The sequence below is a fragment of the Arvicanthis niloticus genome, chromosome 14 (assembly GCF_011762505.2).
Source record: "Arvicanthis niloticus isolate mArvNil1 chromosome 14, mArvNil1.pat.X, whole genome shotgun sequence".
NCBI classification, from domain to species: domain Eukaryota; kingdom Metazoa; phylum Chordata; class Mammalia; order Rodentia; family Muridae; genus Arvicanthis; species Arvicanthis niloticus.
Window position 1 is genome coordinate 74877743 of NC_047671.1, and position 70567 is coordinate 74948309.

Here is a 70567-nt window from a genome sequence, read left to right on the forward strand (position 1 = left end):
TTCACCGGGAGACTGAAAGTCCACCATGAGTGTCTTGTAATTGATGGGATGATTTTTCTTTAAACAGTCTCCCAAGGGACGCAAGCTCCAGTGGGACAGAGGATTCTCTCCCTGCGTCGTGCAAGCTCTCCTTCTGCGTCTGCTTTGGAATTTGTAGTGCCTGTCCTCTGCAAACTGCGGCCTCCCGGCCTCCGGAGCTGGGCTGAGTCTACTAATTCAAGGTCAAGTGGCGGCCCGGCCTGTTTTCCTCTGGGCTCGCGCTCTCTCTCCAGGCTCTGGCGGGACAGTGGGGGGTCCAGGGTCGCCGTGCGTTCCGGCGCCCGTCTGGAAGGTTCGCAGGTGGGGTGGGGCGGGCCTGCCCGGGCCACGCCTCCCCGGCCGCCATTGGCTGAGGCCGAAACCGCGCTCCACCTCTTAGGCGCCTCCTCCCCGCGTCTCCCGTCCCCCGCGCTCCCGAGAGCTGGCCTCCGCTGCAGCTGCGCCGGGCTCGCGCCATGCAGCGCCTGGCAATGGACCTGCGGGTGCTGTCCCGGGAGCTGGCGCTCTACCTGGAGCACCAGGTTCGCGTAGGTTTCTTCGGCTCGGGAGTGGGCTTGTCGCTGCTCCTGGGCTTCAGCGTCGCCTATGCCTGCTACTACCTGAGCAGCATTGCCAAGGTGAGTCGGGGGCGGGGGCAGTGGAGCGTGACGGGCCCTGGGGACCCCGGTGCGCCGGCGACACTAGCCTCCCGCTGAGGTCCAGGGTCCTGCCCCTAGGTCCTCCTGGCCTCGGTCTGGCCTACACAGCTGCGGTACTTCGGGAAGGGCACCCGGACTCAGTTCGCCTTTCTCCCGGGATGAGACTGAGCGCAGCTTGGGACTGTTGTGATTGTGAATTCTGTGCGTCAGTCTCCGGGGAGATGGAATCGGAGGGCTCGCGCGCGGCCTTCGGGTGGGAATACTACTAAGTCCACTGGTTGCTGGTTTACGACCGTCATAAACTTTTGTTTTGGACCCCTTACCAATGCTGCTTCTCCCGGCAGAAACCCCAGTTAGTGATTGGAGGGGAGAGTTTCAGCCGCTTCCTACAGGACCACTGTCCCGTGGTGACAGAAACCTATTACCCGACGGTCTGGTGCTGGGAGAGCCGAGGACAGACACTGCTGAGACCCTTCATCACTGCCAAGCCCCCAGTGCAGTATAGGAAGTAAGTAAATGTCCATCTTGAGATGTGCCTTCTAAATCACAGGTTTTAATTCCCGCTTCCAGTTCTTAGTTAATACACCTGTGGTTAACAAAAGACACAGAAAATTGGAGGGATGCCGGGTCTACCCACCTACCTCCAGCTGCAGGAAAATATTCAGGTATTGCTCCTCCCCACCTTTTTTGTTTTGTTTTGTTTTCTCTCCTGTTCATCCTAATGTGAATGGACAGAATGAATGTCCTGGCTTATTTCTGGGATGTGAGAAGCGCTTTGGGGGGCCAAGGGGAGCCGTGTTACTGTTTTCCATTTTGTCCTTGAGGACCTAGACACCTTGATGAGGTACACGAATGTATTCACATGTTGACGATCCTGGGATAGGGGTTAGACAGCTGTCAATAGCATTTGGTTTTGTGTGTCTCCCCACAAAAGAACTCAGTAAAAAGCACATGGATTTTGAGGACATTGTCTTTTAAGGTGTTGCAGATATGAACAGGGGCATATCTAACCAGGAGATTTAAATGGTGTCTGTTACTAATTTCCCTGAGTCATCTAGTCTTTCCAGAGTTCCTTTTTCCCTGCCAACTTGTAATATTTGGCTCACAGATGCTATGTGAGAAATTGTTCAAGAAGCAGATTTTGTAAGGTACTCAGTGAGGGGTTGCATCATTGAGTCAAAAGAGTTGTAGCATAGAACTAGTCACCCAGAGACTTCCTCATAACTCCCTGTTGGTATCTGTATGACCTCAGTCAAATAGGGGCTAAGCGCTAGGCACTTGAGAGTAGTAAGGAAAGAATGAATGTAGATATATGAAGGGCTATGTGTGTGCGTGTGTGGTACCACTGATAAATTGAAAGCCCTGTGCATGCTAGTCAGGGGCTCTACCACACTCCCACCCAAATATTTGAAGTTCTTTGAAGCTTATTCTTTTTAAATTAATTAAAATATTTTATTGATTGTTTGATAATTTTGTTCATGTATATGATGCATGTTTACTACATTAACACACACACCAACCACCCTAATATCCCCTTTTGGAGTTCACTTTTTACCTCTTACCTCTTTGCTGTTAGGGCTGCTGGAAATATGGCATTAATCTTCATAATATTCTTGTAATGAAAGGTGACTTTTATAGATATGTATATATTTGCGAATGTAGGTAAGTTATTTTGAGATGACCAGATAATGTCATATTTATAGAATGAAAACACCAAGATGCAACTGAAAGGACTGTTCAGTAATGCCTTTGGAACTGTCACTTGCAGTGAACTCATTAAAACAGCAGACGGAGGACAGATCTCACTGGACTGGTTTGATAACAATAACAGTGCATGCTATGCAGATGCCAGCACCAGACCTACTATCTTGCTTTTGCCTGGCCTCACTGGAACAAGCAAGGAATCCTACATCCTTCATATGATCCATCTCAGTGAAGAATTAGGATACAGGTACCTGTGAAAGATTGTTTCCTGTTTTTCACTTAATTCTTACAGATATGTTAATGTTTCAGGCTGAGTGATCATGGTGGGGCACACCTGTAATCCCAGCAAAGGGAGGCAGATGCAAGTAGATTTCTGTGACTTCAAGGCTAGCTTACTCTTTGTAGGAAGCTCTAGGCTATGAGGGTACATAGAAACACTATCGAAACCCTCATCCCACCACCAACATGCCTTTAAATCCCACCACTTGGGAGGCAGAGGCCGGTGGGTCACTGAATTCAAGGCCACCTTTGTCTACAGATTGAGTTCCAGGATAGGCAGGGCTACACAGAGAAACCCTATCTCAAAAAAACAAAAACAAAAAAAGGTTTTTTTTCCCCTTTGGTGTATACTTCTCCCTCCCCCCTTCTCTCTCTCTCTCTCTCTCTCTCTCTATCTATCTCTGTCTCAAACACACACACACATATACACACACACACCTACCCTCATGAATAATTAAAGCAATCCACTAAGCTATTACTTATTATATCTGATTCTATTGTCTCCCTTTCCTAACTGAGCACCTCACAGGAAACAATTCTTGGCATACTAACCACATGAAGCAAGGGTAAATGAACAAATGAAATTAGAGCTACCTCCCCCCCCCCCAATATACAGCTGCAGCCCCAATGGAGACAGTGCTATGCAGAATAACAGCTGCCAGTTCATGAGACAGCATGCAGAGGCTCTCACACCTCACTTAGAATTCGGACCTTAGATTTGCTGATCTTATCTGCCTAGCTTTAGGTCCAAGTATGAAAAATGTTAAGCATCAGCTTGTAGGTCATCCTTATTTTTTCACAGGCAATCAGTTCCTTTTTTGTCCACCTGGATTTGCAGGTGCTTGTGGCTGGTGGCCAGCTGATACCACAGCATTTTCGAGTAACTATTATTCAACTTAGCCACCAGGTACAATTTTTCCATGTGACTTAGCAGCTTTTCATTTCAGATTCAGCTTGAGAGTCTTAAAGCAGGGCTGTTATGAAAGATAGTGTGTGTGTGTGTGTGTGTGTGTATGTTAGTCTTCTTTAGGTAATATTGCAATGGTACAGTCTGTAACTTGTGGAGTCAACTCTTGCTAAACTGGAAACACTAGTTTGTATGAAAAACTAAGGTTGAATTTATGTGAGTAAAAACATTTTGATGTAAAGAGGGAAATGACACAATAGAAAATTCTGTTTTAACAAGTTAACTCTGATCTTACACAGGCAAAGCCTCTTCCATCTATAAAAGAGCATTCTTTCAGAAGCTCAGATACAATGTTTTGGAACTCAGTTGCTAGGAAGTAGCAAGAATCTATGATTATTTCATTTTTAAAGAACATCCAGTTAAAAAATTTGTTTCTAATTTATATCTCAAACTTGGTCATGCTAAAAAGCTGGGGGTCTACAAAGCTACTCCTCACTCCAATTTTGAGACTGAATTTCATGTAGCTCAGACTAACCTCAAAGTTACAATGTAGCCAAAATGTAAGAAAGACAGAAATAATCAGAAACCTTATATTTTTCTCTGAGACCTTGTGAGAAAGAGAAGGCTGGGCCAGGCCAGTTCCTTGTCAGCAGCTTGAAGGAACTATTCCAGGATGACCTTGAACTTCTGGTCTTCCTGCTCCAGCCTCAAGAGTGTTGTGACTACTTTGTCCCTACTCTGGGTTCAGGAGGTTATGCAGACCTAGCCCAGGGTTCCATATGCTCTATGTGAGCACCAGTCTGAAGTGAGGAGTTCTGGGCTGAATCATACTGGCCTTTGCCTGGAGAAGGAAGAAAGAACGAGGTATTATCAGTAAGCTCATCAGGGACCTTAGGACTAGTTCCATTGCTTTTTAGTTGTCAAGAGTCTCCTATCTGGCTGAGGAAATGGCTCAGTCAGTGCAATTCCTACACAGTAAACATGAGAACCTGAGTTCAGATACTCAGAATCCACTTGAAAAAATGAACTCAGGGACTGGAGAGGTAGAGCACTAAGTTAAGAGCACTAGCTGCTCTTGCAGAGGACCAGGTTTAGTTCCCAGCTCCCACATGGCAGCTACAGCTGCCTGTAAATCTAATTCTAGACTCTCTTCTGTGCTCCATGGACACCAAGCATGCAACATGGTACACATACATGTATGCTAACAAACACTCATACACATGAAATAGAAGTAAGTAAATCTTAAGGGAAAAAAAGGCTGGACATAGTGATGTGTTCCTATAACCCCAGCACCAGGGAGATGGAAGTCAAGTCGCTGAAACTCATTAGGCTAGCCAGTCCACTCCAGTTGGTGAGCTTCCAGTTCACTCAGAGACCCTTGAAAAACTCATCGCAGATAGTGATTGAGGAAAGGTAGCATGCATTAACCACTTTCTTCCACACACACGTACCCACATGCATATACCCATATTAATAAGTACATACCACACACACACACACACACTAAAGTTTCTGGGTTCTACAAATAAAGCTTCAAGTCTCTTCTCTAAGTTGGAGAGGCTGTATCAGTTAGCTTTGCCGTTTAACAAACTCTCTCAGCACTGAGTGGTTTAAAATAACTGCTCTGCTCAGTCCCAAAGATGGGCAGTTTGGGCTTACGTCGCTGAAGGTATCTTGGAGTCTTGGATCATTTGTGCATATGTCATCAGCTGTCAAGACAGCTAGATGCTGGGGGCACCTCAGCTGGGGCCACTTAGCTCAGCTGTCATGGTGCTTCATCTGCATGCAGGCTCACCCTGAACTGTTCTGTTGGTGGAAGAAGGTTTACTGAACAAGCACAGAAGCTGACACCTCTGAGGCCCAGCTGAGAACTCCCAGTATTCCTTCTGCAACGTTCCACCAGTCACACCAGGGTAAATCAGATAGTCCTCTCGGAGTCAATGAGTAGGGATTGCAAATTACAAAATGTTTTTCAGCTTTGCTACAGAGTACAGGGAGTTTCAGAGACCACTGAAGTGAAACATAAATCAGAAAGCTGTGCCGCCTCCTAAGGAGGCTAAAGGGAGCTCAGTTATTGGGGGTGTGGCTGGGGATTCAGCAGCTGGCAAGGCTTGTGGACAGCTCTGTAATATGCTGGGACCTAGATGGGCTTTCGAGTTAAACCTGGACTCACGTGTCGGGATCGCCAAGCCACTTGCAGAGTATTCCAAGCAGTTGACTCCTCCCCCGTCTGCTTCAGAGAACTTAGCTGGGGTATACACAGCACTTGCTTGTACAAAATGTGTCTGTAGAAAAGTTTGTCTTCTTTCTGTCATCTTCTGGCCTCTCTTCAGAGTAGTAAATTTTATAATTTAGAAGCCAAGCCACAGTTCATGTCCTTTGAGGAATGTGTGGACATCAATATAATGTCTCCTAATACAGAGGTTTGTAAACAGAGATAAACCTCCATATGATGCCAGGACCCAGTTCTGCTCATTACATTATGTAAAATAGGGACTTGGGAGGGGGCATGAGTTCTGTCAGGCCAGCAGGGAACTGTGGATGCTGTCTAGTAAAAGACTGAGACATTAGAGAGAATCTAACTCCCAGTCTGTGGATGAATGAAATGGAAGGGTTTATAATGTAAACACATTGTCCACTCACTCAAAATCAATGATTGAAAAAAAAGAAACTAGGTCAAAGTTTATATAAGATAATTATCAGCAAAGGTGTTCCTAACTAGGTCAAAGGTAACTAGACTTAAAAGGAGAATGTTTGACCTGCCTACTATGACCGTCTTCACAGCACGATTGTTGCAGAGCTTCCAGTAGGAGGAGACTGATAAATTCTTTGCAGTTTTATTAATCTGTTAAGACATCCATTTCCTAGAAAGCACATGAAGTAAGAAAGGTCAAGGTCACAAGAAAAACATCCCATGGAAATCAGAGGACTGAAAAATGGTTAGTTACGTCTAATAACAAAAAGTCCTTTTTCAGTGAGACAGGGTCTCACTTTTAGCCTGGACTAGCCTACAACTCAGTATGTAGTCCAGGCTGGTATGGACTCTAACTTCTCCTGCCTCCGCTTCCCAAGTGCTACAAATGGCAGGCATTATCACTCCCATGTGACAGATATCACCATCGTGTTGGAGCTGCTGCTTTTTAAAGATGTATTTATTTTTATTCATGTGCATTGGTGTTTTGCCTGCACATATGTCTGTCTGAGAGCTCTAGATCCCTTACAAATGGAGTTACAGACAGTTGTGAGCTGCCATGTGGATGATGGAAATTGACCCGAGTCCTCTGGAAGAGCAGCTAGTACCCTTAACTGCTGAGCCACCTCTCCGGCCCCTATTCTGGCTTCTTTAAAAAACTTAATTCAGAGACTGAAGAAATGACTTAAGATGATAAAAACCATTGGCCATGCAAGCATGTGGAATTGTGTTTGAGACCTCAGGGACCCATATTTAAAGTCGAAACAGCAACAAAAGCAGATACCATACAATACAGGTGTTGTATGGTTCCTACTGCTCCTCCCAGGAAATGGGACTAGAGATAGGAGAACCCAGGAGACCATAGGCCAGCTAGCCTGGAATATGAAGCAAACAATAATGACAGAGACCCTGTTTCAAACAAAATAGAATTTGAGGACTGTTGGTCGTCCTTTGGCCTCCACATGCACACACACACACACACACACACACACACACACACAGAATCTCTCTTTGTGATGCTATACCTATAGTCTACTCAGGAGACTGAGGCGGGAGGATCACTTGAGCCCCAGAATTTGGGGCCCAGCCTGAGCAACATAGTGAAACACTCATCAAGAAAATGAAATTAAAAAAAAAATAATAAAAGAAACCCACATGTAGTAGTAACTTATGTACCAGAATAATACCATGTTTTCTTAAACCCTCTTTTCATTCTCTGAATTGATTCCCTGGAGCAAAACAAAAACAAGGGGAAAAAAGTGAATCTGACTACATCTGGACCAGATGTTACCTCAGCCTTTATCATTATGTTCTGCCCTAGCTAATATTAAAGACTGACCCATCCAGAATTATGTAATAACAAGCTCATCGAAATCTAGGTCAGTCATTAAGTATTTTGGTGCTATGCAGTATCGGAACTTATATCCCCTAGGAACCTATAGTCTAGTTGAAGTGACAGTGTATGCAGAAACTAGGAAATGTGCATCTGCAGAGCCAGAGTGGGTTACAAGGGATGGGAAAATGCAAACTAACAAGGCCCCAACAAGATCCAAGTTGGACTGGGTATTAGAACACTTGCTTAGCATGCATGAGGCCCTGGGACGGATCCTCAGCACCAAAGTGGAGTAAAGTCAAGGCACAAATGTCTGTCTTTCCCATGGAAGTTCAGGAGGTAGATACAGCTTGTCTGGTACACATCAGTGCCAGAGCCCAAGCACCCTGACTCTGTGTGTGTGCATGTGTATTTATGTAGAAGCCAGAGGACGACCCTGGTGTTGTTTCTCAGATTCCATCCCTGGTTTTTAGTTTTATGAGGCAGGATCTGACTGACCAGTGATGCCCAAGAAGCTGCCTGTCTCTGCCTCTTTAATGCTGGGATTATAGATATGTACCACCATGCCCATGTCCTGCTTTTTAAAAATGTATATTTTTATGTGTAGGTGTTTTTGCCTACATGTATGTCTGTGTGCCACATACATGCCTGATAGCTGTGGAGGCCAAAGAGGGTGCCAGATCCCCAAGGATCAGAGTTACAGACAATCTTGAGCTGCAATATAGTTGCTGGGAGTTTAACCCAGATCCTCTGGAAGAGCAGCCAGTGTTCTTAACCAGATCCAGCCCCATTAGCAGCTTATAGAATAGGCTCTGGAGATCAGACTCGGGTTTTTACTGAACAGACAGAACCTTTTCCTCAGTCCAGGTTTTGCTGTTTTATTTATTTATTTATTTATTTATTTTTTCTGCAGAGCTGCTGAGCACTTTAATTCTGGCATGTATGTGATTTACGTGTGTGTAGATAGAAAGGTGCTCACCCATGTGTGCACATGTGACAGCTGGGAGTTGGCATAGGGTGTTCTCTGTCACTCTCCACTCTCTCTATTTTTCTTTGGGGGTGAGGCAGGGCCTCTCACTGAACCTGGGGCTTACCATGTTAGGTAGACTGGCTTAATGAGCAAGCCTCTTGGCCAGACCTGTCTCTCTGTGTCACACTGTCCCCCAACATGCGCACACTCACATACTTGCTCACACACAAACAGCACACACATGCACGCACGCACACTCTGGGGTTACAGGTGTTCCCTGCCATACCTGGCTTACATGAATCAGGTCCTCATGCTTGCACAGTAAGAACTTGATCCCTGGGCCATCAGTTCAGCTCTGGCTATTATATTTGAATCTCAATACCCAAGAAGAAATAAAGGAGAGGTGGAAACCCCCTTTCATTCTTTAAAGATGCACACCTGAGGGGCCAGGAGCTCAGCCTAGAGTTACAGTGCGTGCGTAGCACGTGTGAGACCCTGGATTCCATTCCCAGGAACTTAGCCAAAGTGAATTGTTTTCATCTAAGATGTCCCCAGGAGAGCCGTGCAGAAGCTGAGTATACACTTGATAAGTCTGACAGGAAAAGGAGAGAAATCGGGAAGCTGAGTTAGAACAAAAAGAAGAGGGTCTTTTTTTCCTTTTTTTTTTTTTTTTTTTTTTTTTTAACTTTGTTGAGAAATTTTCACATGCAGACGTGTTTTGAAGCATGTCTCACAACTTTTTTTTCCTATGTAGAGAAAGCACTATTTTTGTTCTGTGCTCTGAAGGACAATGCCCTTTTGATTCACTGCAGAACCCACTTATTGCCAGCAAGGGGAGAGATTCATTTGGGAGATAGTTTAAGGTTAAAATTTGACTGCTTTCAAGTGTGTCTTTATTTTTTGTTTGTGGTTGTGTGTAGAGGTATAGTGACCATGATGTCTGGATTTTAGCATTCCAGCATTGTTAGTGGTACCTTGGGGTGATGTGAAGACTTCCTCAAGGGAGGAAGGACGAGGAACCACCACAGTGAGGAAACTGAGCTGCTGAAACAGCAGACTGAGTTCTGACTACCTCTCCCAGGCTACATTAGAAATTATTTTAATTATTTAATTAATTATTTAAGTTAACTTTCTATCTTGGTAAAAATAACATTTTTTTAAGTATAAGAAATAAAGTAATTACTACTCATTGTTCTTGAGACTAGCTAGGTTAAGCATAGTAGAAAACACTGGTGAAAGGTTTAGATTAGGTAATGCTAGTCTAGAAAATACTTATGGTAGATACTGACAAGTGACCCTGTTGTCAGATTGTCCACTGTGAGATATACCTCAGAGATAAAGATATATTTTAGTAACGAAGTGCTTGCCTAGCATGCCCAAGGCTTTGCTTTCATCCTCAGCACACATACACACAAGAGAAGCGAAAACAAAAATGACCTCTAGCCGGGCGGTGGTGGCGCACGCCTTTAATCCCAGCACTTGGGAGGCAGAGGCAGGCGGATTTCTGAGTTCGAGGCCAGCCTGGTCTACAGAGTGAGTTCCAGGACAGCCAGGGCTACACAGAGAAACCCTGTCTTGAAAAAAAAAAATGACCTCTAACCTTTCATGGCCAGGGCTCTTTTTATCAGAGTTGGCATGCCAACAGAAGATACACTGTGTTCAGAACTCCCATCCTCCTTGGAAAAGGAGACATGAATGTTACTAGCTTACATAACAAGGACAGTAAGGTGGGTCAGGGGATCTTTGAGTCAGGTTGAGTCCAGATCCCAGGGTTACACACTCCATATGCTTCCAGAAACATTTTATTCTGATCTCCTTGCTCTTCCATTTTCTTTTTTGTAGAAACTCCTTCCACCTCTTAGACTTACAAGGCTCCCATGCAGTCTATATAAAGAACATTGACCGGTTGGTCCCTCACCAAGAACAAAAGTTTTGAAAGTATTGTTCTTGGAGTCCACAGGAGTGAATGAGAGCCATTCTCTGCCGTAAGGAAGAGCTTTGACATTGTGGCCAGGCCAGACAGAAGCAAGGTGCACTGAGTAGCCTAGTCCCGAAAGACACCATTCTTAGAAAGCCTAGGGTACTATGTCTGGTCATCCAGTGAGCACTCCAAAGGCAAGACAGACAGGCCTCTGCCGTCTTTGTTAACTTCCAGTCCGTGCTTCGCACCTTGTCTTGTCACACTCCTGTTACCTATGAGCACCCAGCTAAGTTGGCTCCATATTTAGTTGACAGAATATATGTAAAAAAAAATGTAGAGGCCTAGACTGGATTTATATAAGTAAGACAAAATCCAAGAGCATAAGAAAGCTGCTGAGTAAATTTCAAGTCAGAGGCAACAGGGCTGCAAGGGGGATTTCAATAGAATGGTGTGAGAGATGACTCTTTAGCTACCATTGGCCTTGGATTCCTGATGCCCCGTGCTTTCCTCTCTGTGCACCAGCACACAAAGGTCCTTTGACAACTTTCATACCCTTAGGTGTCTAGGTGCTCAGCTCATAATAAGCAGCTCTTTAAAATGCCATTGTTGTTGTCTACCAAGATAATGTCGAGCTGGGGAGGTTGATTGCTGCCCTTCCAGAGAACCCCAGTTCAGTTCTGAGCACCCATGCCATCACCTTGTAGGCAGCAAGGGATGTTATAACCAGGACTGCAGGTGTCTAACTAGGAATGAACCATGAGTCACCATGGGCTCAGGTGTAAGCGTGCTCTTTGCCTGGTTTTTAATTTCACCTATAGTCGGGGAACCCTTTAACTCAGCCTTTGTTTTAGCTCCTTGAACTCCTTCCACTTCTCTTTTTGTTTCTGCTTGGAAGTCTTGTGTTGGTCTTCTGACTCCTTGGCCAGCTTCTTGAGGCTTCTTCAGGGACTTTTACCTTTGTAATCTGACAGCATACCTGTTGTCCCTTCTCTGAGCCTAAGCCAGAAACTTGATAGGTCATTTTTAATTTCATGTCACAAAGTATTTACTTAACTGATACTATTATGACTATGCTTGGCTTCTTTTGTTTACTGTTTGCATGATAAAACCTTTTTCATTGTTTAACTTTCAAAGTATCTGGATCTTAAAACTTAATGGCAGATATAGTAGGCTATAATTCCAGTATTTGGAAGGGAGAAGCAGGAGGTTCAGGAGTTCAAGATCCTCCTCAGCTACACAGTGATTTCAATTCCAGCTTACAAAAAACTGTAAAAAACTGAAAAACGAAGCTGCCCATGGTGTGCGCGTCTTTAGTTGTAGCACTCTGGAGCCAGATATAGGTGAGTCTCTGAGTTCAAGGACAGCCTGGTCTACACAGTGAGCTTCAGACGGAGAACTATATAGAGAACCCCTGAAATGAAAAGCAAAACAAACAAACAAAATTCCACAAATACAAACTATATGTGTATGTATATGCATGTGTGTGTGTGTGTGTATATATATGTATATGTATATGTATATATATGACCTTTTTTTAAAATCTAGTCTGACAGTTTCTACTTTTTAATTGGGACTTTTTAGTCTGTTTATATTTAATTTGATATGTTAGACTTAAGGTATACCATTTATAATTCAGTTTAGATTTTTAAAATCTCTGTTATTTCCCCCTTTCTCTTTGAATCTATAAGTTTAGATATTTTTATATCAGATCTGGAAAGTTTGGGGTTTTAGGTTTTTTTTCATTCTTCTTGTCTTTTCTTTCTGGAATCTCAATTACATGTATAGCAGGTATATTGACACTGGAGTATGTTTGTTTATTTGTGTGTAGACAAGGTCTCATTGTGTAGACCTGGCTGGCCTGGAAATTGCTATGTTGACAAGGATACTCTAACCTTAAATTCACAGAGATATGCTGATAGCCCCTGCCTCCTGAGTGCTAGAGCATGTACCAGCCTACCTGCCTCTTTTTATGTTGTTAAAAGAACAACTCAGGTTCCATTTATTATGATGCTAGGAAAAGTTACTTTGCCTTGTGCATGCTAAGTACTCTGTGATTTAGCTATATCATCAGCTTTCTGGAATTTCCATTTTTTAAAGATTCATTTATCTTTATTTTGTCTCTATATATGAATTCTTTGTCTGTATATATGTCTGTACATCATGTGTGTGCATGGTGCCTAAAGAGGCCTGAAGGTGGCTTCAGATATCCTAGAACTATAGTTACAGACAGTTGTGAACACCATGTGGGTGGTAGGAACTGAACCCAGGTCCTCTGGAGGAGCCAGCAGTGCTCCTAACTGCTGAGCCACCTCTCCACCCTCAGGAGTCTCCATGTTCAGTGGATGCTGTTCCTCAGCTGGGGTTTTCCTTTTTAATTCTTTATATCCACAACCCTCACGTATTCTGCGTTCTCTTTGACTCTACCATCTGGACACCGGGGCAGTTGTCTTATTTCTTGAGTGTGGGTTTTGTTTTCCCATTTCTTTATGGCTCACTAATTGTCAGCTGTGCTATGGAAACACTATCTTTAAAATCCTGGATTCTTGGGCTGGAGAAATGGTTAAGCCATTAAACCTAGGCTTACAACTAAAAATTCTAGATTCTGAGCCAGGCAGTGGGGATACACACCTTTAATCCTTGCACTTGGAGGCAGAAGCAGCTGGATCTCTATGAGTTCAAGACCAGTCTGGTCTACATAGTGAGTTCCAGGACATTCAGGACTACACAAGAAAACTTTGTCTCGAAATCAATCAATCAATCTAGATTTTATTACATTTTCCTGGATAATGCTGAGTTTTCTTTATTTTATCAAGCAGATAGTTTGACAAAACTCAAACTTCAAACTCTGTCTTGTCTGTGATAAGCAGCCATTAGAAGCTCTGTCTAGTTTACAGCCTTAAAGATGCTGCTAGAATTGCTGGGGAGGAGAGGGGACAGGGAAGTTATGGAGAGATTCAGGCCAAGTTTTAATTTAAAATTTAGAGCTCTTCCTGTGTCTTCCCTATATCTCAAATGCAATAGTTCTCCCAAACTTTATATTCTTCAAACTTATAAGACCAAGTATTTCTATTGGAATTTTGTCTGTCATTGAAAAATACCAACTACTCCCATCTTCATCAGAGCTAAGCAGGTGTAGTGGTGAGTTTTCACTACTTTGCTTTGTGCTCCCAGCCGGTTGCATGCACATACCCACCCAGGAGCTATCTTGGATCCTCGAATGGAAAACACACACACACACACACACACACACACACACACACACACACACACCAGTTAATTTTAAAATACCTTGGCTACCTCAAAGGCTGGACACTCCTAAACCTCCCCCTGCTACCTAAGGCCCAATCATGGAAGTAGCCAGTGGCCACTTATCTGAAGTCTCACATGGTTGGATGGCTTTATGTCCTGCCGATACTGCATTCCATTCTTCCCCCAGTTCAGGTGATTCTCTCATTCCTCTCTGTGTCCGACCCACTCAACTCTCAGCGTCCCATACTGTGCCCAGCTGTTGGCCATTGGCATCTTTATTGATAAATCAAAAACCAATTGGGGACCAAGACCTTCAGCATCTGGGTACAAGATTCAAAGCATTAGCACCAGTCTTCAACATCTCACCCTCGCTGTCCAAAAATCAAAAACAAAACTCGTCTCTCAGACATAATTGAGCACAAGCACAGCAATTCTGTAAAACAGAGTATGACACACAGTTCACACCCAGTCCATCATATCTCTCAATGATAAAGTCCTCTACCATCATTCCTAATTTAAAGACTTTACGATTCTATACTGAATTATGTTTTGATTTTAGCCTGTAATACCATCTGAAAACCATGTTTTAAATTCTGTATCATATCTTTAATGTTAAACAACATTCTTGCTTATGGGACTATAATTAATCTTCAACCCATCAGAAATCCAAGAATGAATTAAGTATTAACTGGGTATATAGAAAGCACCAAACATAGCTTCTCAAACTTACACAATGGTAGAGACAGCTGAACATTCCCCTAATTTCTTATAACGTTGGAGCATCTGTCTTCAGCCTTTTGGCCCAGAGCCATCTGGCAGACCCAGAAATGCAGTAGGAATATGAAGGACTAGCTTACCCTGTCTTAGCAGAAGCTAGTAGTCAACTGCCCCACCTATTTGTCCTTTTTGGACAGTATTTTGTCTGCAGATGAAATAGGCAGTTCTGCCCCATGGCTGCCCTGCCATGATAAGCAACCTCACCTGGAGATAAAGATGCTCACTTGAAAGCACTTTATTATAATTAAATTAGAATCTAACCTGACCATGAGTTTACTCTCTGGCCCTTAAGTTACTTAATCATCTTTTTCTTAAGTGAGTTGCATAGGCACAATGCCTGTCTAAGAGTAACAATATTAATTTCAAATTTTGTGCCAATATATAGATCCATACCAATGAAAACCTTAATTCTCTATCAATATATACATTCTATACCAATGTAAGAAATTATAACTTCAATTTTACATCATTTACAAAGATTTCTACCAAGGTAAGATTATGGCTACACAATGCTTTGTTCAAGAATAAATTTAGCCATCCCATTTACTTCCTCCCTGTATGGTTATAAAATAACCATAACCAGACACCCAAACCCAAGGAATCAGGCTGACAACTCTCCATGGCTTCTTCTTCCTAAAATGGAGGCAACGAGAAATTCTTTAAAGGGGTGGGGAGGGGTATGAAAATAAGAAAATTGGTTAGACTTAAGAAAGCTAGCTTTAACATCTGTTATCCAGTCTCTGTATGCTTAGAAGCCTCAGGGCTTGGTTAAAGTTCTGACTAGATCCATTTGAAAGGTTGGATGAGGCTAGATCATCTGGAATCAGCAGCAATCCTGAAGCTGTTCTGGAAGCAAGTCTCTGGACAGCATCAGGAAGCAGGGGCTGGAACAGCAGGTCAATTCAGCACCTCTGAAAATGAATCTTGTCAAAGCTGTACATTCTGTAATATATGAATCTCATAACTAAAATTTTAGTAACATTAAAATATTTGTATGGGAGCTAGAGAAATGGCTCAGTGGTTAAGAGGTCCTGAGTTCAATTCCCAGCAACCACATGGTGGCTCACAACCATGTGTAATGGGATCCAGAGTCCTCTTCTGAAGGCACCTACAGTGTACTCTTATACATAAAATAAAATAAATAATTCTTAAAGATATTTGTATAGATTGTGCAGGGTGCACAGGTCAGTTAAGGATGAAATGTTGCTCCTTTTTTGAGCAGGTGAAAGACAACTTGTTTTTATGAGTTAATTTTATAATAACCAATTGTGATAAGTCTTCATGCCATCTGAAGGAGGGCATGGGGGATCTTAAGGATTCCATAACCAATAAGAGTTATTGTCTCATTTTAGTTGAAGTTTTGGCTACAGACATCTTTATGTCTAAGCCAGTTATTGGGCTGTTCCCATGTTGAGGAATCATCAGATCAATTTACCTGTTTTGTTTGATTTTTTTCAATTTTTTGAGATCTTCAGGTGGTCTTTACCTGTCATATCTGATCCATGTCACTCTGGAAGGGGTCCAGAGCCTTTTCTCCTTTCCTCTCAGCACAAATATAGAGCCTTTCTCTAAAAATAGCATGTCATTGATCCAGTAGCTGGAAATTATTAAAGGTATAGCTTGACCTGTCTCCCAGAGGAGACACCAAACTCATAACCACATGCATTTTGATAATTAAAACAATTCAAAGCAATTAAAGCAATCTAAACCGATATTAACCATTGAGACAGTGCTTCTTCACCACTTCCTGCTTTTTGACCTATAACTTAAGATAAAAAGCCTCAGTATTTTATACATCTGTGTATACTTAAATCCACCCTACTATGGAGATTAGTATCTCTGTGGGTACATGTGGTATTTGCCCCTTTTTCTTTATTTAATTCTCAAGGCCTAAGCTTCTACTGTCTAAGTTAGGCTGCCTACCCCCTGCTTTTGATCTGATTTTTTTTAAAGATTGAATGCCTCAATATTTATTATCTCTGTATTTAACTTTAATGAATTTCCTTCTACTTACTGCATAAGCCTGTTTACAGGCTCTAAGTTTTGTTATACCAGGCTGCTGACAATCTCAGAAATCCTGTGTAGATCATGTTCAAAGATCCCAAGACTTTGCCCTTGTAAGATTTTTAAATACCTTTAAGTATTTGTTCATTCACTCTCCCTAACTTCTCCCTTTTGTAGAGCTTTGTGGAGCTCTGTACCTGCCATGTCTCCACCTGGCTCCTGCCTCTCATCTGAAGCTCTTTCTGTCAGCTTTGAACAGTGGGAAGAGATCCCCACATGGCTCGGGCAAAATCAGTATATTCTCTTAAAAACAATTAAATTAGATTTATAAATCTCTATCCTTTATTTATCTGGTGGCTGGAGGCAGGCAGCTTTATTGTCTGCTTCTTACCGTCTCCTCCTAGCAGACAGCCAGGTAAATCCCTGCCAGTGACTTCGTTCCTTTCTAGTTTTGTGTGCTTGCTGAGAAACCAGTTCTCCCCCTCCTAGACTTACACCATTTGCGTGTGTGTATTCCATCTCAGAGTCCCTAAATTATTTAATAGTGGGTCCTTGACCCACTGTGCACCATATGTAGTGGTGAGTTTTCCCTACTCCTCTTCGTGCTCCTGGACGGCTTGCACCCACCCAGGAGCTATCTCTGGTCTATAGTCCATGAATGGAAACCACACACACACACACACACACACACACACACACACGTTAGTTAATTTTAAAATGCCTTGGCTACCTCAAAGGCTGGACATTCCTGAACCTTCCCCTGCTATCCTGGGCCCAATAGGGCAAGTAGCCAGTGGCCACTTACCAGGGAGTCTCACATGGTTGGGTGGCTTTATCTCCTGCTGCTACTGTGTTCCATCCTTCTTCCCTGAGTCATAGCAATGCTGTCATTCCTCTCGGCCTCCTGCCTTTGCAACTCTCAGTGTCCCAGCCCATGCCCAGCTGTTGGCCATTGGCATCTTTATTGATAGATCAAAACCCAGTTGGGGACGAGGACCTTCAGCGTCTGGACATGCAGATTCAAAGCATTAGCATAAGTCTCCAACAAGCAAGGAGTCTTCCCAGTGCTCTTCCTGGGTGCTCTTCTCTGTCAGCTTGGCTTACCATTTCTGCCTGCCTTGGTGCTGTTCTCTACCTGTATTGTGAAAGATTATAGTTAATACTCTGTGGAATTATTGGTCTGATAAGCTCTGCCCTGACATTTCTAGAACTAGAACCCCCTTGTTATCATCTCTAACCCTGAATTCAGATTCCATACCAAGAGCTGGAGAAATAGCTCAGCAGTTAAGAGTGGTTGCTGCTGTTGCAGAAGACCTGAGCCCAGTTCCCTACAATCAAATAGCGCACAATAACTCATAACTCCAGCTCCAAGCAATCATGTCTTCTGGCCTCCTTAGGCACCTGCATACACATACACATAGACACATACATGCACATCCATTATCCTTTAGATAGTTGTCTTAGTTTACTATTCAGTAGCTATGAGGAGAGACAACTTATATACGTTATTTTATAAGGCAACTTATAAAAAAAGCATTTGACTGGGAGCCTACTTAGAGTTTCAGAGGGTTAGTTCATGATCATTCTAGTGGAGAACATAGCAGCAGGGAGGCAAGCATGACACTGAAGCAGTAGCTGAGAGCTCACATCTGATCAAAAGCAGGAGGCAGAGACAACTAGACTGGGCCTGGTGTGGAATTTTGAACCCTCAAAGCCCACCTTCAGTGACACACCTCCTCCCAGAAGGCCACCCCACTTAACCCCAAACAGTTCTGGCAACTGAGAACCAAGCATTCAAATATATAAGCCTATGGGACATATTCTCATTTAAACCACCAGAGTAGCCATGTTTCAACTAATATAACACCTTACTTCCCTGACTCTTAGGACATTTTAGTCTTACTTTGTATTTTTGTTACAGTTGTTGTGTCAGCATAAGATTTATCTGCCTTTTCCATGAAATTTTCCTTAATGAACTCTGCCATGCTGAAGTCAGAGAGCTTTACTTTCTGTATTACTCACTGGACATTGGACGCTCCTGTGGCAGGTCATAGTACTCCTGTCAGCTAAGACTATGGCCCAGAGCTCTCCAGTCTAACTGAAGGCATTCCTCAAAGGGCCGCATTACTGTCTTGTCTCTCTTATCTCGTGTAGGCTTTGCTTTGCTTAGTTCAGTAGGCTCTGTTTAATTAGCATTTCGAATGAATGGCTCATTCTAATATCAGTGACCCTGCGAAGTGTTTGAACTGTGCTCTGCTAAGGTGGTAGATAGTCACAGTGTGGGGGGGTGTGGGGGAAGGGAGGCTCACGCGCCCAGTCTGCAGTTTGGAGGACAGCCCCAGGTGGACAGACTGCTTTTGCATGCATCTGCAAATTATCTTGTCCTTTCCCCTCTCTGGCTTTGTGGCTTTGTCACAGTGGCAGGCATAGAACATCTTGCCCCAGAAGCTGTTTGAATCTGTCCTTACTTTTTGCTCTCTAAAGTGGTTCTTACTGACTAGGAACCTCAGGCTAAAGGCTACAGGCATGGCTTAGGTGCTTATGCAAGTGAATCTTTGTGGCTAGCATACATTTTATTTATATCTACTCTGTCTTGCCATTCTTTTTTAGGGGAAAAAAGAAGATAAAGAAAGCCAGGAATAGTGGGAGGTTGAGGCAGAACTTGAACCTGAGTTTAGGACCAACCTGGACAATGTAGGAGATCCCACATCTTAGAATAACAACAATACAATGGAGAAAATCTCACTGTGCAACACTGGATGCCTTGAACTGGATGTGTAGACCAGGCTAGCCTTGAACTCAGAGATCCACCTGCCTCTGTGTGCTGGGATTAAAAACACTCACCACTATGCTCTGCTAAAGTAAATATTAATTTTTTTTTTTTTTTAAAATCTGGTTACCATGTTTGTTGAACCTTGAGAAATAAGAGTTGGTCTCTAGAGTGTGGTTAATGCTACAGATACAATGTAGAGAAGACGTGAACCAACAATGTGTACACGTGACTTAAAATTGTTTTAGAAATGCTTATCACACACACACACACACACACAATGTTTTAAAGTATACATACACTTTTGGGCAGGAAAAGGTAACATGAGACTAATATGTAACTTTCTAGTCAAACCCACATACAGAAAATTTTAACTCTAGTTCTGGTAATATAGCTCAGTAATAAGAGTGATTTGCTTACAAACATGAGGTTTAATCTCTGGTGCGGCCAAAAAGTAAGGGTTTGTAATCATTTAGAGAGAGTTTTAATTAGAGTAGCACCGATGTGCTACTGCTTAGTATTAAATTATGACATTATTACAGGCATTTTTAGTACATATTCACACACATATATGAATACACCATTGTGCTTGCGTGGGGCGTAGAGGAAAACCTGCAAGAGTCATTTCTTTGAATCTGTAGGTCATGGAGTGAAACTCAAGTGAGGCTTGGCAGTAAGTCCTCTTACCAGCTAAGCTATCTCAAAAGTCCCTAAAACAGACCTTTTCCGTTTTTTTGTTTGCTTGTTTGGCAGATGTTTGAGGCAAGGTCTCCATCTGTCCCGACTTAGTCTCAAATCTGCTACTGGTATCTGTGTTAAAACCACCTGCACAGCCGGGCAGTGGTGGCGCACGCCTTTAATCCCAGCACTTGGGAGGCAGGCGGATTTCTGAGTTCGAGGCCAGCCTGGTCTACAGAGTGAGTTCCAGGACAGCCAGGGCTATACAGAGAAACCCTGTCTCAAAAAACAAACAAACAAACAAAAAAACAAAAAAACCCAAACTACCTGTACCTCTGACCCTCCTGCCTCTGCTTCTGCATGTGCTGGCATTATAGGCATGCTGTCACCAAAACCAGGGCTTCATGCTTGCGAGGCTAGCACTTTACCAACTGAGCTACGTTCCAGGTCCAACATTGTTACTGTTTTAGTGCTGCAGGGTACTGCCAGTAAGATGATCTCAAAAGTGCATCACTAGGAAGAATCGAGTAGAGAAATAACAGAGTTCTTTCCTCATTTTTAGGTGTGTGGTTTTTAATAACAGAGGAGTAGCAGGAGAGAGTCTCTTGGTAAGTACATTGAAATGACAGGTCTCCAATTTGAAAAAAAATTTAAAAAGAATCATCTGTTTTATAATGAAAAGTATACTCTTTTTACTGAAACTACTTTTGCAATTAATAGAAGTTCATTTCAATTTTTTTGTTTACGTGTGTATCTGTGTGTGCATCAGATACCTTGGAACTAGGATGACAGACAGTTGTAAGCCATTTCATGCTGAGTTCTGGGAACTGAACCGAGGTCCTCTAGAAGGGTAGGAACTGCTCCTGACTGTCAAGCTAAGCCATCATCTCTCCAGCCACCATGTTTTCTCTGTGTACCCTTGGTTGTCCTGAAACTTGCTTTGTAGACCAGGCTGGCCTCAAACTCAGAGATCTGCCTGCCTCTGCCTCCCAAGGGTATGAGCCACCATCACCCAAGTATGTCTGTCATTTTTAATGAAAAATACATTTTCTTTAAAAATTAGCCAAAATAGTCTGGAGATACAGCTAAGTGGTTAGCATTCTCACCTAACATTTTTAAGTCATAGGGTTAATCCCAGCACCACACCAGAAACAAACAAAAATCTTAGCTCCTGTTCGATTGCTGTGAAGAAACACCATGACTAAGGCAACTTATGCAAGTAAACATTTAATTGGGGCCCTGCTAACAGTTTCAGAGGGTAAGTACTTGACCATCAGGGTGGGAACATGGCAGCAGGCAGAGAGAGTGAGACTGGGCCTGGTGTGAAGCCCAGGCAGTTTTACATAGATGTAATATTATTTAAATCAATTAAATTTTAAGTCATGTCTTTCCCCCTCTAACTTCTAATTTTTACTAGAAGTTCTTCCACATCAATACTGCATTTGATGATTAAATCTGTGAGCTGAACCAGACATGGTGATGTGCTGCATCTTTCTTCATAGCTACTTGAGAGGCTAAGCCTAAATGTGTAGTAAGACCCCAGAATTTGGAAATCTGAGCAATTTGGAAAGCTGCAGATAGAAAACAAAGCCAGATCAAGACAGAAATTGTGTGGCCTGCGAATGCCAAGGCCATAGAGTAAGGGCTGTCCAAGTTTGTTTGAGCTCATCATAACACCCTGACATGCTTTGCCAGGCAGGAAGCACATCAGGGTGAGTGCTTTCCCTGCCGTTTCCTTCTTGCTGTGGTCCAGTCTTTCCTTGCTGTTCTCTGTTCCTTTTAGAATAATGTTTATAGTCTACCATTGTATCTTTGCCTTGCATCATTGTATACAACTTGCTTCATAATTTATAGGGACTCTAAGCAAAGAGTTTGTTTTGGACTTTTAACAATGCTGGAACTGTTAAGAGTATGAGAGCCCAGAGAAAATGGACTGAGTACATTTTGTATTGAGACAGACATGAGCTATGCAGGGTCATAGATGGAATGTTGCAGCATTTTGGTTGCAAGCTGAAAAGGAGTGAGCTTGTTCTGGTTAATCTGGTTAATCATGATTATCGGCTTGATTGGCTTGAGAAATACTTATAAAAGCTGAATGTAGTGGTACACATTACAAATCTAGGATTCAGGAGATTGAGACAAGAGGATGGCTGTGAGCTTGAAGCCATCCTGGGATGCATAATGGATGTAGCTTGGGCTACAGAACAAGATCCTGCCTCAAAAACAAACAAAATAAAGCCTACCAGCTAGAGAGACAATTGAGTGAGTTAAGAGTACTTGCTGCATATGCATGAGGATCTGAGTTCACATCCTGCTATACACATGAAGAGCAGAGCATGAGCATGCACACTGTAAGCCCAGGCAGAAGGAGCACTATTAACCTAGCCCCATGTTTGGTGAGAGGCCCTGTCTCCAAGGGATAAGGCAGTAGAACAGGATAACTCAGGATCCCCCTGGCTTCCTCAGCCACACAAGTGCACACACCTTAACACACATGCACTGCCCCCCACACACATACTACCTGACCCCAAGATGAGGAAAATAATGGTGTTGAGGGTCTGAAGGGAATGTCATGCTGCAGGCAGAGTCTCTTGGGTCCCATGGTGAGAGAGACAAGGATCTGTTCATTGAAAACAAACTGTTATGTATAAGGCAATAAAGTACACATTAATGGGGTGTACTGTACTTCTCAGAAGCTCAGGCCTCAAGTGTGCCAAAAAATTGATGCAATTGAATGCTAAGTGTAACTGTAACAAGATCTACTAAGCTACAAAACACAGAGAATGGGTAACTAATTTCCTAGAAGAGGTGGGAAATTTGACGAAAATAGTCACATGCTGAGTTGCACATTTAGGGCTGTGACATTGAACCTTCAAGAGGTTGTCCCAGTATAGCAAGAAAGCTATTACTTGTGGCTAGTGTATATGATGGCGATAATTTTGTATAATATTTTTGAGTCTTGAAGATGTGTCAGTTATATCTGTTTTACTTAATAGTTACTTACATGGTTACATAGTTACATGGGTTACTTCATAGTAGAATCAACCCAATGATTTAGGGAAGTATGGCCATGATCATTTCCATCTTCCAGATGACAGAAGTGAGACATAAGGAGAATAAGACTCAGAATCAGGGGTTCTGACCCTGTACCTATACTGCTTTAGACCATTAGGCTAGACTTCCCCCTTATTCTTCATAAAGCAGCAGGAATTCCTTTGGAAGCACAGTTTTAGAGAACTGTTTGGTAATCCTAAGAAGCTTAATCTGCATCATTGCTATTTAGAAAAAGGAGCACAAGTTGACCATGTTCGTGGCTCAGCCATGGAAGTGCTAAAAATGTGGAGGGAGGGTCGGATGCCAGGAGCAGGCTGTAAAGTTGTCACCACAGACTTATTCAGAAAATGGAAATGAGGGGGGTTAGTGGGCTGAACAATTACTAGTTTATTTTATTTATTACTAGAGGGGGCACATGTGGAGGTCAGAGGACAGCTTTCAGGAATAGTTTCTCTCCCTTCCATAGTGGGTACAGGAGATTGGATGCAAGTTGTCCAAGGCTTTGCACAGTGACACTTCTGCCCACTTAGCCATCTCACCAGACCCAGACAAAAATATTAATTATGTGTGGGAAATGAAGAGAAGAGAGCCTCAAACCACATTTTCACTTGTCTGACAGATACTGATGTTTGCTGAAACAAGATTTAAGAGACTTTACAAGGTTGTAGGCCCCGCGTGGTGGCTCCCGTGAGACCCTGCTGAGCAAAGCTTGCTGACTGTAGCTGGCTGTGATGATACGCACTTGGAATCATAGCACTCAAAACAAACATTTAAAAAAACAAACTGGAAAGTTACTTTGAAAGGTTGCGGTAACCTACATCTACAAATCTCCAGGGAGTCTGAGTTCTGACGGTGATGCTGTGTGGATGGAAACTGGCTTTGGTTTTGTTTAAAGAATTCACTGATTTCCAAGCCAGAGAATAATAACAAGTAGCTTGTTCCTGGGTTTATATAGTGTGGGAGTTAAATCGTGATACATTAGTACCTAGTACCCTCAGCAATATGTCTATCAAAATTCCTCCCAGAAGCTATGCTATTAAAGCTATAGTCTGACAAGGACTATTGTAATAAGTCTCAGTAGTACTAAGTCCCATGTTCAAATTTGCTTTTCATCAGTAACCAGCTAAGAGGTGGACAGCAGGTCAGTTCACCTGTCTCTGTTCACCTGACAGACAATGATGACAGACACATGCCACTTCACAAGGATATTTCAAGTTGATATGAAATTATGAATCCAAAAAGTTCTTGTAAAATTAAAGCATTTTCCCACCCAAGGTATAATTGCTACTGTGTAAACTCATTACATCACTAGGGTATAAGAAGTATATATTTAATCATAATTAACTAGTCTATGTGTCTTAGTTAGGATTTTTATTACTGCAATGAAACACCATGACCTTTTGGTTAAGGGGAAAGGGTTTATTTTGCTTACACTTCCACTTTGCTGTTGTTCACGGAAGGAAGTCAGGGTAGGAATCTGGAGGTAGGAGCTGGTGCAGAGGCGGTACAGGAGTGCTTCTTACTGACGTCATACTTACTCAGCCTGCTTGAACCCAGGACCACCAGCGCAGGATAGCATCACACACAGTGGGCTGGGCCCTCCCTCCCCCATTAATCACTAATTAAGAAAATGCCCTCAGGCATGCCTCCAACCTGATCTTATGGAGACATTTTCTTAATTGAGGTTCCCTCCCTTGTGTGCCAAGCTGACTTAAAACTATCCAGCACAATTAACCCCTTGTCAGCTTGACACAAAAACATATCACTGTTAAGCCACCTTTCCTTTCTCATTCATCTCCAAGATCTCACATTAAAAACATAAATAGCTTTAAGAGTCCAGTCTCTTTAAAAAATCCAGAATTTCTCAGGAGTTCAAAATCTCTCCATTGTGGGTTTCTATTTAAAAAATTATCAAAGTACATACTTTCTTACTTCAATAGAGAAGAACCAGGATGCAGTCATAATCTGAAGAAAGCAAATCTAAAATCAACTGTATAAATAACATCCAATATCTGTGATCCACTCTCAATCTTCTGAACAACTCTAAAGGGCTTAGGTCATTCACTCCACACTCTGCTGTGCACATAGTGTGTCTTCTAGGCTCCCACTGGCTCCACTCCACTGCTGCTGCTGTCCTAAGTAGTCATCCCATGGTACTGTCATCTCTAAAATGCTGGGGTCCCTTGCAGCTGGGCTGCACTTTCACCAATAGTCTCTCCTGGGCTCTCTTCATGGTGCCAAACCTCAACTTCTCTGCATGACCCCTTCAATCCTAGGCCTTCAACTGCCACTGAGGCTGCACCTTCATCAATGGCCTCTCCTGGCCTCTCACAGTGCCAAGCCTCAACTGCTCTCCATGACCCCTTCATTCCTTCAAAACCAGTACCACCTGGGTGTCTCTTATTCTATCCAGTTCAGCTGCTAGTGTGAGGTACAACCTTGGCTGCCTCTGGAATACAGCTCTATTGCCCTCAGGAAATATTTCCCAGAAGATTTCACTTTAGTGGTACTGGTCTCTTCTTAATCGTTGCTAATTTCTTAGCTCCAGCCAGCATCAGATATCCCAGCAAAGCAAATTTTTAATTTAATAGTTCTGATACAGTGTTAACCACAGCTGATTCTTCAGCCCCAGCTAACCAGAACCAGAGTGTTAATTCAAAATAACAAATGCCCCAGATAGAGACTTCAACTTTTTCTCAGAATCTTCATTAGCCAGGCCTCCATCTTCTGCACTGTCCTCAGCTCTTACAGAATAACTCACCAAACATTGAACACTCACTGGCTTTTTTTGCACAAAGTTCCAATGTCTTTTTCACAATCCTCCCCAAAATATGGTCAGGTCTGTCACAGCAAAACCCCACAATATGTTAATATATCATTTCTAATACTTTTTATGTAGTTATAAAAGGATAAAATTATAACTATTTTTGGAACTCAGTAAAATAGTGTTTTGTTCCAAAAGGATCTAATTCTGACTGGAGTTTAGTCATTCAACATCTTGAGTATTTCTTAGGTAGAATCACAAAGCCAGAGGCCTGCAGTGATCACTGGCTCTAACTCTGGCATTTAGAGGCCTTGGCTATCCTTTCTGTCATATAGGTGGCTTCTGTCTCAGTCTGGAGGAGGTTTTGTGCTTATACTTCTCCTTGTTTCAGAAGGGAGTTTAGTATGGCTGAGGACAGAGCAAGAAAGACTTAAAAAAAAAAAAAAAAAAAAAAAAAGCAAACGCTGAGTCAGCAAAGATCTATTAGGCAGGAATTGTGTCTCCAACTGAAATTAGCCCAGGAGACTGGCAACAGTGTCATCCTGGAGTTTAGAGTAAGCGGTTTTCCTGGGAGAGGGCAAAGTGCAGAAGTAAAGGCTTTGTGGTAGCGGTCAGAGATGCACTGAGAAGGCACAGGGAGTGCTGTGGCCCTGCAAAGATCAGGAGGTAAAAGTTGTCATAAAACTGTCCTGCAAGGGTGAGGGAAAACCGAAGGGCTTTGTCTGGGGAAGTGAGACCTGCCCTCCCTTGCTGAGGCTGCTCACTGTAGGAATCAGACAAACCTGGCCCCAGCAGATGGAACCTCAGACATTCTTGGGGGCAACTGGGAGTCTTTGGAGTAGATAAGACTTTTTCCTCTGTCTTTGCAGATTGTTTTTTCAGAGATAGGGACCCAAGAGTTCAAGGTATCCATAAATGCTGTATTCCTATTTTCTAAATTAATCTTGTGAATTTAATTCCCCAATATAATTTTTTTAATTAAAAAAAAATCAAGAGCCAAAAGGAGGCGTCTAGAAAGGATCAGGGACGCCGTTATGGCCTGATGGAGAAGCAGGCTGCACAGAGGCCAGCGGAGCCAGTCGTGGGTGAATCATCAGATGTGTTCCTTCAGGCACTTCCTGGCTCACAGTGTTCTGCTTAGTCCATGCGTCTTGATGGCTTATCAAGTTGACCTGAAGGCAAGTCCGTGGGGACATTTTTTGGATTTCTTTTTAATTTTTTATCGAAAGTACGTTCTTCTCTCATATAGTACATCCCAACCACAGTTTCCCTCCCATCATTTCTCCTACATCCCCTACTTCCCCTTTTCCCCAAACCTACCCCCACCCCACGCCACCCCACCCCACCCCACCCCCACTCCTCTAGTGCCCTGTTTCCTTTTCAGAAAAGAGTAGGTCTCTTTAAAAAAAAAAAAAAAAATGACAGCCAAATAGGACAAAATAAGATACAGCAAGACAAGGGGAAAGCTGTCGCACCGAGACTACACAAGGTAAACCATCAGGAGTGGGGTTCCAAGAGCTGGCAAAAGAGCCAGAGACACACCCACTCCTGCTGTTAGGAGTCCACAGAAACACCCAGCTAACAGCCATGTTTTGTACTCAGAGAACCTGGTGCAGACCATGCAGACCCTGTGCTTGCCATTTCAGTCGGCTAGGTAGACCATATTCTCCTGGTGCCCCCCCAACCCCTCGGCCGCCTACAGTTTCCCCTCTTCTGCAGGGTTCTGTGATCTCTGAGGGGAGGGAAGCAGTGGAGATCTGCAGTTTAGCTGTCTGGCTGTAGGTCTCTATACCCACTCATGTGCTGCAGAGGAAGCCTCTCTGATGACGGCAGGCCACGCCAATGAGCAAGGATTAGAGAAGGGATTAGAGAAGAATATCACTGGGCCTCATGTCATTGATTTAAAAAAAAAAAAAAAAGTGTCTGTTACTGGCTGGCAGTATCCCTAAGAAATTAAGCCTGAACTCTGTAAGAAAGGTAGCTGAACTTGAGCTCTTTCTTGGGTTTTGCTTCAGTTCTTGCTTGAATTCCTGCCCTGATTTCTCTTGGTGAGACTGAAATCTGAAAGTATAAGTTGAAATAAACCCTTTCCTCCTCGAAAAGAAAGAGAAAGAAATGTGTAAATGATGAAGGGGGCTTTAGAAGTAATAATAGAGTAGCTCCTGCTGGCTGAGTGCCAAGCCCGGGCTGCCGAGCCCGCAAAGATAAGTAGGTACATCTCTTAGAGTAAGGAATCACACTGACACAGCAGCAGCCAGATGGCCGCCTCCAAGCACTTGCTCAGCATGGCTTTTCCATTCCTGTCCCTGCCATCTCCTCCCACTCTTGGTCCAGCCCTCACTCTGCTTCTGTCCTCAAACCAGAAGCCCTTGGCCCTGGCTATAAGCTTGGCATTCTCTGGGAACCACGAGCTCCACCTAACCCCCACGGCAGAGACCCAGATTCTTTTGGTTTGAAACGCAGTTAGGTGTCCATAGTCTTTTATTTACTTATTTTTAGATTCTTCACAGATTGTCACATGTTCTGCACACATGTAGTCCAAACTCAGCCATGGAAGAACAGGAGCCATGCCTCAGGAATCTGCACTAAGAAGATATGGCTGGCTGAGCTGTTTGAAGCGTGAGCAGTCACTGGGGTGCTGGGGTGCCTTGTATGTACAGCTATAGAGCATGGGCTGTTCCCATCTGGGCCCATGACAGGAAGGCATGCTGGTCACACTGGCCTTGAAGCTGATGGGGTTATTTCTTGGGGCTCTGTATTTCATGGCTAGTAACTTTTTTTTTTTTAAGTAATATACTCTCAGATAAAATTTGACACTTGGTCATTTTATACATCTGTCAATGACAAGAGGAACAACTGTGTGTTGAAATGCCGACTTTATTTGTGGGACATGCTTTTTCTTTTTGAATTCCTTACTTGACGAATTCATAGTCCAACACTAAGATCAGTTTTCTTACGAACAATGTGGGCAGTTCACTAGGAGAGGGACAGAAGAGGGCTATGATTTTAAAAGTAAATCATACTGTAGAGATGGGTTAAAGAACACAACTAGTCCTATTATAAAAGTCCCGCCTTGTGGTGGGCAGACCCACATAGAATTCCAGAGTTGCTTTAAATAGAATTATTAAATAATTGCATACAGATCACTGGACCTCCAATCAGGTGTGCAGAATTAAATGTTCTAAGTTCCAAACAAAGTTAAAGTCGCATGTGTCTGATCCTGAGTAAGGATTAGAAGTGTAGCTCCACCCAGACAGAAGAGACGAGGATTCTGAGCATGGCTTCTACCAAAGAGTAGCAGGTTAATCTCCCAGAATAGCTATATCTCTTGGAACCTCAGCTCTTGACAAGCATGATTTTACTCAATGTAAATATATAGTCTACTTTCTGTTGCTTTGTGCCCTATGGAAAAATGACTTAACTGTGCTCATTTAATTAAGATTTGCTCCATTTCCTCACGTGTAAATAAGGAGAACGGTGACATCTGTGGTGCCTTTGTTTGCTTTTTGAGCAGGGTTTCTCTGTGTAGCCCTGGCTGTCCGGGAACTCACTCTGTAGACCAGCTGGCCTCATACTCATAGAAATCCACCTGCCTCTGCCTCCCAAGTGCTAGGATTAAAGGCTGGGCCACCACCCAGCTCATTTTGGCACTAAGATTCTGGGCCTAGAATTTTCCACAGGGCATTCTCTTATCTTTTAGCTGTGTGTACATGTATGTATGTATGTATGTCTGCCTCCCCACATGTGCATGCATGCTTCACCTAAAGCCTGTAAAGTGGGACATGTTGGAGATTCTTCATGGCTGATCCACAGATTTAAAGCTATGCAGTTGGAGTAGACATGAGTTTGTCATGTAAACTCTCATGACAAACTCTGCAGTCACCACAGATGTGCATGGTAGAAGATGTTCTCTTTTGACTTTTCATTGGGTTTTCCCTCTATAAGTACATTTAATCACAAAGGTGTTTAAGAACTATCAACCTTTTAATTCCATTTCCTCACTTGCAAAATAGATATAATAATAGGGCCCCCCTCAGGCTTCCGTGCATACACAATTATCCAAGAAACCTTAGCCAGTATAAATTCTGTCAGGGTGACATTTGTCTTTGTAGTAGTTTATACTCATGCATTTTAAAAAGATGACAGTGGGCAATAGAGATGAGTTTAATTGGGTGGTATTAAAAATTGTAATTTACTACAGCTACTCATGCTTATGGTTTTTCACAATATTAAAATCAGGTGGTAACTAATTTCAGTGTTTGTATTACTGTCACTTGATCAGCATGTAGTTAAATGTCAGTTCATCTGAGCTCACAGATACATTATTCACACTCAAGTATATTCTTTAGAGGCCTGTTCCCTCCTCCCAGGTCCCAAATGAAGCATCTGTTATCTGCCATAAACAATGCCTCTGCTGGTGAGTTTCACATGGAAACTATTTGTTTTTACTGTGTTATATACTGAGACATAATAAGCTTACCATAATTTAATATTTTAAGCATTTATTTCAGTGAAGCACAGCTGAGACTAAATGGATGCAGTAACATAATAGAAAATAGATAAGTCAGATTTTATACTGCCTGGCCCAGATAAAGGCAGCTTCTGGAACCGTTACTTCTTTGTTGGGCAGACAGCGCTCAGGGTGGATGAACAGTTCCCTGGAGAGAAACTAGCCATAGTTTTAGCCTGTCTTTTTTGCCTCTAAGACAGTCTTATTATATGCAGCCCAACCATAGAGCCCAGGAACTCAGATTCACTCACTGTGCCTTCCACGTGCTAGGATGACAAATGTTTGTCACAGGTTCTCTCTTTGCTGCCAGACTTCTGCCATCATGGGTTATATGCACACTCCCAGGGATGGCTCGTCCCAGTCAGCCTGAAGTTGACGTCTGACCACATGAAGAAACAGATTAACAAACTGGCCAAGAAAGGCCTGATTCTCTCCCCGTTAGGTGTGATCCGAGGGACTCACATGGTGTGGCACAGGTCCGTTTTGCGACTGGTAATAAAATTTTGAGAATTCTTAAGTCTGAAGGCCCTGCCCCCGATCTCCCTAAGGATCTCTACCATTTGATTAAGAAAATGGTCACTGTCCACAAGGATCTTGAGAGGAACAGAAAGGAAAGGACCATGGCTCTGATAGAAAGCAGAATTCACTGTCGGCTCGTTACTGTAAGCCTAAGCAAGCCCTCCCTCCACCTGGAAATGAGAAATGTGAGGTGTCTACAGCCTCTGCTCTAGTGGTATAACTTCTCTTCCATATATGAGCAATAAAAATCACTTAAAAATAAAATAATGTACACCAGCATACTCAGCAATTTAACCTTTTTATAGCACTATTTGAAAAACTTTGGTTGGTTGCTTGTTTTTTTTAATAATGAATTATTTTGCCTTTTAGGGAACATACATTATTTTTTTGTGTAATATGTAATTGTCTACATTTTTCTATCACACATTGCATATTTGCATCTGTTTTAGTTGAAGGTATTGTACCGACCAGGTTTGTCCTGTTCATGTCAAGTTTTCCTTGTACATTCAAAGGTTTTTTTCTTAGTGCTACCAAATCATGTTGCTTTTAAATAGCAGATATGTGTCCTAGAAGATATTGACATACTCTTAATAATATGTACAAATAAAGGGTTTTGTGTATTTGTGGGGTTTTTTTTGGATATTTTTTAACTTAAGCATTTCTACTCTGTACAAATCATTCTGCCTATATTTTAACAATGATGCCCTTCTTATTCAGACACCACGGACTTACTGCTGTGCCAACACTGAAGATTTGGAGGCTGTCATCCACCACGTTCACAGCCTGTACCCTTTGGCCCCCTTTCTGGCAGCAGGCGTGTCAATGGGAGGGTAAGGAGTTTTCTTTCTATAATGCCTGAGAGGGGAGCACTGCTCAGGACTTCTAGGGAGGACTGTAAGCCAGCTCAACACTTAACTATGGATGCTTGAGTTCTTATGTGTGCCTGAAGGAAGGCAGGAAGGAATCAGCCCAGACAAATTTTAGATTTTCCCTGGGTTCTGTGATGCAAAGGGCACAGCGAGCTCTTCTTGGGGAGCAATCAGGTAAACTTAATTTTGTTACTTTCCATTGCAGGTGCTGTGCTAAGCTAAAATGGTTTATGCACTTGCCCTTACATTGGGGTTTATTTGGAATTTTTTTAAGATTTATTTTTATTTATGTGTATGTCTGTGTACCTGTGTATGTGTGTGCCGTGCAAGGGTGTACAGTGCCTGAGAAGGCCAGAAGGTAGCATTAGATCCCCTGGAGCTAGAGTTACAGGCAGTTATGAACTGCCTGCTGTGGGTGCTGGGAAGCGGATTCAGATCCTCCGGGAAAGCAGCAAGTGCGTCATGGTGTAGCTTCTCTGGTCCCCTTTTGGAACTATGAACTATCAATTGCCACACTTATAGTTGAGTAATGTCTGACATTTATAACTGTTTAACTGTATTGTGTGCATGTGTGTGCATGTGTGTTTTAGGGAGAATGAGCTGAAGGAAATCTAAAACTATTATCTAGTATTTTCTTGTCCTTTAGACCCCTCTTTACCATTATCCAAACTTACCTTTTAATTTAATTGATTAATTAATTTTTTTATAGTGTTGGGGATTGAACCTAGTATCAGTGCATGTTAGGCAAACACTTTACCACTGAGCCACATACCTCTGCCCCAAACAATTGTATTTTATTTTTTGAAAGTTTTATCTAATGAAAAATTCTCTTTTGCAAATCTTTGTTTATCCTATCAGCAGAATAAATTGTCAAAAATAGACTTAATATATTAATTATATATCATATGTAATTACATATGATATATAATTATGTAATTACATATGATATATAATTAATATATATCCCCACCACCAAATCCTGTAAGATTAATGCTATTTATCTCTTTTTCATTAGAATACATTAGAATGTATTTTATTCTATACTACTGGTACTCAGGCACACTAAATGACCATATACCTTTATTTCAAAAGCTGATTTGGGGTCTTGATAGGTGTCTTAACAGTCAAGAACATTTGCTACTTTTATAGGGATTTAGTTCTCAGCACCCAGATGGCAACTCAGAACCATTTATAAGTCTGGTTCAAGGGGGTTCTAATGCCCTCTTGTGGCCTGTATGGGCATTTATGTACATGGTACACAGATAAGCATGCAAACAGACATATTCATAAAAGTGATTCACTCTTTTTATTTTTAGATGTTTTTAAAGCCAGTCAACATTTAAAGCAGAAAATATTTTTCTTAACTTTATGTTCTGGGTGTATCTGCCATCTCAGTGTTCAGAACACCTTAAGAGGGTGTGTGCTGTCAATAGAAAGCCTCCATGAACTACAGACTCTGAGATGGGCTCTAGCCAGAGCTTTTTAGATTCTGATAAAGAATCCATCTCTTACATTAGCATGGAAGGTCTAACTTGACCTAGTAAAGAAAGAACCCTGAACAGTGTGGAAACAAGCAGAATCCCCAAGTCGTGCTTAATGGACACAATGTAGCAACTCTTTCCTTTAGCTCACACCATGAGCCTGAAAAGACAGAGTGGGACTGAAATCTTTCCCTTAATCATATAAATTCATGACTTTTTTTTCCAAGGCTAGCTTCTTACATAAAGAGGCCCCAATTGTCTATTCAGAAGCTCTTGGAAAAGGCCTATTCATGCAGCATTGAAACCTCAGGCAGGGTCTGACCATCAGATTAGCTTTCCAGCCAGCTGAATATTAATGTCTTATAAATTATTTGAAGGAATCACCCTTTCTAGTTGCCTAGCACTGTGACACATTCCCAAGTGGGTGCACTTTCTTTTTCTTTTAGAGATGCAACCAACAAAAGCATAGTTGAGCAAAGAATCTTATGCCCGGTGAGCCGTGGATTGGGGTCACCCAGTGCCTTGATGCCTGGGGCCAAGTGTGGGCTTTGAGCCAGAACTGAGTTAAGTCAAGAAATTCTGCAGTTCTAGAACCAGATTCTGTTCTCCCAGTGAGTTGGTAAATACTTTTTAAATAAAAAGAAAATTTCAAACACATAAGATGAAAACTAAAGGGTCTCCCTACACACATACAGTCATTACCACAGCTTCAATAATTATCAGCTCGTGGGTTAGGATGTTTCGCCAGCACCACCCACTTCTCCCGTGCATTCCCTATTGCCTAAATCTCAGTTGTCATTTTATTATTATTTCAGATGAGTCAAGCATGTGCTTAGAATGTGGGAGGACCTGGGCTCAGTTCCTGGTACCTCAAAATAATAAGTCAGTTGACTCACTTCTGGGCTTTCAGCTGTGATCTACTGTAAGTGTAACATCTGTTCTTCTCACCTCAGGGTCTGATGAAGCCTCTGTTCCTAGACAGTAGGTTAAGTAGATTCTGGAACAGGCAGATGGGATGGGATCTTGCTTAGCCTACAAGTGCATCAGCCTTAGATCACAGCACCTCTTGGAGTGGAGCTCACAGAAGGAAGTCTGTTAATGTTTCAGTTGGTAACTCTAAGTGCAAGAGTCGTCTTTTTCTGTAAAGTCAGATACACTCACACACCAGAACAAGTGACAGTACCTCCCGAGCATCACTAAGTATCCAGAGCTCACATTACTTCCCGAGGATAGAGTGCAAGCACCTCCCCCATTATGTGTTAGTTTTATAGTTTGATATACAGTTGCCAAATAAAATACGTTCTTTGGTGTTTAAACCATTTAGTCCATGAATTTTCTCCATCTAGCTCTGTTTCCCCAGCATGTACCCCCAGTTGGTGAGAGAATGGGGTCCTTCTTTCAAGGTAAAATAATAATCTTTTGGGGTTGTGCCTATTTCAGTGTCTTTCTACTCCTTGCCAAGTGTTCTGATTTGTGTATTTTACCAGCCTCTGTCCATTGTCTGACTCCAGCTGAAGTGTAAAGTCACCATATGAGAGAGAACACTACTGTAAACTCTTTCCAGGACAGAAAGTGTCCTTCAAATGGCTCAGTGACCACTGTATGCAAGTCACACGGTCATTCTAAAGGGTCATTTTCAAGTCCTGTGTGATGGAGCACGTCTGTAATTCTAGCATTCCTGGAGTTTCAAGCCAGCCTGAGACAACTCAGGAGGTGAGGGTGCTTGCTGCCTGCATGGCGGCTTGAGTTTTACCCTGGATTCTACTTAGTAGAGAGAGAACTGACTCCCTCAAATTGTTCTCTGACCTCCACAAACTTGCTATAGACTGTACATGTATGTATATACACATACATACAATAAATAAATATAATTTAAATTTTTTTTCAAAAAAATTTTTAAATTATTTCCAAAAGCTAGATGTCTACTTTTCATAAAGATTCCCTACCCTTGTAAGGGATTTGAATTGTAAAAGATAATGATGGAGTATTTTATCTGTTTCTCCTGTTTCAGAACCTAGTTTGTTGAAGAAACTATACCCAGAGGCTATAGTGAGTAGCAGGTTATGGTGTCATCCTTCATAGTTGGAACTGTTGAGCTCCAACTCAGTTCTTGTCCCTCTTACTCAAATAGAACTTGGCTAGAATTGAGAAAATTGAATAAAAGGAACATAGGAAAGCATGTAACTGGACATCACAAGGAAGAGAAAACCAGTTAAAGCTGTTGCACTGCCACAGCTTAGAAAGTCTGACCCTGGGCTGGAGAGGACTTCAGAATCTCTCTGAGGGATGCAAGTGCATGGGTGAGGACAGTGACCACACAGACCAGTGACCTCCGGAGCTCAGTGTGTGAGATCCAGACACCAGGAGTAGTTCACAAAGTCCCTAGGTGACATCAGTACGCAGCCACACTAGAGAACTACTTGGGGTGGATATTCCTGTTCTTATGATTTGATTTACTTCACCATAAGAAGAAACATGCAGGAATAAATGTTTCACTGTCTCACAGTTTAGCCAAGTGCAGTGTTGGTAAGTACGTAGTGCATACGTGGGTGGGAGAATGCAAAGTCCTGTTTCAGGGAGGGGAAAAAAGTACTTTAAAATAGAAATATGAACATGGGCAAATGACATGTCTCTGAGTAAAGATGCCTGCCACCAAGTCTAATGGTATGTGTTCAACCCCCTGGAACCACATGGTGGAAAGTGACTAACTCTGGCAAGTTGTCCTCGAACCTCCATTTACACATGGTGGCATGTACAACACCCGAATAGATACATGTAGACATGTAGAATGTGAATATGAGGAAAGAACAAAGGTAATCTCTCCAATGTGCAGGACTTAAAACAGTAGTCATGGATGATGGTACAAGGTCCCAGGCTGGGCAGGAGGGTCAAGTATTCAAGGTTATCCTATAGAATGTTCAAGGTCACTCTGGACTACCTGCATTCATTACTTACTGGCTTCTGTCTTGTTCTCATGGAGTGCATGGTTAGAAAGGAGATGCCTTAAGAGATGTAACCAGTCACAATCTCATTTCTCCCTATTTTAGAATGCTGCTTCTGAATTACTTGGGTAAAATTGGGTCCAAAACCCCTCTGATGGCAGCTGCAACATTTTCAGTTGGCTGGAACACTTTTGCTTGCTCAGAGTCACTGGAGAGGCCACTGAACTGGCTGCTTTTTAATTACTACTTGACAACTTGCCTCCAGTCTTCAGTTAAGAAGTAAGTCATAGTTAAAACCTTCTGTTACCAAACATTTTAGATTATATAACCCGACACTATGAAATTTCAGAGTATAGTACTACATATATATGTATATTTATTTATATCATTTATTTCTGTACCAAAATGTTGTAATAATTTTTAATCCCAACCTGGGGTTTCTACCCCACCTTTGATATTGAGTTTCTGGATAAAAGACATATCCAACCTTTATATTTACAATAACTTAATCAGCACGAGAGCTGGGCAGATACCTACCCTCTATGCTATCAGAATCTACTTACCTGTCATTAACCCCGAGTAATTACTTACTATATTTCATCTAAGCTGTTCTTAACTCCAATTGGCCAGCCCTCAGGGCTGTTTTAATGTTTCACCTAACGCATGGCAGCTTCTCTTCCTTCTCCACCTTCTCTCCCTAATGGTTTTCCTCTGGCCCCAAGCCGAGGAAACCTAAACCCCACCTATGTCTCTTCTACCCAGCTATTGGCACCTTTATTTACTAATCAGAAATAACTTGGGGTCAGGGTCACATACATCACTCAGGTCTACGTGCAGACTACAGGTATTGGCAGTCTATACTGGCTGGCATTACAATACACAGCAAAACCAAACCTCAACGCCAAAATATTCTCCAAATTATGAGTGCATACCAAAAATTGTAAGTTAAAAATATAGATAAAAAGTAATGCTGCCTTCTACCTATGTCTATGCCCCCACCTGAAACTCCTACCCTCCCACCTCTTTACACCACCCACCTCCAACTCCCTATTCTCCCACCCCTCCACCCTGCTTTGAAGGTTGCTGTCTAAATTATTCTGAGAACTACATTAGCATAGAGTGTGTTTGGTGATACGTTTGGGCTGCTTCCTTAGATTTCCTAGTTGTTAATCTTTCCCAAACCTAATTCTTTCTCAGGTAGTGTGTTAAGAGTGTCCTATGCAGTTGGGCTGGTGGCATACCACTTTGATCTCGGCACTCAGGAGATAGAGGCAGGCAGATCTCTGAGTTCAAAGCTAGCCTGGTCTAAAAGGTGAGCTCCAGGACAGCTTAGGCTACATAGATAGACCTTTCTGTTGTGGGATTTTTATTGCTGTGAAAAGACACCATGACCACAGCAACTCTTATAAACATTTCATTGGAACTGGCTTACAGTCTGGAGGTTTAGTCCATTATCATCACGGTGGGAAGCATGGTGGCACACAGGCAGATGTGGTTCCGGAGGAAGAGTTGAGTTCTACATCTGAATCGGCATGCAGCAGAAAGAGAGACTGTGTGCCACACTGGGCATAGCTTGAGCTTCCAAGACCTCAAAGCCCTGCCCCACAGTGACACCCTTCCTCCAAGGCCACAGCTCCTAATAGTGCCAGTCCCTATGGGCCAAGCTTTCAAACACATGAGTCTATGGGGGCCGTTCCTATTTAAACCACCACATCTGACTAAAAAAACAAATAAACAAAAGAGTGCCCCATGTTCTTACAAGCATGGTGTGTTTCAGAAATGAGAGATTATAAGCCGGCAAGATGGCTCAGCAGGTGAAAGTACCTGACACCAAGCCTATGACCTTCCAATCCCTGTGACCCACAGGTGGAAGGAGAGAACAGATGCCCTCTTGGAGACCTTTAACCTCTACACACACACTGTCGTACACATATGGACACCAAATAAATAATTTTTTTCCATTTTAAGAAAATGTATTCAAAACAAGAAAAAAAAAAGAATGTAGTTCATTTGTATAGTCATAGCTTCCACAATAATGTCTTGGCATCCATTTTTCTGGAACTGTGCACCTCCTAAAGTGGACCCAGCATGTTGGCACAGAGCATGCAGATGGCTCTGTTCCTATTTTTGTAAAACTAATTCTATTTGCTTGCTTGTTCAAAGCTGGAAACTGAATCTAGGATCTCATACATGCTAGGCACATGCTCAGTCATTGAATCTAGGATCTCATACATGCTAGGCACATGCTCAGTCATTGAATCTAGGATCTCATACATCCTAGACACATGCTCAGTCACTGAGCCCCACTCTAGCCCTACAATAACTTTTAAATTAATTGATAAATATATTTAAAAGTATTTATATATACTTTATATGTGTGTGTGATTTAGTGAAAACTATTATCCTGAACATTGTTATCTAACACTAGATTTATTTACTTGCTTAGTTACAAATATTGATTATAAATATTACTAAAATACTAAAGAATCACCATGTCATTATTTAATACAGCCGTGGTTATTATCACTGACATGGTCATTGAAATAGGAATAATTGCAAGAAAAAGTAAAGAATCGTTTGAATTCACATATTTGTTGAGGGCCTAAGGATATGTGGGCACTGTGTTCCATGTCCTACCTCTGCTATTAGACCGATATATTTTGATCACGAAAGAAAAGTGACCAGGACCAGGTATAGTGGTGCATGCTTGTCAAGGCCAGCCTAGTCTACAGAATGAGTTTCAGGACAGCCAGTGCTGTCTCAAAAAACTAAACGGAAGGAAGGAAGGAAGGGAAGGGAAGGAAGGAAAAAGTGACCAATGTTTAATACAAGTTTACAAAAATATTAGTTGTAATTTATATCCTGGTGTAATGGGGAAGCAGTTTCTGGGATGGGGAGATGGCTCAGTGGGTGAAACACTTGCTGTGAACACAGTCATTTGCATCTCTAGAACCCACATGGTGTAAGTCTGTGTCCCAGCTCCCTGGGAAGATGGGAGAGAGAAACAGGTCTAGCCTGGTGTATGCATTGGTAAGTAGTACAGGGATAGCCTAGTGCACACAATGACAGATAGTAAGAGATCTTGTCCCAAATAAGGTGAAAAATGGAAACCTACACCTAAGTTGTCCTCTAACCTGAACATGTGCACCATAGCATGTCACACACACACACAGAAGCAGTTTCTTCAGATAACTTACTTAGCCTTTTGAACATACTGACTTTTTAGCAGCAGTGTATAGATATACTTTGTTATAAGACCACCTAGAAGTTATTTTTATTATTATGAAACTTAAAATACTACTTTGAAAATCGATGTTAATGTACTTACTACTCATATATCTGATTATGTAAACTCAAAATATTTTCATTATATTTTATTAACTTCCTTTGTATAGGCCGTATTCTGTGGAGGTTGGAGAATAATCTGTGTGAGTAAATTCTCTTTCTACCACGTGGATCGAGAACTCAGGTCATCATGCTTGATTAGGTGTCTTCCCTTACCCACTGAGTGACCTCACTGGCCCAGGAACAATTATTTCAGTATAAGCTTTGTGTCCCAGGCCAGACTTTATAATTATCTGCTTTTCTATGTTTCAGGTATGACTAAGGTAGAGAAGATGTTAAGTTTTCGTTTTGACATCTGTTTCGTTCCAGGCACCGGCATATGTTTGTGGAACAGATTGACATGGACCAGGTCATGAAGGTGAGATGGAGTTTCCTGATCTGTTCATTTCCTCTTGTGACTCCAAGAGCCCATTCTGTCTGGTTTTGCTTTCCAGGCCAAGTCAATCAGAGAGTTTGATAAGTGGTTCACCGCGGTCATGTTTGGATACCGCACTCTTGATGACTACTACACTGATGCCAGTCCAAACCGCAGGCTGAAGTCAGTGGGAATCCCAGTGCTGTGCCTGAACGCTGCGGACGATGTTTTCTCGCCCAGCCACGGTAAAAGAGAGTGTCATCTGGCTGCACACTTTGGCATAAAATAACTTTCTTTTTCAAAGACTCATTTGTTAGTTTTATTTCTGTGTTTGTATATGTGAGTAGATGCCAGTGTGTATTGGTGCCCACAGAGGCTAGACGGTGACAGATGCTCTGGAGCCAGGGCTGCAAATCGTTGTGAGCCACAAGGCATAGGTGCTGGGAACTAAACCAGAATCCTCTGAGAGAGCAGCAAGTAACTGCCAAGTCATCTCCCTGGCTCCTGGTTTAACTTTTAAAATATTGGGGTTTTGTTTTGTTTTTAAGAAATAGGATTTTTTTTTAAAAAGGCTGGTCATAGAATGACTTCCGTTATGGTTTTGTAACCTGCCTGGAGTGGTTCTACATGGCTGTAATCCCAGCACTTGGGACACTGAGGCAAGATGATGAAAAGAGCTTGGGGCCAGCCTTAACATGATAAGATGAAATGCAGCCTGGTCTAGCTTGGGCTAGCAAGATATTATCTCAAAACATAGAACAAGCAAACAGAAGTTTGTCTTTCCTAATAGTATCCAAGTGTCTCAGGGTCCTGTCTGTTATCACAGGTTCAGCCCAGTTAGAACTCGGCTATTTTGTATGTTCACATGTGTATATAACCATTCATTCCTCTCAGATACCGGTCTTTCAACAGATTCTGCTCCAGCATTTTTTCCTGGGGAAAATCTGTCATTGTTTGCCTCTTCTTCCTGGAGACCCAAAGTAAATGAGCTTGATGTTTTCTTCCCTTTAACCTGGAAAAAGGTCTAGAAACACAGTGTCCTTAAGTACTTTAATGCTGGAAGCAAATTTAGACTAAGTGTTCATCTCTAAAGAAAAACAATCTAGGCTTTTCCCTTGGATGCTGTTAAGAAAGAAAATTATTCCAAGATTAACTTTTATACTGTCTTAATTCAAGAATAGCAGTTGGGTAGGAGAGATGGCTCAGTGGTTAAGTTCTTACAGAGGACTGAAGTTCAGTTCCCAGCACACAGGCAACTTGAAATCACACCTAGCTTCAGATCTAAGGTCGTTCTGGCTTCCACAGGCACTTCACTCATGTGACCATATCTTGTCCCACATATACATAATGAGATGTCTCAGCGGTTAAGAGCACTGACTGCTCTTCTGGAGGCCATGAGTTCAAATCCCAGCAACCACGTGGTGGCTCACAATCATCTGTAATGAGATCTGATGCCCTCTTACCGGGTGTCTGAAGATAGCTCCAGTGTACTTACATATAATAAATAAATAAAAACCTTTGGACTGGAGCAAACAGGGCTAGAGTGAGCAGGAGAAGGGAAAGGGGGAAACATCTTAAAAAGAAGCCTCCCAACTTTAAAAAAAAAAAAAAAGAAAAGAAAAACAGCTGTAAGCACATATACATATGTTCTCTTATTGACAGTAAGAGTCCTATAGGTTTGGCCTCTAGGTGTCCTGGGTGACATTTTATTAAGGGCAGTTATTGCTTTTGTTGTTGTCAACAGAGGATGTCATTGTGTAGCTCAGGCTTGCCTGGATTTCTGATCCTCTTGCCTTAACCTCCCATGTTCTGGTATTTCAAGTGTGAGCCATCATGTCTGGCTTGAAAACACCTTTTTTCAATCAGTTTTTAAACTGTTATGTGTATGGGGCATTTTGCTTGCATGTGTGTCTATGCCTGGTGCCCCAGAGACCACAAGAGGAAGTCAAATTTCTTGGAACTGGAGTCACAGATGGGTGTGTTTTACCATGTGGGAGCTGGAAACCGAACACAGGTCCTCTGGAAGATCAACTAATGCTCTCAACCACTAACTCATCTCTCCAGTCCCTCAAAAAAAAAAAAAAAAAAAAAAATCCTTTAAACATTTTCTCCAGCTACTTAGTTAAAAGCATTTATTTGGAGCTGGGATGGAGCTTGGTGGTAGGATTCTTGCCCAGCATGTGAGAGGCCCTGAGTTCAGTAACCTCAAAAATGCAAAGCTATCCCAGATCCCAAGCCTAACAGATGCATTATAGAAGTTTTAGAGCCGGGAAGTGGTGGCACACGCCTTTAATGCCAGCACTTGGGAGGCAGAGGCAGGCGGATTTCTGAGTTCAAGGCCAGCCTGGTCTACAGAGTGAGTTCCAGGACAGCCAGGGCTATACAGAGAAACCCTGTCTCGAAAAACAAAAAAAAAAAAAGAAAGAAAGAAAGAAGAAGTTTTAGAAAATCCCAGCATACATAGTATTTTAAATCTCCCATCATTCATTTAACCAGAGGTGATTTTCAATAACTGGCATTTTGAACCTTTGGTTATGAGAAAATGAAACTTGCTTTAGTGTCTACGAGGTGGTTGCTTCACATAACTTCACTGGATAAGATCTGATATTTCTCCATTCATTTTTATACTTTTCTGCCTCTGCTACAAACAAGAGTTTCCCAACATTTAACCCGATTCATTAGAAGAAAGTTTAAATTTATTATTTCCTATTTTTTCCCAGGCCCTTAAGATAGTGTTACCACATAGTGGACGATTGTCTGCAGGCTGAGGAAACAGGCAGGCTACAGTTCACACAACTGCAGTATGGCGAGGCCTTTTGTTCTGATGAGACTGTAGCAATCAGGGTTAGAAACTGAGAGCTCCAGGGTGAAACCCGGTGGGAGGGCTTGGGCTGAGCATTCATGAGGCCCTCAGTTCATCTCTGGGGTGAGAGCATACACACACACACACACACACACACACACACACACACACACACAGAGAGAGAGAGAGAGAGAGAGAGAGAGAGAGAGAGAGAGAGAGAGAGACAGAGACAGAGAGAGAGAGACAGAGAGAGAGAGACAGACAGACAGACAGACAGACAGACTGACTGACTGACTTTTTCTCCCACTGTCTGAACTTTAAAGCCTGGGAGAAAAAGAAAATGACTTTAATTCCTGCCCTTAAAACTTGTGTAGAAGTAGACTTGCTGGAGGACACACAGACACTGCTGTTAGAGTGGGTTATAAACCACTTCACTGTTTGCCAGTAGTGTTTGTAAACAGGAAATCAGAAAGATAGAAGAGATGATCACCTAGACTCACATGTCTCAGCAACAGACGGTAAACACCCATCACCATTGACCAGGGTTTCATTTCTTTTTATATGTGTATTACATTTGGAATTTTAAGTCCTTTGTAAAGATATCAATCATCTTTACAAATTTAAATTTATGTAAAGTTAATCAAAATTATACAGAATGGGTTTATCAAAATTATACAGAATGTCAGAGGTGCTTCTGTCTCTATACCATGTTTGTCTCAAAGATAAAACTCAGGTTGTCAGGCTCTGCAGAAGCACCTTGGTAATCAAGCCATCTCAACAGCCCAAGAAACAACCTGTATTTTTAGGTTTTATAAAATCTTGGATTGATTCTTTTAAAAATAATGATCTAGCACAAGACTATAAATATGACTTAATATAATATAGATGGTTGTATAAATTAGTATAAATTAGTCAAACACATTGCATTTAGCCACACACATTACAAGTGTTTGTTTAAAGTTTTTACTGATGAGAAATGATAAAGTATTCTTTTCCTAACAAAAAATGTTAATGATCTCTCTCCCTGTCTCCCCTTCCCCCACCCCATTTCCCTGTCTCTCCCCTTCTCTCCCCCTCCTCCCCTCTCTTTTTGTTTCCTCTTGCCTTTACTGCTTCAATTCCTCAAGCCATCCCAATAGAAACTGCTAAGCAAAACCCTAACGTGGCTCTGGTCCTCACATCCTATGGAGGCCATATTGGTTTTCTGGAGGGAATCTGGCCTAGGCAATGCACTTACATGGATCGAGTCTTCAAGCAATTTGTGCAGGCCATGGTTGAGCATGGACATGAACTTTCCAACATGTAGTTTCTTGGTGACAGTAAGCCTGAACCACTGTTATTACAACAGTTCAGCTTGGTGCACGAATTTTAACTACTGAGGGTAAAGCTGATACTCCAGCAGCAGATGGGTGAAGAGGACCAGCATGACATGCAAAAACTACTTCTTAGGGAAATAAAACCATTTTGTAGCAAGAAACTAAAGATAGTTTAGATTGTTACTGTAGTAGATCTTACTTTTCCTATGCCTTACCAAATATGACCTTAATTAGTAGTCCCTATGGAGCAGAATTGCACTTAACCAAAACTATTGTGTAAAAAGATTTTAATTCCTCAGGGTTTTAATTTAGGCTAGTATTTTTAGATTACTCAGTTTAGGTGACTCAAAAGTACTTTAATAACTGTTAAGAGGTTTTAATGATTTGAATGTAAGTTACAAGAGGGGCATTCATGGTAACAAGAAACTGAAAATTGATAACTATAGTGTGCTAAGTGTTCCTGCTGACTTTAAAAGACAAGGCAAATGCAACAATGCCAGACTGACTTCTGTATTTGCTCTCTTCTCTGATGATATTAAATTAGGGCTGATTTATGTTTTATAATTATCATTTACATGCTTATTTTTAAAATAGTATTTGTGAATACATATATCATATTAAAATAAATTCTATCATTTTAAGTTGTTTCTTTGTGAGTTTTTATCTACAAAAGTAGAGGCCTGTTGGGTATGGTAGCATATAACTTTAATCTCAGCACTTGGGAGCCACAGGCAGGTAGACTGCAGTGAGTTTGAGGCTAGCCTAGTTTATAATGAGCTGCAGCCAGCCAGGGCTATACAGTGAGACCTTGTCTCAAAACAGGAAAAAGGGGGCCAGAGCATACTACCTAAAAAGTATGCCAATAGTAATTTTATGAATATACTACCAAGAATACTTTTTGCTTCACTATTTGCAAAATAAAAGCTGACATCATACCCTACTTAAGCACACTTTCAGGACTTAGGGATGTAGATCAGTTGGTAGGTTGCTTGCCTAGTCTGCAGAGAGCCTTAGTTTAAATCCTGAAACTACACAGAGTTGATCATGTGGCTAAGTGTAGAGCCTGTGATCCCAGCACTGTGGAGGTTGTTCAATCTTGAGCTACAAGAGTATCCGTGAAGAAAATCTTGTAATTTAGGTCAGCAGATTAGCTCAGCCGCAGAGTGTATATCTATGTCCAAGGCCCTGAATTCAACTCCCTAATATCACAGGAAAAAAATAGTAATTTGGTATTTATTGGCAATTTACCTTTTATAGAAGTTGTACCATTTCTGTGGTCCCAGCAGCAGTGCCTGCAACCACCATTCTTACCCAAACTGTTTTTATTTTTGGGTTTTGTTTTTTTGTTTTTTGTTTTGTTTTTGTTTTTTTTGTTTTTTGTTTTGTTTTGTTTTTTTGTTTTTGTTTTGTTTTTTTTGAGCTGGAGTTTGTCTGTTTAGCCCTGGTTAGCTTGGAGTGTTGCCATGCAGTTGGGATGGACTCCAGTTTACAGAGATCCACCACCCTCTTCCTCCCAACTCTGGGATTAATGGTGTTCACCACCAAGACAGGTTCCAGAATTGTGTGGATTGTTTTTTGTTTTGGTCTGTGTCTCATTTTGTAGCCTGTGCTGACCCTGACCTCTCAGGCCTCAGGCTTCAGCGTATCTCTGATAGCTGAGACACAAAGGTAGAACCATGCCCCACTCTAAAACTGACAATGTCATACATAAGTATAATGCATTTTGATCAAATATATCCCCTCTCCTTCCTCCAATTCTTTCTGTACCCACTCCTGCCTTTTTCCTCTCCTAACTTTATGGGTTTGTTTGTTTTTTTTTTTTTTTTAATTAAGTGAATCTACTTAGTACAAGGCCGTCAACTACAAAACAGCCTGTCAGGAGTTGCTTCCAAAGAGAATGGACTCCCCCCTCCCCAGTAGCCACTAGCTGCATATAGTGCCCCTATCCCCAAGGCTCAGGGAAGAAAGATTGTGAGAACCAGTGGGAATGAAGGACTGTAGCAAAGTAGTGTGCAGCAGCTGTGCACATTCAAGGCACTTGACCTGACGGGGGGCAATGAAGAAATGAAGAAAAGATTAATGTAGACAGAAAACCTGGGGTCAAGTGGATGACTCTGATGGGGAAGTGATGTCCTGGAAGCTCAGCACGTCTAGTACACAGATGAACGAGGAGCTGGGGTTATTACAGATAACGAAAGAGGCAGGGTTTATATCAGCTGGATCAAGGAAACAGGTTCAGCTCCTCTAGACAGGAGCAGCCTCTGATGGGGAGCAGTCTACAGCGTAAATATGGGGCAGGGGGACTTGTGTGCAGTTGTCTGCACATGCTGTCAACATTGTCATTTCCCTCTGATCCTAATCCTGGGCTCAGGCGGGGACAGGAGTAGGGGTTTGGGTGGGCTTTGCCATTTCCCTCCAGGTATAAAGCTAGGATCTTTGATACTGGAGTGTCCAAGTCTACATCATACATTCACTCAGCACCTGACATGCTCAGGGCTGCTTCTGCTCCCCACAATAGTGGTTTCCAGACATTATTGGACCGTTGCACACATTCAGTCACAGTGGCTGGCAAGGATGTGGAGAAAGAGGAATACTTTTCCATTGTTGGTGGGAATGCAAGCTGGTACAACCACTCTGGAAATCAGTCTGGCGGTTCCTCAGAAAACTGGACATAGCATTACCTGAGGACCCAGCTATACCACTCCTGAGCATATACCCAGAAGATGCTCTAACATATAACAAGGACATATGCTCCACTATATTTGTAGCAGCCTTATTTATAATAGCCAGAAGCTAGAAAGAACCCAGATGTCCTTCAACAGAGGAATGGATACAGAAAATGTACTTACACAATGGAGTATTACTCAGCTATTACAAACAATGAATTCATGAAATTCTTAGGCAAATGGATAGAACTAGAAAATATCATCCTGAGTGGGGTAACCCAATCATAAAAGAACACACATGGTATGCACTCACTGATAAGTGGATATTAGCCCAAAAGCTTGCAATACCCAAGATACAACTCATACACCACATGAAGCTCATGAAGAAGGAAGACCAACATGTGGGTGCTTCGGTCCTTCTTAGAAGGAGTAACAAAATACTCATGGGAGCAAATATGGAGACAAAGTGTGAGACAGAAACTGAAGGTGGGGCCGTCTGGAAACTGTTCCATCTGGGTATCCATCCCATGTGCAGTCACCAAAGGTAGACACTGATGTGGTTGTCAGGAAGTGCATGCTAAAACAGGAGCCTGATATAGCTGTTTCCTTAGAGGTCTGCCAGAGCCTGACATACAGCAGTGGATGCTCACAGCTAAACATTGAACTGATCATGGGGTTCCCAATGAAGGAATTAGAAGCGTGAAGGAGCTGAAAGGGTTCATGGCCCCATGAGGAGAGCAATGATACCAACTAACCAGAGCTCCCCAGGGTCTAAACCACCAGCCTGGGAGCACATTGGGAAGGACACATGGCTCCAGCCGTATATGTAGGGGAGGGTTAGGGTTAGGTGTAGGGGAGGATGGCCTTGTCGGGCATAGGTGGGAGAGGAAGTCCTTGGTCCCATGAAGGCTGGATGCCCCAGTGTGGGGGAATTCGAGGGCAGGGAGGTGGGAGTGGGTAGGTGGGTGGGGGCACGTCCTCATAGAAATAGGAGAAGGGGGTTGGGATAGGGGGTTTCTGGGTGTGGGGGGGGAAATGGGGGAAGAGGATAACATCTGAAATGTATATAAAATATCCAATTAAAAAAATGCCAACAAGGAGACTCCACAGAGGATACAGAAAAACTAGGTATACTAATTTGGTCTAGGGAGATAAACTTAGGAATAGGAAACAAATGGAGAATATGTCTTTAAAATTTTCTACTGTTGTATCTATGGCTTCACAGGTACAGGGGCTTGCTAGCAGCCTGATGACCCAAGAGCAATCCCAAGAACCCACCCAGCAGAAGGAAAGAACAGACTGCTGGAAAAGATGTCCTCTGACCTCCACACATGCTCCATGACACACGTGCTCACACACATGCACACAAAAGTAAACACATAAGAATTTTAAAAATCATTATACTAATTGTTTATTTTTAAAATACAAAGATAAATTCAAAAAACTATAAGAAACAGGACAAGCAGGAAAGCCAGGGGTAGAAAACTGTGAGAAACCCAAGATGATGATATTCAAATGCTGGTTAATCACCTGTGAAGAATGTGAGAGATCTAAATGTGAATGGTTTGTCGTATTGCCAAGCAGTGTCATGCAGCCAGACTTCCTAGTAAGTACAAATTGTTCTACATATCAAACTAACTTACAGTATCTTGTCAGATGTGGTGATTTATGGCTATAATGCCAGCATTTAGGAATCTATGACAGGAGGACAGCCATGAGTTCCAGGCTCACACACTCACACACACATGCACGTACACCAGTGCCGTTATTTGGGTGTGATGAATACACACCAGTAATCCCAAATACAAAACATCTCCACATGGGAAATCAGGCTCGTATGTCTCTGTTTTGGCTCTGTTACATAGCACTGTAACGTCTCATTAGAACACAGAAGAACTCTGGGTATTGAATGAGATAAACAGAGCTGAACCAGCAAGATGGCTCAGCAGGTTAAGGCCACCAAGTCTAACAACCTCAATTTAATCCAAAAGATATAAAGCCAGTAACATAGTACCTGCAAATTTTAGCAGTATTAAGGTAAAAAATGAGAATATGTTATAATTCTACCCAGTTCTCCTAAACTAGACATTAGTATGAACTCACTTAGGTGGAATTCTATGCAAATAATCTACCCATCCTTAAGAATAAGAATCCACCAGAACATAGTGACATACACCTGGGTGGTTTGAGAAGGAAGAACTTGAATTTGAGACCAGCCTAGGGTCCATAGTGAGACCTCACCTCCAAAAACAAACAGCCCATGTGGCTGCAGAAATGGCTCAAAAATTAAGTATAAATCTTTTTTTTTAAATAATTAATTAATTAATTAATTAAACCCGAGTCCACACCTGAGATAACCCCCAGCCTGGAGCCCCGCCCCCGCCCTTCATCTATTGTCCTGAGAGCTGGAAAGCTATCCCTGCCGCTTGCCAGCTGCAGCACTCGGGAGAGCCGACCCTGCACCCCGCCTAGACAGCACAGTAGAGCTGGCCCTGGTGATGTAGGCCAGAATGAGCTGGCCCTGAAAGTATGAGAGCAAGCCAACCCCAAGGGCATGAGAGTAAAAGAGCTGGTCCTGCCCCCTGCCTGCGGACTGCAGCATCCGGCGAGCTGGGTGTGTGTGTGTGTGTCAGTGCTGGAGAGCGCATCCTGGTAGTGTGGATGCGGAACTGGCAGGCCGACCAGCTCAGCTACCACCCAGGTCCAGGGCTTTGAGTTGGACCACCACAAGATCTACCCACTCAATGAACTGCTGGAGCTACTGAGGGGCAGGTCCTACAGATGCATGATACAGGGCAAGGACAAGGTATCTGACCGGAGTCCCACTGAGGACCCAGTATCTATGGTGTAGCAGAAGCCAGAGGCTTGGAACCAGACAGATGACTCTTGCAATGAACATTTGCAAGATGTGTGAACAAAGGGGGGTACAACACTGTGACACGCTCCAGCTTCCACAAGGTTATTTATTTATTTTTTTTTTTTGGTGGGGGAGATTGCAAGGGTGAAAGGGCAGATACAAAGGGACAGGGAGATGAGTGGGATTGGGGTATGTGATGTAAAATTCACAAAGAATCAATAAAAAGTTAAATAAAAAAATTAAAACTCACAGAACAAACAAACACTAACAAAACCCACACAAGAAAAGATAGCTGACAGTGTGCATCTTTGGGATACAGTATTACACCCTATTAGTATGACAGTGGGCAAATTATGAAACATTCACGTTATGCAGCCCCATATTTTCCAAAGAGATTTTTGACATGCTCTTTAATAAAAACAAGTTGATTCATGTATATAGGATTCCATTAGTGTGAAGCAAAAGTAACAAATATGACAGCTGTTTTGTCCTGGTTTCTACATCTCAAGCAATTAACACATTTCCTAAACAGTGCAGAAATTCAGCAAAAATTAGCTGGGGAGATGGCTCAGCCATTTTAAGAGCACCTGTTCCTCTTGCAGAGTCCCTGGGTTCTGTTCTTGGCACACACAGCAGCTCTTCCCATCTGTAACCCCAGTTCCAGGGGATCCAATTCTCTTTTCTGACTCTTTGTCTGTATGTATTTATATGTACCACATGTGTTCCTTCCAATCAAAGTATTTATACACATAAAATTAACTGTTAAGTGTTTAAAATTAAAAAATACTGAGATGGTTCACAGATGAAGGTGTTTGCCATTAAGCCGGGTGACCATAGTTATTTTAATCTCTCAGACCCACGAGGTGGAGAGAACCAACACCTCCTGCAAGCCTCTGGTGGATGCATGCAAGTCCTGACACATTATATTCATAAAGCATACGTGTATGTGCAAATAAATAATAAGTGCAATAAATTTTTTTTTAAATACTGGAATTCCAAAAACTTTACAAGAAGGAAATGATTATTGCCTGTGGCAATTGTCACAAGAAGTAATAATTCCTTCTTTCTCCACTTCCTGCCTTTCTCCTTCCTTTCTCATCCTGTAGCCCAGCCCAGGCTCCCTTAAACTTGGTATGTAACCCAGGCTGGCCCTAAACTGGCAGCCATCCAAATTCAGCCTCCCAAGTATTGGGATTACAAACATGAACTGCTAAAACCCTCCTAGAGACCTCTTTCTTTCTTTCTCTCTCTCTCTCTCTCTCTCTCTCTCTCTCTCTCTCTCTCTCTCTCTCCCTTTCCTTCTTTTTTTTTTCTTTTCGTTCTTTCTGTTTTGTTTTTTGAGACAGAGTTTCTCTGTGTAGCCCTGGCTGTTCTAGAACTCGCTCTGTAGAGCAGGCTGGCCTTGAACTCAGAGAGCCTCCTGCCTCTGCCTCCAAAGTGCTGGGATTTAAGGTGTGTGCCTATCACTGTTCTGCTAGAAGTTTCTTTCTATCTGCTTTTACTGGGAGATTGAAAGTACAGTAAAGTCAAGAAATTGATTTTGTACTTCATTTTATCCTCTAATCCCAACACAGAGTCTGGCTGTAGCCTTTTCATAAGCCTTTGTTACTTATAAATACTGTGTTCAATACTTAATAGTGTAGAGTGAAAAATTATAAAGGCCATTTTATGAAATATGTGTAGATTTTTCGCCTTACAGAACTCGGAACTGAAAATAAGATTTCAGGCCTTCACATTCCAGGTGAAGGACACTTGCTGGATTACATTCCCCAAGCCTCGCCCAAGGCAGGAAGGCATTCCTGACTACAGATAAAGATGCTACCACCTAGGTGGGGCCATAGCCCTATAGCCGGAAAAAGTAAAGATAGTAATCTGAAATGGCAAGATAGGACACAATAGCATGGTAAAAACCACATTTTTGAGAAGAATGAGTGTGTGCAGAGTGATCTCACATGACTCTAGATCATTTGGGCTAGATTCTCTGAAATGTTCCACTGTTCTTGGTTACCCCTCCCTTGGCTGCAATGTCCTAAGACTTGAGGAAGGGTCTCCGAAGTTTGGAGCTCTTCATTTGGGGGCTCGTCCGGGATATGCGACCACCTTAATCCAAGAACCACGCTGGGAGGTAAAGGGACACCGTGGTTTTTCTGTCTGGTTGTTGTGTGACCTGGCAGCTGTTTCTGTCTCGTGAGGGGCAGTAAACCATTTTTGTTTCGAGAGGAGACAAATTAGTGATTAGCAGATGTGCTGGAGAGTCACTAGCTGCTGCACCCCCAGAGACGTTTGGGGGTTCATCTAGGTGCCAGGGAGGACGTGGAATCCCTCTTGGCTGGCACTGGCGATTGAGACGGGTTTTTTTGTTATGTGTGTTAACAATGAAACTAGAGAGAAAAGGTCAGAAATGGCCACCGTGGTTGTTTTACAAATTTTGAACATAGCACTGGGAAGACCAAGGGAGGGGTAACCAAGAACAGTGGAACATTTCAGAGAATCTAGCCCAAATGATCTAGAGTCATGTGAGATCACTCTGCACACACTCATTCTTCTCAAAAATGTGGTTTTTACCATGCTATTGTGTCCTATCTTGCCATTTCAGATTACTATCTTTACTTTTTCCGGCTATAGGGCTATGGCCCCACCTAGGTGGTAGCATCTTTATCTGTAGTCAGGAATGCCTTCCTGCCTTGGGCGAGGCTTGGGGAATGTAATCCAGCAAGTGTCCTTCACCTGGAATGTGAAGGCCTGAAATCTTATTTTCAGTTCCGAGTTCTGTAAGGCGAAAAATCTACACATATTTCATAAAATGGCCTTTATAATTTTTCACTCTACAATAGCACTTGACTGAATCTCAGACACTTAGGTAGAACCTAAGGGCAGAATTTACACATAAACCAGAATGAGGAGAGCACAGATTTCTTCACCTCTCTATGATTCAGAATATCTTTTGAAGCAGTCTGTTTCCCCTGCAGATTTCAGACTCAAAGCGATAATTAAAAAAAAAAAAAAAAAAAAATCACAGTTACTCTAAGACTAATATAGCACTTGTCACAAGGTAAGCTCTCAACTTCCTAGAGCTTAATTTGGAATCGAGGTCAGGTGATAAAGAATTCCCAGGAAATGTCTTGTTTAGACATTTTAGAGATAGTTGGTCTCTAAAAGACAGCATTTGGTCCCCACTTTTTCTAAGGCCAGACCAAAATATAAAATAAACACAAATACAAATTGTCCTACATTATAATATTCTCCTTGACTAATACAGTAAAAGGTATCATATGTAATTTATTTTAATGTTTTGATTTTCAAATAAAGAAATAGTTCTATTTCTGGGGGTATTCTGATTTTTAAAAATATTTTTCTTTTTCTTTATGTTTTTTTTGGGGGGGGGGGTGGGGGACAAGTTTTTTCTGTTTAGCCTTGGGTGACCTGGAAGGCTGGCCTCAAACTCAGAAATATTCCTCCTGCCTCTGCCCCCAAGTGCAGAGATTAAAGGTGTATGCCATCTGTTTTTCTGAAATGTATTATAAAGTTGGGAATTAATCAAATTCCATTTGATTTTTTCCCAGTACCAAACCTTATAGACATTTTTTTTTCTGATTCTGTCTTTAAACCACCCAAACATAGGAGAATACAGAGATAGGAAATCATTCTGTAATAATGGAAATAATTAAAATTATTTACTTCTCTAGCCAGACATAATGGCTCTTGCCTTTAATCCCAGCACTCAGGCAGGTGGATCTCTGTGAATTCTAGGTCATCCTGGTCTTTACTTTATAGTAAATTCCAGGACAGCTAGATCTATGTAGAGAAACCATGCCCCCCCCCAAAAAAAAATTATTTACCTCTTTGGACTATGGACAGTTTTGAAAGAGGACTTTGGACTAGGAAATATATATAAAATTATTTCAAATTATTTCCTTCTCTGTAAAGTATATCTATGTGTGTTTATGTGTGCACATGTATTGTGCCCTTCCCCCAGGCCTGAGCAGGCCTGCAAAGTCATTTACCACAATAGAACAAACAACAATAGGACCTAGAAGAGGCATTGCATTACCAGCCTTGGCGCCTTGGAGCCTGCTACCTGAGCTAAGAAGAATTGACTGCCTACTGAGCTAGCCTTGACACCTTCCAGACTGCTATCTCCTTGCCTGGCCCCTGCTGAACCACCCAGCCCCTGAGCTGAACCAAGAAGAGACTCTGGGGGGTGGGGCTTCCCCTTTATATGTGAAAGCAAATTATTAAACTTCAAGCCTTGATCAGAGAACTTTGTCTTGGCTTCAACTCTTCCCACCTGTTTCCCTTCCTCAGCCTCTCTTACAGGTGAACCCCGTTCAGCTGTTGCTGCTTGCAGCAACAATGTATTGTTATTATTATTAATGTTTTGGTTTGATTTTTGAAACACAGTTTCATGCATCCCAGGCTGGCTGGCCTCCAACTTGATATGTAGCTGAGAATGACATGACGTTGAACTCCTGATGCTTCAACCTTTATCTCCAAAAGGCTAAGATTACAGTCATGCAAACTACACCTAACTCTGAATATAGAGGGTAGCCCCTTCAATGAGCTAAATACTGCTATTTGTATCTATAAATCTTAAATATCTAATTTGTGGTGGCTTGAATAGTTGTTCCCTAGTTGATGGAACTGTTTGGGAAGGATTAAGAGGCATAGTCTTGTTGGTGCTCTCATGTCACGGGATTCAGGCTTTTCAAAAGAACAGCCATTCCCAGTGTTGTTCTCTCTCTGCCTAGTGGTCATGTGATGTGAGTTCTCAGCTACTGTTTTACTACCATGCCTGCCTCCTGATGCCCTGTTCACCTTCAAGTTTTAACAGTACCCAATTAAATACTCAAATTGATCCTGGAGGTGGCAGCATTCTTTGCTACCTGACCCAATGTTCTGGGTTCCCAAATGAAAGATATGATACACATAGATATTTTGATATGCCTTAAACAGCTCTATGGCTGGGCCATTTCCCAACCTCCACGTGGCTAATCAACCTCCCTCCAATATTCCCAAGCTATTACTAAAATCTATATTCCATCTTTACCATTCTGGACCCAGATGGGTTTTCCCCTGGTGGCTTTGCTCTCTGTCCCACAGTTTCTTGGCTTGGCATCTTTCCTCTCCTTCTCCTGGCATGGCAGATCTCTTTCTTTCTTCCTTCTCCCTCTCTCCCTAGCCTGGGAATCCTAAAAGTCCCACCTCTGTCTGTCCTGCTCAGCCATTGGCTGCCAGCAACCTTATTTACCAATCATAACCAACTGGGGGCAGGGACCTTTAGTGTCTTATATGAGGACTTGCAGATTCTTGAACAAATAATTTTGGGGCCCCAAATTAACATAATATAAGCAGCATTAGGTCAAGACCACTATATCAAGTCATGGACTGTCTTAGTCAAGGTTTCTATTCCTGCACAAACATCATGACCAAGAAGCAAGTTGGAGGGGAAAGGGTTTATTCAGCTTACACGTCCACATTGCTGTTCATCACCAAAGGAAGTCAGGACTAGAATTCACACAGGGCAAGAAGCAGGAGCTGATGCAGAGGCCATGAAGGGATGTTACTTACTGGCTTGCTTCCCCTGGCTTGCTCAGCTTGCTCTCTTATAGAACCCAAGACCACCAGCCCAGGGATGGCACCACTCACAATGGGCCCTCCCACCCTTGATCACTAATTGAGAAAATGCCTTACAGCTGGATCTCATGGAGGCATTTCCTCAAGGGAGGCTCCTTTCTCTGTGATAACTCCAGCTTGTGTCAAGTTGACACACAAAACCAGCCAGTACATGGACTTGCCCTCTGAAATCGTGAACCTTAAATAAACTCTTACTTCTGTAAGTCATGGTTTTCTCACAGAAACAGAACAGTAGCTAGGAAGATGGTACTGAGCATTAGGTATCACTATGAGCAGCCAGACTATGCTGCTTTTCAGATGAATGTGGAGACTGGGGCTTTGGACTAGGAAAGTGCTTAAACACTACCAGTGGTTTGGGAGACCATCCTAGGAGGAGCTTGGAAGAAAACAGTGCTGAGAGAAATGTGGACTATGGAGGCCCAGCTCAGGAGGTGTCAGAAGGGAACAGTGATAGCATCTAGAAACTATTCTTGCAATATATTGACAAAGAATGTGGCTGCTTTCTTCCTTTGTTCTAAGAATTGGCCTGAGGCTAAATTTAAAGTAATGAACTAATTTCTTTGGCTGAGGAGATTTCAAGATGGCTTAATGTTGATTCTATCACATAGTTACCAGAATTCACTTTTATTTAGGTATACAGTGAAAAAGAGCAAGAGGGTAAAAAAAAAAAAAAATCAATACAACCTTTATAGTTTGAGGAGAAAAGGAGCATCAGACAATTTAATGTTGAAGTCAAGGCTTGTGCTGAAAGTGATGAGATATTAAAGAAAGACCTGATCCACTGGGCAGTGGTGGCACACACCTTTAATCTCAGCACTTGGGAGGTAGAGGCAGGTACATCTTTGAGTTAGAGGCCACCCTAGTCTACACAGTAAATTTTAGGACAGCCAGGGCTATAGAGAAACCCTGTCTTGAAAAACAAAACAAAAATGAACAACAAAAAAAGGACCTGATCCAAAAATACACTAAAGGGCAGGATGCCTTTATGGCACCGACTCAACTAAGCTGTTACCTCATGAAAAGGAAAGGGGTAGATGTGACTTATGTCTCCTGAGAAGAAATTTTATCAATACCAATGGAACTGTTAGAGACGACGTCGCTGGAGCAAGAGTACTTGTATTCTCTGTAGTGAAGTTTGCAAGCACAGCTCTAAAAATGTCTCACCTCATCCCATAGATGTATCTACAGGTCAAGTATGTAAGCCAGGCTAGCTTCCCATTTGCAGCAATCATACTCCCTCAGCTCTCTTGTGCTGTAATTACAGGTTTGTGTTGCCACTTGAATTTTGCAATTGACAACTTTCTATACAGTTGTCTTAGTTTGGGTTTCTATTGCTTCAATGAAACATCATGATCAAAAAACAAGTTGGGGAGGAAATGATTTATTTAGCTTACACTTCCATGTTGCTGTTCATTATTGAAGGAAGTCAGGACAGGAACTCAAACAGGGAAGGATCTTGGAGGCAAGAGCTGATGTAGAAGCCATGGAGGGGTGGTGCTTACTGGCTTCCTTCCCCTGGCTTCCTCAACCTTTCTAATGGAATCCAGGACAACTGACCTGGGATGGCACCATTAACAATGGACTGGGCCCTTCCCTATTGATCATTGAGAAAATGCCTTACAGCTGGATCTCATGGAGGCATTTCCTCAACTGAGAGTCCTTCCTCTCTGATGAATCTAGCTTGTGTCAAGTTGACACACAAAATCAGCCAGTACAACAGTTTCTGTTTTTTTTTTTTGTTTTGTTTTGTTTTTTTGTTTTGTTTTGTTTTTTTTGTTTTTCTTGGTACTGTTTGGGTTGGACCAGGGGCTTGTATATGCCTGGCAAATGCTTTACCACTAAGCTATACATCCATCACTTAGAATGTCCAATTGAACATTTTGCTTCAGAGACAGGGTCTTGCTGTGCTTTGCTCAGAGTAGCCTTTCAATACTTCAGCTTCCCTGGGTGCTAGAATTATAGGCAGATGGCAGCCATACCCAGTTATTTAGATATAATCCTATCAAAATATGTTAACTGGGGTGAGTGTTAATTATTCACAGTGTCTGTAAGTTATCTGCTTGCTAAAATTTGTAACCCTGAAATAGATACTTACAGTCACACGGATTTGCACAGAGCAGTGGAATCTGTCACCTGACTTGCACCTTCCCAACTGAGGCCTACAAAGTGCCACTTTTGTGTACTGTCCTTTACATGGTCTACTTAGAGACACTTCTTTTGTACTTTGGTTTGTAACCCAGTGGCCACTAAGTATAGATAGATCTGTCCTGTGTTCTTTAGCTCAAGGACACAGTGGAGACTGAAGCAAACTCCAGCAGCACTCACACGGCCTCCCCATAAGCGCCCCTCCACATGAATACACACACACAAATGCACATATTTTACAATAAAAAAAAAAAAAAACCTTGAGATTTAGGTAGATGTGCACAAAATGAAGCAAAATTACATGCCTCTTTGTGGACTAGGGCAAGAGATTGGAGTTAAAAATCCAGTCCATTTTCTGTTATGCTGCAGAGCGTAGGCCAATTAAAACTTTTTCTTCACACATTTTAAATGTTTTTACACCTGGGTGTGGTAGTGCACACCTTAAAGCCCAGCACTTGGGACACTGAGGCAGGAGGATCCCCCTGAGCTCCAGGACAGTTAGGGCTACGCAGAGAAATCCTGTCTCAAACAGAAACACCGCAACCAACAAAACAAAATAAAATGAACTCTAGTAGAACGAGCTCATCGCGTGCCCACTGTAGTGTGTTCCTCTCAAACTGTCTGTAGAGCATGCCAGCTTCCCAGACATTAAAACTTTTTGGTTTTCTCTGTGCAGCCCTGGTTGTCCTGAAACTTGCTATTGAACAGGCTGGCCTCAAACTCAGAGATGCACCTGCCTCTGCCTCTGCCTCTGCCTCCCGAGTATTATTAGGCTTAAAGGCATGGACCAAGACTGACACTAAAATTTTCAAGAGAAAATGCATAAAAAAAAAAGATCTTGACAACAGGGCTAGAGAGATTGCTCAGTGGTTAAGAACACTGACTGCTCTTCCCGAGGTCCTGAGTTCAATTCCTAGCAACCACATCAGGTCTGATTCCCTCTTCTGATTTGTCTGACACTATACTTGCATAAATAAAATGCATCTTTAGAACCCCATTAGCTGCTTCTTGTTGAAGCCAGCAGTTTGCCTACTCCAGGCAAGTGCTTTGCCATTTAATTACATTTCCAGCTTCCCCTGGTGTCTTAATTTAGAAAGATATGAAACCTGGGCATGGTTGCATATTTCTGTAACTCAGTATGCAGTAAGGTAGGGTAGTTGTTTCAGAGGCAGCCTGAGCTATACAGTAATGGTCTGTGGCAAAAATAAAACAAAAAGATGGGGTGAAATGTACATGGGTTTTTTATATTGTTGGTTGAATTTTAACAGTTGACCTTTGAACTGGCTCCTAGAACCAGTTACAGATATTAAGATCTGTGAATATTTACATACAACCTAGCCACATTCTCTCATGTACTTTTGGTGCTGATCTTTGTATTAAGCCTTTCATTTGCCGCTGAGCTACCTAGTCTGCTCATCATGCATAATACAATACATATTTCAATATGAGCCAAGGTCTCATGTAAACTAGCCTGGCTTTGAACTTTCCATGTAGTGGATGGCCTTGGACTCCCATCTCTGCCTCTTGAGTGCTGGGAACACAGATCTGTGCCACCACGTGACACTAAAAACTTGTGTGTGTGAGTGCTTGAAAGCAGAAGAGAGCATCATATCCCTTCAAGCTAAATTTACAGACAGTTGTGAGTCACCCAATGACAGTGCTGGGTCCCAAATGTGGGTCCACTGTAGGAGTACCAAAATGCCCGTTTGGCAGTCTCTCTAGAACAACTCTTTGACCTTCAGTTGAATTCCCTAATGTGGAATCCATGGGAACATAATAGCACACACTTTGCTATTATAAAAAAAAAAAAAAAAAAATCACATCTCAATAGTACATGCTTAAATCTTACTTCAGGAAGTTGAGACAAATTAGTCAGTCTGAACTATGAGTTCCTAGCTGGAAAAACAAGCTGGAGAGAGGTTTATTGGTTAAAAGCATTTGTTTTTGAAGAAGACTGGGGCTTAGTTCTCAGCACCCATATGCACAACTCACTTATTTCAGATTTGACACTCTCTTCTGACCTCCAACACTAGGCACATGTTATACATGTATACAAATACACTTCAACAAAACACATAAATCTAAAACAAGAGTATCTATATAAAGTATTAAGTCATTATCTCATACATTTTGTTGGATCAATTTTGATAAAGCCGTATGACCATGGTCAGATGTATAATTTTAACCCGTTATAAACAGTAAAATAAGCATGTTAATTGTGTAAATAAGTACTTGAATTTACCTAATTAGCTAACACACTGTTAAGACTATTTTGACAGGGCTCAAACTGATGGTAAGGGCTAGGATTACCCAACAAATTTGTCTCTCACATGATCTCTTCAGTCTTGAGATTTGTATGATGCTCTCACAGTGGTTACTTTATATTTCAGAGAGGAGAAAGGCAAAAGTCAATGTGCCTATTCATAGCATGCCTGTGAAAGTCAGAGAGCTTCCCAGCCCAGGAATTAAGTCACCTCACCTTTCTACGTGGCATCTGGGGATTAAACTTAGGTCATCAGCCTTGCAGACTTTAACTACTGTATTAGTTTTACTGCTGAGAACAGACACCATAACCAAGGCAACTCTTATAAGGACAACATTTAATTGGGGCTGGCTTATAGGTTCAGTCCATAATCAAGGTGAGAGCAGGGCAGCATCCAGGCAGGCATGGTAGAGGAGCTGAGAGTTCTACATCTACATCTGAAGGCTGCTGAAAGAAGAGTGGCTTCCAGGCAGCTAGGATGAGTCTTGATCCCAAGCCCGCAGTGATGCACCTACTCCAACAGGGCCACACCTCCTAATAGTGCCACTCCCTGAGCCAACAACATACAAACCATCACACCCACTAAACCATCTCACTGGTTCTTCATTATACACTGTAAAGGTTATTTTGTGTGCATGTGTTTGTGTGTATATGTGCACAAGCATGCACATGCTACACAAATGTACTCGTGGAGTTCAAAGCCCAACCTGTAGAAATTGCTCTCACCTTCTACCAAGCAGATTCCAAGGCTCAAGCTCAGGTTGTCAGGCTCAGTGGCAAGCACCGATTACATACTGAGATATCTCACTAGCATGGGTGTTTTCAATGTAGTCATGCCTGTATACCACTGAGCTCGCGATGCTCAGAGACCAGGTGAGGGTGCTGGAACCCCTGGAACTGAGGTTACAGACAGTTGTGAAAAGCCATGTGGGTGTTAGGAATGAACTCCATCTTCTAGAAGAACCTGTACTGCTAAGCCATCTCTCCAGCCCCAGCCCCCCCACCCCACCCCCACTAAAAACTAATGATCCTTGCAGAACTATTCTATGTATGTGTGCATAATATGTGAAGACTCAATCTTGGGTGTTACTTAGGCACTATCCACCTTGTTTTCCAAAACTCAGATTAGATTAGGCCAGTTGGAAAGTCTCAGGGATCCACTTGTCTCTAAACCCCAAGCGCTGGCTTGAAACTTAGATCAGGCTGGCCTTGAACTCACAGAAATCTGTTTCCTCCAGTGCTGATACTAAAGGTGCACACCACCACAGCTGACTCATACTTGGCTTTTTTGAATTCTTGGGACTGAATTCAGATCCTTGTTTATGCAGCAAGTACTTTTTACAAATACAACCACCTCTCTAGCTCCCAGAAAAAAAAAAAAAAAAAACCATATCAAAAGTAATAAAAAATACAGATTAAGGCTCTAATATCTTCAAAATGGCTTCCCCTAACAGATAATTGGTAACAAGCACTATAAAAACATATATGCTGAGGTGTATCTTCCTCTACATTTAACCACCTAAGATAACTTTTAAAATGAGTGTGGTAACTCAAACTTGTAATCCCAATTCATGAGAGATGGATGGATGCCTGAGTAGCTGGAGTTCAAATCAGTTTTGGTTACACAGAGAACTCAAGGCCAGGGCTGCACAGGTGGCTCAGCAGACAAGAACATTTAGCTGCAGGGGTCCTAACATTCTACTCCCAGCAATCACAAGGCATCTCACTACCATCTAGGCAGAGAACTCATTATGTATGTATTTATGTAAATAGCTCCCTAGGCACCTGTACTCACACGTACACACCCAGACATATGCACATAAGTAAAAATAATAAATCTTTTTTTAAAAAAGGAGCCAACAAAAACCTAAAAATTCTTATTACCTATAAGAATTATTTTGCTATCAAAACAGGTTTTTCTCTTTTATTAAGTCTCCTTATGAGGCCTGGCACGGGATACATACTAACTCCATCACTTCGGTGGCAGAAACAGGCAGATCCTTGTGACTAAAGAGACCAGCCCCGCCTACATAGTGAGTTTCAGGACAGGCAAGGCTGTATTCTATTGATAACTTCCTCTTCAAAAAACACATTAACAAAATCAGTATTTGTTTTGTTTTGTTTTTTTTCTAACACAGGGTTTCTCTTTGTAGCCCTGACCTGTCCTGGAACTGACTGGGTAGACCAGGCTGTCCTTGAATTCAAGAGATCAAGTCCCTCTGCCTCCTGAGTGCTTGGGAGTAAAGACATGCACCACCACCACCGCCAGACAAAATCGTTTATTTATTTTTTTTTTTTGCTTTTACCACGGACTAAGACTGAAGAGGATGAGTTTTAGACCTCATCCCACAAGAACTCTACTGAAATACCAAGAGTTTATCTCATCTCAAAAGGGGCCCAAATAATGGACTCAGAGGAATGAAACCCATACTCAGTACTTATGCACTTCATGCGACCAGCTCCCAGAATTGAATACACTGTGTGAATCCAGGAGACACTAAAACTTTAATCTGATAAGCAGACAACTCTGTCCCTACGCTTATGTTTATTAAAAACTGACAAACAAATAAAACATGTACAAAAAATATCCCCAAATTCCTTATCATTTTGAAACAGTAATCTTGAGAGACATTATCGCCTAGGACCCCCTCTTCCTCTGCCGCGACCACGTCCTCTTCCTCTACCCCGGCCTCGGCCTCTTCCTGCAACTGGGGAAAAGTAAAACAAAGCAGGTGAAATTCTCTTCAACAGCGCAGTCCCCGCTGCCACACAGGCTTACCCCTGAGCCCTTTCCCACCTATACCTCTTAAATTAGCAACTATAGTAAAGAAATAACTCAGTTTTTCTCAAATATGACCACCACCACCATCACGTAAAAAGCAAGGAGACAAATTCACACCCTGTGTCAGATTTCTGCTTACTTGAATAAAAGCCAAGAGTGAGCCCAAATCAGAGATTAAAAAGTTATTTGGCTCAATTGTGGCTTAACCTTCAACACACAGCCATATCTCTAGCTGGTCATCATGGGGGGGAAAAAAAAAGCAAAGGCAAGAAAGCAGTGTACTTGCTTGATGCAGTCAAACTGAGGTGTGTGTAACACCCCACCCCATGGTCAGAATCAAACCCATCATGCAGTGGTTTGCCACTGAGCTATGGTATCCACACCCTGGTAAAGCCATACGTTTACTCATTTTAAGGCTTGTTCTTTTCTAGCCCTTCCTTCCTAGACCTTATTTCGTAGACCAGGCTGGCTTCAAAGTTACAGAGACCCACCTGTCTCTGCCTCTCAAACATTGGAATTGAAGGTGTGCATTTAGTAAAGGAAGAATAGCTTTCTAAAGAAACTAGGATCTTAGATACAAAGAGTAAGATAAGATGATACAAGACAGAGACAAAAAAACAAAACAAAACAAAAAAAAACACAAAAAATGGCTGACATTATTTGTGGAGATCAGTTAGACTGACAGTCGGCCTCATCTTGCAAAGCTTGCCATTATTTCCTTTACAGAGTAGATAGGAAAGAAAAAGTAGAAGGAATCCAACACTGACACAGAAAGGCTTGAAATTTAGAAAAACAGCGCACAATGCAGGACTTAAAGGGTTAAATCAGTGTTTTTTCAAGCTATGAATTATAATTGCCTTTCTTTTTAAACTGGGGGGGACCCCCCCAAAGCATTTGTACTGTTTTCACAATTCCAGTGGGCTACAAGACAAGTGCATTTCTGGCTGGAAGACTCAAAGTCAACACGCTAGACATCTAGAAACAACGGCCCTGTTCTCTTGCCCTACTCTTATGTTGCTGGCTGACAACGTAAGGTCTCCCAAAGCAGACACTGAACTGTTGTGAACTGTGGTTTCAACATGAAAAATCCTCATAGACTGACACATTCTCTCCTCCACCCCCCCCACAACATAATGTAAAAGTAAAAATAAAAACAGCAATATGATGAGAATGTAGCTAAGTAGTAGACAGTTCATCTTGTATGTGTAAGATCCTCCGTTCAATCCTCTGATGTTGGTTTTCAATAAATTGTTTTACTATCACATATGTGTGTGATATGATGTGTGTGTACACTTGAGAGGATGCCAGAGTATAACGTTTGGGAGTTGGCTTCTCTTTCCACTGCTGGTTTGGGGATCAAACTCAGGTCATGAGGTTTCCACAGCAAGTAATTTTACTCTCTGAGCCATTTCTTGGCAAAGACCCAATAGGTAAGAAGTCCAGCCTCTTTCCCCAGAATGTCCTCTTTAATTGTCTTTATAAAACTAAATAGTGGGGACCAGAGAGATGGCTCAGTGGTTAAAAGAACTGACTGCTGTTCTAGAGGTCCTGAGTTCAACTGCCAGCAAACACATGGTGGCTCACAGCCATCTGTAATGGGTCAGATGCCCTCTTCTGGTGTGTCTGAAGACAGCTTTGGTCACTAGCACCACATAGAACAGGAAGGCAAAACGACTGTAATTCTCACTTGGAAGTAGAGGCAGAAGTAGTAGAGTAAGTTCAAAGTTACTCTTGGGTACACAGCTTATTTGAGACCAGCTTGGCTACATGAGAACTTAACTCAGGATAAAATGAATGAATGAGTGAGAGAAAGCTAACATTGTCAACATACTAAAAACTTCTCAAAGAAAAAATCAGGAGAGTTTTTTGCTTCAGGGATTTGGCCCTGGGACAACAGCCCTACACCAATACACATACAATCAGACATGAAGTTGGGATATACAGGAAGAAGAGAAAGGTTCAATGAATAAATATGAAATTTTCAAAGAATAAATAAACTTTAAAAAATAAAGCTCTAGAGGTGTTGCAGGTGTGGCTACTATGTCACACGTGTGTCAGTAGGTAGCAGAGAGGAGAGAGGCTATGTCTACACTCAGTGTTCTGACCTGTGAACATCAGAATGATTAGTAGTGGGAACAGGCTCCCAGGATGAAGTACAAGCCAGAGGCCAGAAGAACCCTGCTTGGCACCATGGGCCTGTGTGAGTGTGAGCCCGAGACAGACTGACTGGTTGATGAGTGAGTCCGGGCAAGACAAGCACCATGGAGCCCTGTCAGGCAGCTAGCCTGAGATCACCACCAGTCTGCTGCTGGGCAGGCCTTGGGGAGTAGACCATACATGCCCAAGGTGACCCATGCCAAGAGCCATAATGCATGAAAGAGACATGGTACTTCAGAGACCACTTCTGAGACGACCCCAGACACTCAGAAACCCTGTGGGGAAGGTCACTAAGTGGTGGAGAAATAGAAGAGAAAGAGGACTAGAATGTGGGCACAACTGGAGACTCAGAGGAACAGCCTGATATGAGTAGCCAGCGATGCCACCTATGCTGCCACTTGGACTACATCTGGGTCTGTGGCCCTGCAACAGCAAGGTCTATTACCTTCAAAGGTCAGGTGAACAAACCTTATCTGGGCTGCCACCAGGGGGACTACTGCTCTCTGAGGGCTATGTAGAACTGGCCCTACCCCTCACCTGGGTATCTGGGGAGAGCTGGCCCTAGGGGCATGAGAGTAGGAGAGCTGACCCCACTCTTCTGTCTCAAAGCTGCCTTCACATTGTGGGAGTTTCAGTGAGCCAGCCGAGGACACAAATGTGGGAGACCTGGCCCTACCACACCTCACCATTCACCCCTTACCACCTGCAACATCCAGGAGACCTAGCCCTGAGGTCATGAGAGCTGGCTGTGCCCCTTACCTGCTGCTGTACTCAGGAAAGCCTGACCCATGGGAGAGGCAGCAGGCTGACCAGCTCAGATACATCTCAGGACCAGGGCTCTGAACTGGTTCATCCCAACAACTCCCATGAACTGTTGGGAGTGCTGAAGGGGCCAGTCCTACAGATGAAAAACTATAGGATCTCTATGACACAGGGCAACAACAGGATATCTTATAGGAGTCCCAGTGAGGTTCCAGTATGAATAGCATAACAGAAGCCAGAGACCTTGCAGCAGGCCTTGTACTTGACTCATTGCAACGAGTATTTGTAAGCAAAGAAGTATGGACAAAGAGTAACTGTGGGACACACTGCTCTACAGCTTCCACAGTAAGATTTTTTTCCCTCTGTTGAGAAGGAGGTTGCAAGGGTGGAGGGCAAGTACGAAGAGAGGGGGAGATGAATGGTGCATGATGTGAAATTCACAAAGATCCCATAAAAAGTTAAACTAACAAACAAAACTGACATGGTGTATAGTGGCATGTGCCTTTAATTCCAGGCAGATCTCGAGTTCAAGGCTAGCCTGGTCTACAGAGTGAGTTCTAGGAAAGCCAAAGAAACTGTGTATGTGCATGCGCACACACACTGCCCAAAAGGGAAACCTACAATTAATATTCTATCAAAAATAGAATTCTATCAGCAACAAAATAACAGGATCTTAAGAAAAAAAAAATCAAAGGAGGCCTAAAAATAAAGTTATGTGTTGACTCAGAGAAGAAAGGTAAGACTACTTTCCCAGAAGACAGAATAAAAATGCAGAGTAGGGGGAGGGGGAGAAAGAAGGAGGAGGAGGAGGGCGGGAGGGAGGGAGAGAGAAAGAAGAGAGAAGAAAATAATCAGTTAAAAGGCCAGGAAGAACATCACCAAACTTAAAGTTATCTTAGTTGTATGGGCAAGAAAATTGACAATGAAAGAATGTATCAGGTATCTAAACAAGCAAGTGGTAGAGGGAGAGGACAGAGAAGCGATGCAGCCAGCCTCCAAGTCTAGACTGCATGGAAGAAAAGACCAGCAAGCGAGGACTGGAGAGGCTCTTCAGCTCTTCACAGCTAGCACCAGCTCTGAGGAACGCATGTACTAAGACAGACGTTCTGAGCAACAACTTCACCCTTGTTGTTCACAAATGTATTCTGAACAGTGAGTTAAGATTCAATACATTCTACATAAAACACCTGCACACTTACCAGCTTCTCTTTTCTTGGATTTCACCTTAGGTTCAACATCCACAAGCAGTGTATCTAGAGGTAAGCTGTCTGGTAGAATAAAGTACCGAATGTTATTGCCCCGAATGCTCAATGTCTCCAGCTGCACAGGCTCTCTGTTCTTCAGGGTCATCTTCACAGCCTTGAGGTGCGTATTCATGCTGACATCTACACCTACAGGGGGAAGCGAGACAGTCACCAGCATGGAAAGGAGGCGATCTATCTTGCCGAGAGTTGAGACCGTACTGTAAAGAGTTCTTTCTACTATGTTACAGGTCAAATTTCTGTGACAACTTGGTACATACACACTGGGGGAAAATGTCAATATATATCAGCAATTTTTCCTTCTTAAAGACTTTTCCTAGCCACAATACCTCTGTACAGAGCTGAGAGCACTTACAGAATTGAATGCACTGGTGGTGTGGCTAAATGACTCCTGTAATCTCAGCATCCAAGAGGCTGAGGCATGAGGAATGCATGTGTTCAAGGAAAGCCTGGACAACAAGGAACCTATCTGCTAGACAAAGAAATTGAACACAGCAAGCTATGAAGGAACCATTAGTCCACTACCTTCAGAACTGAATTCTTGTCCCAGGACTAGATAGTGTCTGTGGTAAAATTCTCCCATTGTTCCCATAACTTTTTACCCAATGTTCTATCACATCACAGGTCTTTCTTCTTAAAGATCTATGGTCTTTTTTTCCCCCTATCACAGGTATTTTTCCTTACCACTAGAACTCCTCCCCCACTTTCCTAAGACAAAGTCTATGTACCCCAAGCTGACCTCAGACTTGTGATTCTCCTGCCCAAGTCTCTCAAGTGTTTGCTCTACAAATACTCAGCATCATACTCAGTTTAACATGCCTATTTATTTACTTCAAGTAATTTTTAGGGGCTAGAGCCATGGATCAATGGTAAGTATGCAAGGCTCTTACAGAGAACCAAGTTTGGTTCCCAGTACCCATATCAGGAGGCTCATAACTAATTGCCTGTAACTCCAGCTCCAGAGAGACCGAGTGCCTCTGGCCTCCAAAGGTACCTGCACTCATATACATACGGAGTTAAAAACAGAATCTTTTCAAAATTTATTTGTATGAGTATGGTTATGTGGGAAGGCAGGTACCTATGTGCTATGGTGCATGTCTAGAGATCAGGACAACTCACAAGAATTAGTTCTCTTTCTTCTATGTAGATCCTGAGGCATGAATTCAGTTGTCAGGCTTGGCAGCAGATGCCTTTTCCCACAGGGCTGAGCTGGCACACCCTCTACCTTGTTTTCTGAGACAGTCTCTCACAGAATTGGAATTAAAGGAACAGGAAGTATCCAGCTTTTTGGGGAGCTGGGGATCTGAACTCAGGTCCTCAAGCTTGTACAATAAGTCTTTACCAACTAGGTCATTTGTCTGGGTCCTTATTATGTCTTTTTAAATGTGAAGAATTTTTTTTTTTTTTTTTTTTTTTGTGGTGCTATGGACTGAATCCAGGACCTCAAGCATGCTAGTCACCTTGTAACCCAGCCCTTAACTGAGCTTGTTTGTGTATTTGTTTTTGTTCTGTTAGACAGGCTGTCACTATGAAGCCCAGAGTTGCCTCCAACTACTGGTTCTGTCCTAGCCTCCTAAGTGTTAGTATTATAAGCATGAGCCACAATGCCAGGCTAATCTTACTGTTTTTTTTTTCTCCAAAAATTCACTATTACAAATCCTTTCTTTGCTGGGCAGGGGTGGAACACACCTTTAATTCTAGCACAGTCAGGCCAATCTTAGTGAGTTCAAGGCCAGCCTGTTCTACAGACCAAGTTCCAGGACAGACAGCTATACTGAAAATCTGTCTCAAAAAAACAAAAACAAAACAAAACAACAACAACAAAAAAACCCCAAACATGACAAATACCCAACAACAAATGCTTTCCTCTTTTTTTTCCAAAGAAGGAAGTTCTCTTCTTTCCTAAATAGCCTTAATACATTCCATATCTCATCCATATGCTTATATGTGTATATGTTCATATAAGATACAGAAATTTGTGTTAGGTTTTTTGTATTTTTTGTTTTTGCTTTGTTATTGTATTACAATTCTCATCGTTAGATTTTGACAAAAAAAGGGGGGGTGCAAACACACTACTCTGGGGTTTGGGAATATAGCTCAGCTGGTAGAGTACTTCCTTAGTATACATGAAACACTGGCTTCAATCCCCGTTACTAAATAAAGAAAGAGGTGTGGCGGTGCAAGTCTATAACACCAGCAGCCAGGAGCTAGAGGCACAAAACTAGAAGGCCAATTTCAAATATACATACTGAGTTTGAGGCCAGTTCTGGAACAGATACATAAATCCGGCATCTAAAAAAAGATGAAGAGGGAGACGACAAAATCTTTCCCAATGCTGTTCACAGGGAACAGATCAAATCCCTACTCAAGGAACTTTAACCAGGGCAACAAGTATACATCCTTAGACATGGAGACTGGGCATATCTAAAAACATACATAGGCAAGTTCCATTCACAATTAGTACTGAAAACTGGAAAAGTCACAAATGCCATCCCATTTTCTCCCGGTTTACTAAAACACTGGACCTACCTATTAAAAAACTTACACACCTACAAGTTCAGCATTGTAGAGAATAGAAACACATGTTACGATACTGTTTTTCCCCCTTTGGTAACCACTTTAAAAAAAAAGTCTTAGGAGATGAACAGGAGAGGATAATGAAGGATGAACAATGATAAAAATACAGTACATATGCACGAAAATACCATAGTAAAAAGTCATATATAATTAACATAGGCCAATAACAACTTACAGTCAAACGTGAAACACAAAAGTAATAAAAGTGCAAGTCCTAGATGTGTTTTAGAAGAAGCAATATTCTATGCAGAAGAACACACGCAAGCAAAGGTATAAAAGGTAAGGAAACAGAAGCAGCACCTAGCAATTTGGTTTGGTTGTAGTGCAAGAATGTAGATGAATGGGGCTGGAGAGACGGCTCAGCAGGTAAAAGCACTGTTCTTCCAAAGGACCTGGGTTCCAGGGATCTGATATCTCACACAGGCATACACGCAGGCAAAACATTAATGTACATACATTTTTTTAAAAAAAAGATGAGGCTTAATTAAGGTCCATTCATTAATTCAGACAAAGATAATGAGGACCTGTACTACAACAATGCTCATTAAACAACAACAACAACAACAACAACAACAAAAAAAAACAAACAAAACAGAAAACTCCTTCAGTGGGCAAACCGTGAGAGAAAAACCTTAAACAAACAAACAGAAAAAATTACAGAGGGAGGCCAGAGAGATGGCTCAGGGGTTAAGAACACTGGCTGCTCTTCCAGAGGTCCTGAGTTCAATTCCCAGCAACCACATGGTGGCTCACAACCATCTGTAATGGGATCTGATGCCCTCTTCTGGCCTGCGGGCATGCATGTAGGCAGAATGCTGTATAAATAATAAATAAATAAATCTTTAAAAAATAAATAAATAAAAAATTGAAAAAAAGTTACAGAAACAGTCCGCCCTTCTTACCTGTGATTGTTCCATGGACTTGTGTTCCATTCTTCAATTCAATGGTTACAGTTTCATGACTCAATTTCATCAAAAATCTATAAAAACAGAAATAAAGTCCTGATTTTTTTATCTTAACATTTAGAAGTCTTTTTGTGAAGTCTGTAGAGTAAAACTGCTAGAGATCCGAATCTGTAAATGCTACTACACCAGTTCATCGGGGTCTGCATAGCCAGCTCAGCAGCTGAGAGCACCCCTCTCTCTTGCAGAGGACCTAGTGTGAGTCCCAGAACTCACATGAAAACTCACAACCATCTGTTATCTTTGCTCCAGAGGATCTGGAGTCCTATTCTGACCTTCATAGGCACCAGGCAAATTTGTGATGCACGTACATACATGCAGATAAAACATCCACACATAAACACATCTTAAAAACAGCTCTTCATAATACTATACACAGTGCTTTTCTGAGCTATGACGTCATAAACTGTCATTGACACCCGACTGTCTGCCACAGGCACCCGTCTTTTTGGCTTCATGGGACCGCACTGGATGAAAACTTGTCCAACCCGCAGCCCACAGGCTGCAGAACATTCAAATGTTTACTTGTCAAGATAATGTCATCTGCACAGCTCACACCTGAGGCTGTAAATTTATGTTGA

General features: G+C 42.2%; 2 protein-coding genes and 1 non-coding gene across 5 annotated transcripts in view; 2 read left to right on the top strand and 1 right to left on the bottom strand.

The window, feature by feature from the left end:
- The first annotated feature begins 431 nt into the window (after window positions 1–431).
- Window positions 432–44560, top strand: Abhd3 (abhydrolase domain containing 3, phospholipase). Of its 3 annotated transcripts, XM_034518179.2 has the most exons (9): window positions 434–656; window positions 1022–1185; window positions 2446–2628; window positions 20524–20569; window positions 31526–31638; window positions 36206–36379; window positions 39755–39803; window positions 39880–40045; window positions 43731–44560. In XM_034518179.2, exons 1-9 carry the CDS (start codon window positions 495–497, stop codon window positions 43907–43909), a joined length of 1236 nt encoding a protein of 411 aa, XP_034374070.1. In that variant the 5' UTR covers window positions 434–494; the 3' UTR covers window positions 43910–44560. The 3 variants fall into 3 exon arrangements, with proteins under 3 accessions (XP_076769111.1, XP_076769112.1, XP_034374070.1); XM_076912996.1 differs by lacking the exon at window positions 36206–36379 and having other exon boundaries at window positions 432–656; XM_076912997.1 differs by lacking the exon at window positions 2446–2628 and having other exon boundaries at window positions 432–656.
- Window positions 44561–61970: 17410 nt separating this feature from the next.
- Window positions 61971–70567, bottom strand: part of Snrpd1 (small nuclear ribonucleoprotein D1 polypeptide) — a 13434-nt gene continuing 4837 nt past the window's right edge. Inside the window, exons 2-4 of the mRNA XM_034518533.2 lie at window positions 69927–70003; window positions 66385–66576; window positions 61971–62192 (exon numbers count right to left, since the gene is read on the bottom strand). Of these exons, the coding sequence (XP_034374424.1) occupies window positions 62116–62192; window positions 66385–66576; window positions 69927–70003 (346 nt within the window). The 3' untranslated portion in view covers window positions 61971–62115. The remainder of the gene's footprint in view (window positions 62193–66384; window positions 66577–69926; window positions 70004–70567) is intronic.
- LOC117720240 (small nucleolar RNA SNORA17) lies at window positions 64275–64406 on the top strand. The gene has a single exon (XR_004608272.1). It is a non-coding gene; the product is annotated as a small nucleolar RNA SNORA17 (small nucleolar RNA).

Coding starts and splice junctions, on each gene's coding strand:
- Abhd3 (XM_034518179.2), top strand. CDS start 495: ATGCAGCGCCTGGCAATGGACCTGCGGGTGCTGTCCCGGGAGCTGGCG. Junction 657..1,021: donor ACCTGAGCAGCATTGCCAAG/GTGAGTCGGGGG, acceptor TTCTCCCGGCAG/AAACCCCAGTTAGTGATTGG. Junction 36,380..39,754: donor CTCCAGTCTTCAGTTAAGAA/GTAAGTCATAGT, acceptor GTTTCGTTCCAG/GCACCGGCATATGTTTGTGG.